General features: G+C 37.5%; 1 protein-coding gene across 1 annotated transcript; it reads right to left on the reverse strand.

Annotated features, from left to right (window-relative positions):
• Positions 1 to 11849: 11849 nt before the first annotated feature.
• Positions 11850 to 58601, reverse strand: PIK3CB (phosphatidylinositol-4,5-bisphosphate 3-kinase catalytic subunit beta). Its single transcript, XM_059822529.1, has 22 exons — positions 58449 to 58601; positions 55390 to 55615; positions 53522 to 53745; positions 50636 to 50818; positions 50208 to 50378; positions 49224 to 49301; positions 43819 to 44070; positions 43151 to 43247; positions 42111 to 42241; positions 38530 to 38583; positions 36328 to 36516; positions 31163 to 31284; positions 28920 to 29063; positions 27966 to 28065; positions 25352 to 25530; positions 24596 to 24705; positions 24200 to 24278; positions 16515 to 16682; positions 15909 to 16032; positions 14711 to 14856; positions 13036 to 13168; positions 11850 to 12539 (listed from the first exon to the last, which is right to left on the reverse strand). The coding sequence occupies exons 1-22, from the start codon at positions 58599 to 58601 to the stop codon at positions 12402 to 12404; spliced, it is 3201 nt and encodes a 1066-aa protein (XP_059678512.1). The 3' UTR covers positions 11850 to 12401.
• Positions 58602 to 72089: the final 13488 nt, after the last annotated feature.

A 72089-nucleotide genomic window follows, 5' to 3' on the forward strand; every position in this document is an offset into this window, starting at 1 on the left:
GAAAAGCTGCATCCCGGGGACACAGAGAAGTCTTTCCCAAGTTGCCAGTCATGTCATTTCCTCTCTCCAGATCTCCTTTCCTGTCTGGCATCTTTTGCCCTGTGTGTTGCATGACAGCCCCTGCCACAAAGATTTTGCTTCTTGTTCTGTTCGGTTCTTTTACCCCAGGGGATATCAGCTGGGTCAGGGCTGGCTGTGTGCTGCTGCAGTTGGGAGGATGGCTGTGGAAATGCTCCGTTTCTGGAAAATAGTTTCCTGCATCTTTAGCCTGACAGACCTGGGTAGGGAAAACTATCGGTCTCGTTTGTAAATTGTTGGGGTTTTGTTTTTCACCCCATCCATAATTCATATTTTGACCTGAAATCATATTTATAAATATGAAGGGTTACAGAGGCACCAGTACACTGCTCAGGTGGTCCAGGAATGAGAGCAGTCAATAGCAAGCATCAGTGCAAATCAGTTCTGACATCTGAAGTCTTCCAGGTACTAGACCTTGCTTATAATTAACTAGAGATAACCTACAGATACAACACTGAGGTCCCTGAAAATAACATCCACTGCTGTTACATGATCTTCATCTGAAGGAAATGCATTTTTGCCCAGATCTACAAGTAGGATTCCCATCTTAAAGAGTCATTATGTATTCTATAGGTTTACAGACTGACCACACAATAAAGTAAAGCTCAGGGCTAGCCACAGTAACACTATTACTGGTTACTTGGGCTCACCAAAAAAAACCCCCAAAAAACGCTATTGCTGTTGCTAGGTAAGAAAGGTGAGGACAATTAATCAGTATATTGAAAGCAATGGTAGTCAAGTTTCACAAGATTTAAGCAGAGAAGGAAAGCAAGGCAAAGAAATAAATTATTCAAATAGTGTGTATTCAAATCTTCTGATCTGGCAACATATTTAAACATATACTTAAAGTATAGGAAGAATTCCCCCTACATCATTAGAATTAATTACACTGGAAACTCAACATAGCCAGACAACTTCATCTTCAAACGAAGAGAAATTAAATACTATACATTATGTGTCCAAAGTACATTTTTTAAAAAATTACTGACTAAAAGGCTTTAGAAAAGAGCCCTTCTGTGTATCTTTATTTCTTTGTCACCAATTTCCACATACTTACATCTGTACTTTCAATGTTACCTTTTCCTCTCTTGATCTTTTAGACAAGTGGAATTAGTACTGAAGGATCCTGCAGTGAGAAGCCTTTGAAGCTCGCTTCTCAGAGGTAAGGTAGATTCCTGCCTCCCCAGTTGCTGATTTTTATTCGCCACAGATTGGTCTGTTCTGCAGAGCTTCACCTCAGCAGCACTGTGCGCCTATAATGGGTCTTGAACTTGCAGGTTATTTTGTCACAAATTAAAAACTGAAGGGAAGTCTCTAATTGTGAGGTGTGCAATTTTCTTTCATTCACAAATTTATTCATTCCTTAATAGCATAGTAATTCTCTAGTGACAGTTTCCTTTTACAGGTCAATGAACTGTTTGTAATTTCTTTCCTGAATAGTCTTTTCTGCCATTTCTGTGGGAGAAACAGGTCCATCTTACCTAGGTTCTGTTAAAAAGCTGTGTGTCTCATTACCAAGCATGAGTAGCAAGGTATGTCACTCTTTGTTCCTTCAAGGTATTTATAGTTTCCTGTTAATGTGTGTCAGCATATAATTTTGGTAAATAATTATAACACAATGAAAAACTGTTTCAGGGCATGATCCTGCAAAGCATTTGCACAGCGAGTGCCAACTGCCTGTGTATATCCTTCTGTAAGGAGAACCGTCCTTAAAAGGCGGGTTTGGGGGAGGGGGGTGCGCATACAGGGGGAAGAGATGAAGAGTAAGATCAGAAAAGTGCAGTTCAAAACGGTTGTCAATTTTATTTTTAAGCCTACAAACTTTGTGTGAATTGTTTTAGATCATTTGTGGAAAATATTTTGAACAGGTAGGAAAAAACAACCACTTCCAATCATTGGGGGGCGGTGTGGGTGTGTGAACGCGACTCTCCAAGTCAAGCAACCAAACGTTAATGCAATTACTAAGTATCAAATGTAGAGCAGAAAGACTAATTCAATCAGGGAGGCCAAAGGGATAATTCTTGGAGACAAAGCAACGCAACGCGGAAATGCAGACTAATCAACTGCTTTATCAAAAGAAAAAGGAAACAATTTCCAAGCCTTAACTAAAATCCCCAGTTGGTTCTTCATCTTTTCAGGGTTCTGGTTTTTGCTTTGCAGTGTTTGTTCCATCTCACATTTGTTTCACTGCTTCTGTTCTCTGCGCAAAACTGTTTCATTGGCTCCTGGTTCTCCGCTTTTATCAAACGAGCTGCCTCCTCTCTTGGTTTTCAGCAACTAGCCTAATCATGAAAGAGAGCACATAGCGGGAAATATTTATTATATTTAATGTCCAAGCCTACTTTCCATAATTACATGGAATAGTGGTTGAGTAAGAACATCCAGAGTTGCCTTGTGTCTGCAGGATTTTTCAAAGCAGGTATTTGTTCCGTCTGATGGAAAGCGGCTGCTCACTGATCTCGACTAAATCTTCTGCGTAACCAGGACACTTGCAGGTTTGTAGAGCAACAGATTCAGACCTCACCAGGTGCAACGCAGTAAGGGAGAGACTTTCAAAAGCTACTCGGACTTCTGCTTCTATCAAAGCAGGTGCTGTTGTTATGACAGATAAAATGAGCTGGCACAAAGGAAAGAAGGAACTCACAGAAGAAAGCATGGGAGATGGGAAGCACAGCCGAAAAAAGCGAGAGCGACTATTTAAGAAGAGATTTTCTGGATTAAGCTTCTTCTCTGGGTCTCCTAAGAATAAACTGTGAGTACACCCAAGATCATATTTTGTATACATTTTTAATCAAGAAATTTTAGAAGTATTTCCAGAGCACCTTTCAAAGAGCCACAAATACCTTTGTTACCACTGCTGTATTAAGTATTTCACAAACAAGGAAATAGTTACGGGCTAATTAAACAACTTGACCTAAAAACTAGCAAGTCATTGGCTGAAGAAGGTACGAAATTAAGGTCTCCAAACCTTGTGTGTCTGCATGTTTATCTTGAACCATTTCCCTATGCTTCCTCCCACCCAGCAAGAGAGATTTGGCGGGGCAGCATCTCTATTCCTCCACATGCACACAAGCAGGACACTGTTTCTAGGAATAACATTGCTGCCGTTTCTGTTGCGCCAATATCCCTAGCTCCAGGGTGTAACGGACAGTGGCGATGTATGGGCAGCACCCAAAATTACTGTTCAACAAAGTTAGTGCTACCAAGTTTCTTGAATCAGAACATAATTCTTGCTTATGTCCCTGTAATAGTGCCTTTATGCTTACTACTTTTCAGATAGAAGACAAAAAAAGAAAAAAAAGACAAGCAATGCAAAACTATTCCTTTTTTAACCAACATAAGAAAAGAAGCAAAAATGAGGTTAAGCTTACTGCTTTGTGCATGTATTAGCTTTGAGTTATTGTCATCATTCTTACGGGATTTGAAATTCTCTCCTTGGGTCTTTGTACTTGATATTATTCTTCCTTAACATGAGGTAAACTTAGTGTATGCGTCATGCTATCAGTAGTTTCCAAAAAGTGGCTTTTCTCATCCAAGAGCTGTTTTCCATACAGATCTCCTAAAAAGAGCCTGTCTTTGATAATTATCATGAAATTACCATCTTAGCAGGAAGTGGATGCAAGTCTCAGCAATTACTCAGCTAACTACATTAAGCTTGATAGCCACAGCAGCTGGTTACAAGCTCGACATAAGATTAAAATACGCTACCCAGAAATGATCCTGAGCACCAGTTTCTTCTCTCAGACTGATCCAATTGCAGAACAACTAATACCAAGGGCTTTGCTTTGGGATTTATCTTGCTGCACTGCTGAGGAACTGGACTGGAAACATAGTTGAACATCCAAGAAGTTAGTGAATTACAGCTGTGAATATTCTCTATTGTCCATAATTTCACTGAAGCATCCATTCAGGAGGCAGACAACTGCAATTGAAGCAGTAAAATCATGCTTTCCGGGCCTTGATCCTTATTTGTGCTGAATACAGATTTTCCTCAGTTTGATCTAAAAAAACCCAAAACAGCAATGTAGCACCCTCCTCCCATGGTACTCTCACATTAATAGAAAGAGAGCCAGCCTTCAGACTTTACTGGATATATTTCTACAGACACATTGCATGGCAGTAGTTTTTAAAAACCTTCAAGTCATCAGGGCCTACAGAACTTTCACAGTGGTGTAGCCAAATCAGATCTCTACAGTTCAGCACTGATTTGCGAGCTCTTCTAAGGGATTATGTAGGTTAGTGTCTCAATTTTTAAGTACTATTTTATATAAAATATAATGGTATATAATTCAAACAAGAGTACTTTTCTTTCAGCCCTTCCATCTCTATGCAAGGATAGTGCAATATAGGGCTTACCTACTAGCCAGCGTAATTATTAGTGCACGCAAGCGGAAAAAGAACCTTTATTGTAGTATAGGTGAGATCTACCAGGTCAGAAGCCTGTGATTTAGATACACAGAGCTCTATGACATTTGCCTTCAAGCAAATACCTGGGGCTCGTGCCACAATCACCCCCAGAAAAGCTGTGTATTAAAGAACTGCGTAAAAAGCTCCTATCTAGCTAGCTGACTTACGATTTCTTTTACTTTTTCATTTAAGTGGCGACAATCCTTTTAATAATTCTATGTTCTAAAACTAATGGCTTGTCACTGCCATCACAGCAACCAGAGCCAGCCCCTCTTTTTTCTGTCCATTCCTGTTTTCTGCAGGTGACCACGCACTGCACCTGCTCCTAGCGTGTCACAGGTAAAGCCTCAGGAAGGGTTCATAAATCACACACTGATTGCTTCTCCTGATCTCATTCATCTAGGAAGTGCATAGGTTAAAGTTGTCACCTTTCTTTCTGACTGTTCCAGCCCTCAGGGAAGAAGTCAGCTTCTTGAAGACAAGAGGAGATGTTTACACAGGAAAGGTTCCAAAAAGCTGAAGCCAGCGCAGGAGGAAATATGTTCTTTGAGGCAGCCACACTCTGGGAAAATGTGTCCGAAATGTGAAATCCTCGTCTGCCGAAAATGTGAGACACTGCATTCAGAAAGCAGCTTCATTGCCCACAGCCTGCTTGATCACTACGACAAAGGAGGAGACACCAGCTCTAGCACGTTGATTGCAGAAAGTCAAGTATGTAGAGGTGATTAAAGAGCTGGTGTGGGTGCCTTGTCGGTACCTGACTACATCCCGAATGGTAAAGCTTGGTTCCATTCAGCCTGACTGGATCTTCGGTCTGCACAATCTGTATGCAGCATCAGCAATTACAACCATACTGTAGTTCATGCTTACTATATGTAGCAGATGCACATTCACTAATTTAACTAGCATAACTCTGCGAACAAAGATTTAGAAGTAGGAGCTAAAAGTTTCTCAGCTATTAAGAACAGGGAATGGTTTCAGAAACAGAGAGTTTTCTTTTTCTCAAGGAAACAAGATTATCCCATTGAGCTGCAAAAGAGAAAGCGAGTATTAAATGCAGAACCACTGGGTGCATTACACTTATTTGTAACACATAAGTATGTTTCAGTGTTGTTTGTGGTTTGGAATATTAAAATTTTAATTTATTTTTAAATTAACTAGCATGGGTATGCAATTTGATGGAGGAAGGGGGCTTCTAAAGGCTATCCTGGCCACAAAAATTGCAGATCGCACTCAAATTCCCTTCTAGAATTTCTGAACTTTTACAGACTTCCAAGTCTCAACTTATCATCCAGCACCCCTCCTTAAAAGGAGCAACAATGATTGCAACTCACAAAGTATTTAAGCCTTCTTTGGGTTTAAGATCTGTGTAGTACAGTACCAAATAAAACAGTCTTCGAAGTTTAAGCATACCAGTGGAACCCACACCTTGAGATGTCCATCATCTCTGTTCCCTTCACAGTGCGTGGAAGGACTTGCCCAGTGATGACCAGGAGAGCAGCACGGTGACTAGCCAGTACACAATGGTAGGCGGTGGGTGGCATTAAGGTCCAGGCATCCACAAGACTATTTACCCTTATGGAATTCATAAATACACGTTAAGGGTGGAAGTAGCCTCTGGAGCAGATTACTCCAAGCCTAGCAGCGTGCATCTTCTCCTCCCGTGCCAGCTGGCACAACTCTGTATGCAGGATGAGCTCCTTGCTATTTGGTAGGGAACGAGCTAAACAGAGTTCATCTCACATAGCTATTGCTATTAAGGGTTCTTTTATTTAGCCAAGCAGACAGAACACAGGCTGGGAAGTCTGGACCTCTGTTTCATCGCTCCTCTTCCTAAGTTCCCAAGCCACTAGTCCATTGGGGAAGGGACTGACTCTCTCTGTCCTTCCCGCTCCCCTGTTGGAGCTGTTCCATTTCTGTTCTAATGAATGTTTGGTAAGGGGCCTGGAATCCAGATTTTTTTTTTTTTTTTTCCTATCCCTAGGGAGTACTTTAACAGAACTGTATCATCCGTTCTTGTGTTGGGTTTTTTTCTTTCCCCTATGGAAAACAGTTTCAACAGGAGGAATTCAGAGCCATGTATACAATATTCCCACGCTCTAGAGTATCCTGAGCAACACTGCTCAGCTCCCTCTGTGACATGTAAAACGAACACCCAATGCTCCTTATGCAAGGGAGGTAAAGAGACAATTTCAGAAACCAGAATGAGCTGCTTTGCCTGTGTTGTACAGGTGGTCAGATCACAAATGCGCATCCAGAGAACGCTCACAGGGCAAAGCCCATTAGGTAAGATACGTAAGAGAAAACCTTAGGCAGGATTCCCAAATAGGAATGAACCACTATCAGGTTCCTCACTTCTGCCCAGATTTCAGTGGTTCTGGGCGCTCCCAGCAAGTGCCCAGACTTCCTGCCCAAACGTAGACTTCCAAAGCCAAAAATCAGATCTTACAAACATCCTTGCACTGCAAGGGTTGTAATCCCTCAGAAACCATGTTTCCATGGTGCTTGATTGTCGTTTCCTCTCATTTGCTTCATAAAAGCCAAATGCTGCCTGGCAAATCAGAATTAACCTTTTATATTCCTCTATGACTGCTATTCTTAAACCTTCACAGGTTTCCAAAGAATAAGCCATGCCATTACTTAAGAAATATGTATTCATCCCCTTCCCTCTTCATCAGGCAATCCCAGGGGAAACTTCTCCAGATAATCACCTGAGGAAAAGCAAGGTGACAGACTGAAAGGATGAAGGACTAGCTCATCACAGCAGCATTATCTCAGATCTGACAGTCCAATACAGTAAAACCTGTTAAAATTGGTTACATAGTTGAGCTGGCTTTTAGCCAAGCGTTCTAGAGGTGATGTAACAAGCCAAGTTCTATCAGCATCTGACTGGTAGAGTTTTCCCTTGTGGTTTGCTAGAGGACAGACAGTTAAGTTCCTCAGGAGGGCTATTAGGTTGGAAAGGCATCCAGGTAATAGTAGTATGCAAACCCAGCTCATTAAAGGAAAAAGCTTTCTCTTCTCCTCACTTCACCAACAGTTAATGCTATTTTACTGCACTGTTGGAAGAACAGCTACTAATATGAGGAGGGTAAATAAATTCCCTGGTCAGCACTGGCGGAAGCACATACCCTCTTCTTGATCAGTCATGAAGTCATGCTTGGAAAGAGTGACTACAAGATTTTTATTATGCATTGAGTTAGCACGAGCAGCATGGTACGCAAGTTTTCTCAGTAGCATTAGCTGTTAAAATTACTGCACCTTTCCTGGACTGGCTACTGAAATTTTCTTCAAAGATCTGCTTGGTACTGCGTATTCCTGAGACCACATGTGTTCCTTCCGCGCGCTCAGGTTCGTATGAAAGAGTCCCCTATGTCCGCATGGAAACATTAGAAAATCCAGCTCTGCTGACTCCTCAGCCCCTGACTTAACTGGTATTTCGCTGCGCTCCCTAAGTTAGCGGCCCACATGGGCGTGCTGTTCCCACAGAAGGTATCAGTGGAAGCTTTCACATCCACGCAATCTAAATACATTTTCTAAGGAAAAGCAAAGACAGATTTCTGAGCTGAGATGCCAAAATATGAAAGATCAGCAGTTCCTATGGCCATTTAAATCACTTGCGATTTTATGATTATGATCTTACTGCGACCGATTTGCAAAGATACTCCAGTTACAGAAATAATTTCACTACTAACCTTATGCCCAAACTATATCCACCAACAGTCAGTGGCAGACTGATGTGCGTCAAACAAAATGGTTTCGCACTGGAAATAGCAGTCGGTGTGGTATTGTGGTCAGGCCATAAAACCACTACCTTGAGCTTAGACTGACTTTTATCTCGTGAGCCAAGCCAGAATGAGGCACATTTATCTAGTAAAAAAGCCACAGCCATATGTAAACTGTGAGGTCCAACAGCAATGCAGCAGTCCCATCTCGGATGGCAGCACCTACTAAAACTTGCTTTCCATCAAGACAGCTCTACTCCCTCATCTCTCGACAGTATTATGCCAGACAAGTTATTTTTAAAATTATTTTAAGGAAACTTGCCAACAACTGGAATGCATATGCATTATGTGAGTATAGGGTTTCAGTTTTAGATTTTAAAGCCAGCTCAGACACATAATTATAGTAATACAACATACTGTGAAATAATAATAATAGAAATACTGACTACATACTTAAAAGATTGAGGCCTGAAATAATTCCTAAAGAATAAAGCTATGATCACAGCCTGACATATTAATTATTAAGAGCCTGTATTATTTAATTATCAGATTTCAATAGCTCTAGGAAATCAAAGAGGAATATTGGACTCTATGATACTAAATATATGAACAGACTCTCTCAAAGGCATTCGCTAGAGCGTGAAGGACTTAACAATCAACACGCCACTGTCAATAAAACCGACACAAGCATAAAAGGGAAAGGAAGCAACTCCACTGGTGAGGGGCAAATCCATGGGAGCTCTTTCCTTGGAAATCAAATACAGGACACGCAGGAGTTAGCATTTGTCACCAATCAACTTATATTAGGTAAAGAAAGCAAACCCACCAAGTAATCATGCAATCAAAAGGAAAACGGAACAAATTTATACAATATACACACTACATATACCCAATTTCAGTTGGTTTTAAAGCAGTCTAGGTATCTGTTCCCCATCAGACACAATAAAGGCTTTGAGAAGCAGAGAATTGGTTTAAAAAAAAGTAATCTTTCTAGTGGAACGGTCCAGACCAGATTAGAAGTAGATTTGGAGAGAAGTAATTAACATGAGACCATCTGAACTGAAGGTGGTTTATTACACCGAAGTTGTAGCTTACATTTCTTTTCTACAGCTCCATAAAGCTACATCCTTTCCAAAGCTTCCACATTTAAAAAGGTTATGTTTCTACTCACTGTTATGAACAAAATATTTAAGCTCTCATATTATAATCTGACCGTTTCATGCCTTCTGAATTCTGCAAACAGTCTAAAACAATGGCTCAGAAGAAGAAAAAAAATACGATTCCGCTCAGCCCAAATTAACCTACCACTTGACACTATAGCTGGATATTGGGAGGCAAGTACAGAAATAATTAATGGACTATGTGACAAAACTCCAGTATTCTCTTCTTGGATGACAAATTTGAAGACAGACTGTCTCTCCTCCTACTTTTCACAAAGCAGTTTATTTACTTATTTATTTTCTGAATTAAAATCTGTATGCCACAACCTGTAGCGTGGATGATGGAAACCCAGGGAAAGTGATCTATTTACTAATACAATTCAGCAAACCAGTACTCCACTCAAAACTCAACATGAAGGTATCACAAAATTAACCTTGGTGGCCTTATAAACACTGCTTCATGTAAGGTTCATCCCTGCGAGGTAAACCTGGAAAAGCATTCCTGTGAGATGTGCTATCCTCTCAGCTACCTGAAGACCAAGTTCATTCCATTTACATGAGGAAAATGTATCATTTTCTGTTGCTGCCAAACATGAAAATACACCATTTAACAAGCCTCTAACTTTCTTTCCCCATTCTTGCTAATAAATTGCCAAGAGTAAATGTAGCAAAGTAAAGACAAGCAAATACAACGTATCCCATTCAAGGGTTATTAATTGATACAAATACTGAGCAGAAGTATTTTCTAATCATCTCTAAATACTAGCTATCTCAAAGCTGATGGTGAGGAAATCACATTGCTTATCTCAAGTACTTTTACAACCTTGCATTAAAGTCACGTCCAAAAAAATTCTCACAACACAAAACACCTTTGCTCTGGGCAATATCCCGGAGGTAACTGAGGGAAGGTGTTTCTGCATCTGGAGGTCAATGCTACTTCCTCCATTTTGCAGCTGGGAATCAAAGGCACAGACTTGAATGACTTGTTCGAAGTCTCACAAGAAGTCTGGGGTGCACCATGGAACTGACTTGCCCTTTTAGCTTCGGATATAAAGATGCCATCATGCTCCCTCCTGTTACACACCTTGCACACCAGCCCCCAGCAACCAAGGTGCACTTGACAACTTTGAGTTCTGGGAAAGGTTATGTCTCTCTCAACAAGATGAGATACCAGAGATCTTTGAGTACTCTGTCTCACAGGAAAATGTAACATGTCCAGGAAGGGTTACTTATGCAAATTTGTATGCTGTGAATGAGCTGAGGACGAAATTACTTTTTTCGGAGTTGTCACCTGCAAAGTAGTTTCTTTTTACCCTTCCTCCCATCTGCTTTAAAAATAATTAAAAAAATTAAGAAGGGGGACATGGCACACTTTACATGCTACTGTATTATTAAAAAACAAACAAACAAACAAACAAAACAAAGTGAAACCAAAAAAACCAAACCACAAACCACTTGTTACTTTTACAACATCCTAGAAGCAGAGGTCATTTCGGACAGATCGGCACGAAGGGTGAGGACAAGAGAATCAAACCACTACATAAAATGGTATCCTGGCTCTAGAGAGGTTCTTGACCTTTAAAAGAAACAACAAAACCCCAAAACAACAACAAAAAATAATAAATCACTCTCAACAAAGTAAAACCACCTTTAATTAAATTCCTACATAAAACAACATTTCTATGCAAAACAACTGTTTAGTCAAAAAGTAAATATATACGTTTAATTCTCTTTCAAATGTCAACAAGAATTGAGAGCTACCAGTGTTCCTTGGAGAACAAGCAGTAGTTAAAGTCTATCTCGCTGATGTTCAGAAACAGTATGTTACATCTTTTAACCAGCAGTTCCCTATTGCACGTAACAAATTTGCTCTCCATTTAAGCACCTAAAAGCCTGGTACCTCACTAAATAAATTAAAACAAATCCAGTTTCTTCAGCAACCATCTTCAACACACATATCTTGGTAAAGCAACATTACTGCAAGCTTTTAATAAATACAGAAAGAAAAGATTAATGACTTCTCATTGGTGTTTTATGGAATGATCTTTTCCCATAAACACTTGCTTTGCCAAACATTTGGGTTTTTTGGTATGTATGCTCTAAAAATCACTATGTGTAGTATATTTAATGAAAATTTTCCATACATGAGTCAGTACATTTGCATGGCACAACTAATCTGAGATACGAATTTCAATGTAAGGCTGTAAGCAGCTTCTTGCTGAACCTGAAATAAATGTGGCTCTAAAGGAGTTGAAAACAAAGCCCCAGAGGCCGAATGGGAGACCGTTACCAATGAGGGATTCTCAGGCGTGTTTGGAATTGGCCTAGCTTTCCTCGTACTTCTTGTGTGTGTGTCATGTCAGAGGAACACAGTTGTGCAACCCTGAACACCCGGACGCTGCATCATTTCCAAAGTCTCCCCTTCCCCCATCTCTCGCCCCCCTGCCCCCATATCTTACAAATACCTACTCTTCTTTCAGCAGCAGTGTAAGACATGAAGCAGCTCCCTGTAGTACAATGATACTGTGGTTGCTATTTACAGTAGAATTAATACATCTGTGCCAGCAGGGCAGAGTTCATATGAAAAATATACACAATACGGTCATTTTTAGCCAGATTAGGATATAAAAAAAAATTTACTTTTCAAGTCCCAACTTTAAACAAAGAACAGTTCTGTCAGAGGTCTTCAAACCTCCTGAGTATGTTAGAGTACATTACCCTAACGTAAAAAAACAAATATATACACCTCCATAAAGTACCAAAGAATTTTTAAAAATGCCTAGTAGCTCTCAGCGTGCAAAGTCAGCAGGAACTGATTATCCAGGATGTTCACTATTTCTAGAGACAGTCTTGGAATCAAGCATTCAGAAGCAGAGTGCAAAAGACTCAGGAATTATTTCAGCCCATTTCTTTTTGTTGTTGTTTTGTTTTCTTCCTTATTTGAAAGAAGTTTTGTTGGTCCATACTACAGGTCCCCTTTAAAAACACTTATCAAGGTAACATTCAGCTTAGTGCAAATGCAAAAAATTTTCTAGGATCTGTAATCTTTTCGAACAGTGTGAGCCATCCAGTTCACTTTAGTAGTCCAACTTTCCCGGAGTGCTTCATCAAACTTTTGCTTAAACTGTTTTAGTGCTTCTTCCTCACTCTTCCCTAAGGCGAGAGAGTCCTAAGACGAGAGGAAAACAAGTACTGTTAGGAATTTTAGAAACCACAGTTAGGGCCTCCTTCACCTTCCAACACAAACCACAGTCCGTTTTTTTTTCTGTTTTGACACTTTTTCACCTATTATTCATTGAGCAATACATCAGTGGCATTTTCTGGGTTTAAAGATGAAACTGAAGAAGAATTAAGCAAATAATTTTCACCTTTACAGGTCTATGCTTGTGCATGAGCCAAGGCATAAAACACCCCTGAAATGGCTACATTTAAGATGCAGGGATGCTGCACTCGTTATAGAATGGTTGAGAGGAATGTATGTTCATAGTTTCCTTTGACTGCTAGGACTGACTACAGACATCGTTCTGTAGAGCCGGAAAAGAAAGCTTTGGGAACTAACTTGAGAGAAATGGAAATGGAAAACAATTAAAATGTATTCATCTTAGAATCAAAATTCACATACTGGAAAAACGCTAAGTCCTGCTGAGCTGTAAATCTTACTTTACCTTGAGATACTGGATGTCCTTGACAGAGGTTAGCTCTGGAAGCCCTGCAGTTAACATCAGTGCAAAGAGTGTAATAAATAGGTTTCCATGTTTTCGCAGAATCAAGTATGCTTCTTCACAATACTGGCGGAACCTTCGTGTTCAACCACAAAGGACATGCAATGAAGACAACACATGAGAACTCACACAGTTGACAAATACGTGTAACGATTTCCAAAAATTGTTATCTGGTCTAACACAGGTATCATAGGAACACAGTAACAAGAAGGACAGAGATGTCTACAGAACCTCCAATGCATTCCCACAGAAATATCCCATGTGTCTCCAACAAGCCCTAAAAACATTGGTACAAATGACCAAAAGCTTTAAAAAACCCCACCGTTCTTCAGAAGGAGCAAAAAATGCCAAAGGTAATGCCAGTGTCCCATTTCCCCAAGAATTTATTAGGTGAAATGCCCTGATGATCCTGTATAGCGGACCTACATTGGGAAAACAAAAGCTCTATAGCAGCCCCTACCAATCCAGCCTGTCTCTGTTCCTTCCTGCGAACATGGTCAAAATTGAACCGACTGCCAGATCTGGCATAAAGACCTATCATGCAGACACTTGAGAACTTGCTAGAGCAAGTCCCCAAACGTGCCACTGTCCAGTGTTTAATCTGTAGATTTCCAGAGGAAATGGGAAGAACCCTTCAGACTAAAATGACAAGCTATACTTCAAAGAATAAATTCTCTTCCGAGGCATTTTTCAAGTGGAAGTGGAATCCTACTGCCATTTAAAGTACTCCATATTGCACAGCTCTTGCAAGAGCACAATCACCTAATAGCCTTTACTTCATGGTTTTAAAAATGGAGCTACAGGTTGACTTCCTCACTCTCCAGGAGAGACATGGGTCACTCGCAGTTATTTTCCATTCTTCCTAGACATACCATTACAAATATATGTATGGCTTCCTCTACCAGAAGTAGCCATAAGATTTATCAAGCCATACTTAAGTACTTAATTTCATATCTCTCTCAATAAATCTTCCTGTGAAAACCGACAGCAAATTGACAGCAAAACATTCAGAATGCCCCTCCTGTCAATTGGTGAGAATGATACAGAAGGGAAAAAGAAAAATCTGCCTCAACAGGTAGGATCACAGAGGGTGGTTTTCCCTTGTCATGTGCTTTCATGTTCCATTGTAGCTCCCTAATCCAAGATGGGAAGGGGCATGCAAAAGTGTTGGATTATGAGCACATGGCTCTCTATGCCTAAGCATGTAAGGCCAGGATTGATTAGCACACTGAATGTGCACTGATGGACAGAAAGGGCAGAAGGAAGCCTGTTTCTAAGTCCAGTGCTTCATCTCGCTTGAACAATAGTCTGCAGAATCCCTCCCTAGTGCCCAGTGCTGCTGAAGGCAAAAAGAGATGAGCACAGAAGAATCTGCCATCTCCTGCTGGAGGAGATAGAAAGGAACTGTATCTTTCCACTGCAGTTTTCGCATGTATGAAGTAATTTGTGTATATATTCTAGCTCCGGTAGAGAAGTAGATAGTACTGTAAATGCCTGTTAGCACACTTCCACAGAAGTACAAATGAGCAAACCAAACCCGGACAGGTTCCTGGTGTGCTGGAAATTATCACCAGACATCATCTCGGTTACAAAAGGAACAGATCAAAGTAATACTCACCGACCAAATTTTTCAGTGTTCCCTGTTTTTCCTTGTTGAATAACATGAATGAAATCATAGGTGAGTATGAAAGGTACCCGTTCCCTTTTAATTCCAAACTTGGACTTGAAGTTTCCAAGAATATGCCCAAAATCTATATGAAAGAGCTAAAAAAATCGGAAGTGAAAATTAATTTCTCCAGTGAAATATTTCACTTTTCTAGTATCTCTACAGGATGCTGGTATCAAGAACAGTTCACTCATAATGCTACTCTCCACAGCCCATGGTTTCAATCCTTTGCAAGTATTTAGTTTTAAAACATTTCAAGATTTATTTACAGTTAGTGATAACATCCACGCTCTTACGAGTGACCACTGCTACAAATCAGCATGCAAAAGATTATCTCAGGTTTAAGCTTCTGATGTCTGCCAATAGACATATTGTTGGTAATATCAGATAGAAAAATGAGCCCAATGATGAGCCTATGAGGCTCAACATCATTGTATCCAAGGGCTCCCTACATAAAGTCAGGAGCAAAAGCTAGTAGAACTTAAGTTAATCTCAACGAACCTGTGGAAGTTTTCCCATTTTAGAATTTTCAGCTTTCTTCTAGTAGGTAAAAACTTAAAAGAATACTGCAAATGTCTAGGAAACTCACTTTTATAACTTTTGCTAGTTTCATAGGCAGAATAATTTAAATAAAATCAGACAAGTTACAGTAGAAAGTAACAATGAAACAGGAAAATAAATTTCTAAGAGTTTATCTAGGTTCCAGGTTTTGAAACTTACAGTCACAGCATTATGCTGGTACAGAGTTCCATACTGAAAATTTCTGCAGAGGAAGGCTGTAGAGACTAACTTCGGGAAAACTACACTGCTCAAAACTGCAGTTCATGTATTTTTAAGGATGGTCTTTTGCAAGATACTCTAAGACTACTTTTATTCAATGAATCTGAAGCATTAACAGGCCTTTTGGATGTTCTGAAAAAGTTCTATAGAACAGCCTCACTTGATATAGAATTGCTTACTCCACAGGCATTGGTCGGTCCTTCCGCTAGTCTTACATTTCCTTTCTTTGAAGCTCTCTCCAATTCTCAGTAAACAAAGTCATCAGTTCTAACAATGTGTGGATTTAATTTTACCAAGACACTGAAGAAATTAAAAGTTCAAGATAATTCTTGCACAACAGACTTATTGTGCCTACAGGAGAGATTTTTACCTGACCATTTTTTCTGACCATGATATTGTCACTGTGTCTGTCACCGATCCCCAATACGTATGTAGCTACACAGTAGCCAGCACAAGACAGAGTAAATTCTTCAATGGCTCGATCCAAGTCATCTCTATAACCACAAAGAGAAACAATATTAGCACATTCGACTGGTAATTCACGTCATGCTTTGACCTTAAAAAGGATTTTTGCTTGTTTAAATCAGAAGCCCATTAGGATGCTATAAAACTAGACTTGAGAGAATATACTATAAAAAGTAGCGATGGAGATTAGGAGAAATGCAAACACTATGAAAGGCAACAACATCAAGACTTGAGACCCATGTAGTTTTCCTGGGTTGGTTGGTTTGTTTTGCCGAATTTAGTATAACTTACTCAACAACATGCAGTCAAAATGCTGCAAATGCCAGAATTTCAGCTGGATCATTGTTCGAATTCCAAGGGCACCATGAATCAGAGTCAGAATTTGACATACTAGAAAAATAAGTAGTAACAAACCTGCCAGAAGAGCCACACATTCCCTCAATACTGCAATAGAAACTTACAAGAATTTTGTGGCTTATATTATAGATGAGAAAATAACTGTAGAAATTACCCTGAATTGTATTCCTTCAGCCAGTTTAAGAGCGCGTCTTTGTTGAAGGCAGCAGCAGCAGCAACATTGCTACTATTTAACTGAATGTCAGCAATGGTTTCTGAACTGGAAACAGCCTCAATAAGGCCAGAGTGATCTCCAGTTGCTAAACAGCCATATGGCAATATCCTGAAACAAAACACAGATTCATATTAAAAACAAAAATAGTAAGAATGTTTCTTCAGTGTACCAATATTTTGAGCGGGCTGAATACTCATGCTAACTTGAACATTAAACTCTCGAAGGTTAACATATAGATACTGCTTGCAAAGTTAAAATACCAGCAATACATTTAAAACAATTTTTCCTATTACATACATATACATAAAAAAAGAAATTATAAGCAACCCCAATTTTTCCCTTTTACTAGGGAACACAGTTACTTGTAATTTTATAGGAGAAACCATAGAGGGAGCCCTTTATTTGCATTTGTTAATTTACTGGCTAAACAGACATAAGTTACACTCATGTTCATTCTAGACTAAATTATTTGTGCAAATGGAAAAGAGGATCTTATCCTTTTCCCCCATTCTTCCCATTTCAACTTAAAATGCTAGAAATCCTTTTAAATATAATCATAAAATAATGTTTTCCAACTCTGACTAATTTTAAGCACAGAAATCTAATGAAAAACAGGAATAGCCCTTTTAAGCCACCTGATATATAAGAATATTCCTTGTGCATTCTATACTATGCCTAGTAAAAATATCTACAACATCATTGCATTAAAATAAGACACAGTTAAAGATATGAATCAAGGAGACATGTGTCTAAATAGGTAAGCTTCCTCACACCAGATGTTTAAAATACTGCACAGAATGGCAATTTAGATGGGAGCTCAACGTATGCTATGGAAACTTAAAGCAAAGTCTTCAAAGGCATTGCATCACAAATTGAGGTGTCTATTCTCGCACTAGGCATCTCAGGTCAAGAATATTATCTTAATTCTGGTTGTGGATCCATGTATAAAAGAATGGATGCCCGGGCAAATCTAACTGCAGTACACAAGCTATAGACTAGCACTCACTAACTTACAAAGCTGTATAAAAAAATTGCAGGACATATTAAAATTTGTGTGTTTGTGTGTATATATATATATACACACAAAAAAAAAAGCACTGCTGGTGGAGTTGTCATCAGTATTTATATATAAAACAGATACTAAGTTCGACTGCTACAAAACAGAACCACGTATCTTAACTGACACAGCCTATTATCCCAATCCACAGAAGAAAAATAAATAAAATTCCAGATGAAATGAATCGGAACTTTTTGGAATAATAGCTATTAGATAACTGAACAGTTTCTCTACCTCAGTGATAACACACAGCTGAAGCAGTGCAAGCAGTAGTAACTACATCATTGGGGATTCTTCTCTACTGGCAACAAAGTGAACTGAAAACCAGATTCAAGAGGGTATTTAGAGAACACTTAACTTCAAAACAAAAAAAGAAGTAGTGCAGATTTGGAACCTGCTTCCCATTTCTATTCTATTTCCCAATTAAAAACCCCAACTTTCTAGACCAGAGGGTTCTCACAATGAACAGAAGGGTATCTGTAATTACCGAACACCAGCGTTCATGATACAAGGAAGCACTGCCCATCCTTATCACGACACGACAAATGTAAGCCAAATATTGCCAGGTTAAAGTGCACGCTGGCCTTCTTCCATGGCATTTCAACCCACCCTACTTGCAGCTTAACTGGGCACAAGTCCAACAACTTCCCCTTCAAAAGCAAGCAATGATGAAAGCCTTCAGCCCCTTGAGGACTGTGTGCTTACAACTGGAGGAAAAAACATCCTTGTCAGAGAGACAGTTTGACAGGAGTCAAGTTAGGGACGAATCCTCTGGGCCCTTTCAATCTCATCCTGGTCTTTCCGACTTCAACATCTGTCAGCAGGATATACTCCCTGCATTTTAATGCCAGTAAAGACCACGGACAGATCAATACAGCAATCCTGGCCAGGACAGAACATTTTCTTCTTCACTCCATGCAATACTGTTCCTTACTTCAAGAGTTTAATTCTCCAAAGCAGTATCTTTCCAAATACAACACAAGTTCTGGTAATTTATCAACACATTCTCTCTAACTTCAGGCCCAAGGGTTTAAAAATAATGACACTCTTTAGACTTGTAACAAATATATTTTTCAATACGTTTGTGAACTCTGATTTCATTCATACACAGCCGCTTAACATCAGACTTCACACACGTTAAGGGAGGTGGAAATGAAAACTCACTATAAATAGGCAGTGAAATGAAAAAAGTAGTTTGGAGAACTCCCTCCATCTGTCCAAAAAGTAACCAAGTGCTAAATACTTTTATGACAATTTACCACAGCAAAGGTCACAACATAGATCAAACTCCTCAAACTTCGGATTTTCTGTTGTTCTGTTACTTTACTAACTTCTCCCTTTACACAATTTCAATACTGTAATATAGGTAAAGCAGCAGAAACACTTTTTGATGCAAGGATTACTCTCCTAAGAGGTGCAACACTGCAGACCCCACAGCATGCTTCGGAAGACAGATGTTAAGCTCCTCTGCTGTGACATGTATTTGTAATATTTCAACATTCCTCATAGAAATAGCATAAAGTTATGTAACCTACTATGAGTATGCCTACACACATGACTTCAGACATAGAATTTTTTAAAGCAAAATAACTTGAAGAGTTGTAACTTTTCAGGAGGTTTGAACCTCTGAAAGTCCCATTTTGTCACTCTGCAGATGCAACCTCAATATAAATACTGTTTAACTTAGTATTCCATAATTGCCCGTATTTAAAGTACGAGAAACAACTAGAGATAAACTACAGAAAGAATGGAGGAAGTCTGGCTGCACATACTTACTAATGTCTTAGGCCAGCTATTTCCTGCTCAATTTTCAGTTAATAGTTTGTCTTAGAAATTAATAGATCTGAGGATTAATTAAAGAACAGGCTTTTTTTGTTTTCTTATTTCTCTCTGGTACCTGACTGACTGACGTCTAAGGTAAACTGACTCTGAGCCACACTTCTCTAAATGACAGAGCAGCGTTCGTCTGGGGCGATGGTCTTTGCTGTCTAATGGTTGGGTCTGTACTGAGAAGCAGATGCAATTTACATCTGCGGTTTTATTCAGCTGTGCACTCCACAGCCCACCCAGTGACAGCCCAGGATGAAGGACCTACTGGAGCACACTGTTGCATCCTCCCGCATACACAACTTCCTTTTCTGACACAAACCCTGGTCATGTTCTGCTATTCAGTCAGAATGCACACACAGGAACCCAGACAACAGAACACACCATGTATGAAAGAGGCCAGTTTACCCATGAGACAAATTATTTGACAGTTGAACAAACCAACCAACCAACCTTTCTCCCTTCTTCAGCTTTGGAGATCTCAAGACCAATATATATTGGGTGTTCCTCTCCAGAGCTGAGAAATCCCACTGGGAATATCATGCTTGCTTTAGACACAGACTGGGCTAAGATTTCATTTTAAATTACTACTAAATAACTGACTGCGAATTGCAGTGCAATTATAAGGAAACTGATCCTATCCCAAACTCCTCAATGGCAGCATATTGGTTGCCATTTGATCCATGCTTCATAGAAGCTGTACAATTTGCTTGTGCAAGATATTGTTGATTGGAAGAGAAAGGCCAACAGCACGTGCTTCTGCTCTTATGCTGGTGAAACAAGTGAGAAGCCCTGCTTTTACTTGAATGGTGTTATCAGACTTTCTATAGTGGAAAGAAGTTGAAAAGCACAAAATCTATTATGCATTCACAAAAGGAAAAAGGGAAGCAACAGCTTCAGGGAAACTAAAGCCTCAAAGAATGATACAGGGCAAGAAGAAAAGACTCCACTCATTGCTATGGACATGTGAAGCTGTATTTTTCAGGAAAGCAGATCTATTTGACACTACTTTTTCACCTGACACTATGCCTCTTACCCAAGCAAAAAGAAGCAAGCCAGCAAGTCCCAATTCATTAACAAGGCAACGGGACTCATTACCACTACTGTTAATTCATAAAGTTTGGAGTTGCCTCTTCTTGAGAGTCATGTAGACTGTAAACATGGAGATCCACAAAGTCTTACCCTCTTAGCTGTATCCTCGTGCTCCAAGTGTTGCGAGTGCTGTTTTGTCCAATTCTGTTTTCAGTTAAGACCATTTCAGAGCCTTCCCTTGACAACTGCCTGGTTAATCTCTCTTTGAGTGACATAGAGTTGTAACCCTGCCTCAGTCCCAGAATTTTATTTTATAATCATAACTATGAGAGGATGAATGGAAGGAAGATGCTCCCAGTTAAGTAAATAAATGGAAGAGGCCAATTATAGAACTTCAATTCTTACTAGGAACTTCCCCTTTCTACTTTTTTTTCTTCTGAGAGTTTTAAGAAAAATCTTGGACATCAGAGCCACTTCTTTGGCTTTCCTTTGTTGAGTTTAAAAAAATGCCTTAGTCAGGAAAAGCATATTTGATGACTCCTAATCACTATTCCTGTTTGCCAGGCACAGTGTGTGGCCCAGGCTGGAACCACAAACTAAGCTTCTGGGAAGGCAGCAACCAAAGAATGCCTCATCTGGGATTCCACAGCTGCCAGAGGTTGTCCTTGCCCCTAAATGCTGGATCAGTCTCCTCACAGTCTATTTATAATGACATAAATTATCTAAAGTTTCCTCAAATCAGTGTTCAACTTAACACACACTCAGCCACCTCATCACAAACACACACTTCCAGAAACAATTTATTATTCACATTCCTACCTTATGCCATACTTCACTCAAAGGAGTCTTACTGTAAGCAGCATGACAAGTTTATAATTTTACTTATCTGTGTGGCTTATATGCCTTATGAAGCTCCCACTATTATGCTTGAACCACAAAAAATTTGAAATGAACTCAAAGAATCTAAATTAAGTATTTCAAGTAATTTTTAAAAAAGTACTTCTAGCCTTATAAACAACACTTAAAAACTAAATACAAATGATTACAGCTCTTTCACAGGCATACAAAATTGAATTTATGGCCTCCAAATGGTTTATTATAATGTGATACCCAGTATCTTCTTTAGAACTATTTTTTAAAAGAAATTAGAATTTGAGAATTATATTATCTAAAACTGGTGCATAGATTTGGCTGGAAAAGTTCCCCATGTACTAAAGGGTTGTATGACAACATTGAACAATGCCTGATACTGTTTCTCTTTGGAATACTCAAGCATGACTTGTAGGAATACTAATCTTACCAAGCATATGAAGGTGAGAAAGCTGCTTTGCAAGAGACTTTGGAAGATACAAAGACACTTCTTATCTGAAAAATGTTTTCTGACATCCAAGTAGGGTTTTATCAAGAAAATAATGCAAAGTGGGACTTCAGAATGTACGCTGAAGATGTTCACAATGACTGTAAGGCTTGGTGTAAACAGCGATAAGAGGACTGCTCACAGCGGGAAGAAAAAAATCGCTACTACAAAAATAGTTGAGTTCATTGCTACTTACACAACTGATTAAAAAGTGACTAGCTTACATGGGAGGAGATACCGCCCTAGGCACTTGACTAATGAACTAATAAATAAATGAAAATCCCACAACCCTCCTCATCATTCTGAAACAAGTTTTCCAAATGCTGTAAACTCCTGTACTCATGGTATCTTGGAAAGGTTTATTAGTTCATTTTGAGAGAAGTGGCTTTGCAGGAGCAGCAGAGCAAATGAGAAGATTCTTCTCAAACAGAGTATTTCTGCCCTAACAGAATACTTAAATTATGAGTTTTCACTTCTACAGTAAGTTTGCAACCTCACAAAACCTGCCCAAAGGAGGCAGAAATCGAAGCTTTAGCATGAAACAAGAGTGAGTTCAATACCATAAAAACCTCTTTAGTACTTTAGTACAAATGCACTAGGACATTATGCTTTTTCTCCACTGACTTTATAATCGCAGGGTTAGAACTACTTCATTGAAATGGCATTGAAAAGTGAAATTTTAAAGAAGCTGCAACATGGTTTTTTTGCAATATAGCAGTGGTTCTAAATATATCACCTTTCCTGTCAACCTCATCTTACTATTGAATCTTGTCTTACTCTTGTATTACTATCCACTATTTATCATGATTCAAAAATACAACTGAAAACATGCAGTAACTGAGATTAGCAGGTGGTAAGCATAAAACAGATGGAACTACTTTTTCTTACATGCATACTTAAATCATAAAAGTCTTTCACTGCAGGATACAGACAAGGCTAAGAATATAAAAATTCCCATATAGACTCCAGTGATAATCCACTTGTCATCAACCTCCAGGCAGAGTATGTAGTTGTCCACTCATCCAGACTGTAACATCCTAACTCAAGAGGCAAGAATATTATGGGAGTCAGACTCAAAAGCCTTGCTGAAGTCAAGGTAAGGACATCCACTAGTCTTTCCCTCCCTCAAAGGCGGCAATCGGATTAGTCAGGCATGGTTTACCCTTGGTAAATCCATAGTGACTGTTCCCAATTCATCATCATCATTTTCTTTGTGCAGCAGCACTCTTAGAAGAGAGACACAAGCAACAAACTTCTCCTCGCCCAAGACCCTCATCTTCATGAAGCCTGTTATGTAGTTAATACAAGACGGACATTCCTCTGTTAAATTTTGTAGGAAAGAGCTTGCAAGTATGAAATTTATTTGGACAGCAATACATTCATTGGTGGCCATGGCAGCACAAACCATACATGTCCTTAAGAAATAAGACCAAGAGAAGTAGGAAAATGTTAGGAAGAAGAACTGTATTTTTGCATTCCACAATTCTGGTCATTCTCAAGCAGATAGTGAAATTCTATTACAAAGAATCTCAAACCTCCTACTCCCCCGCCCCCAAATTACCAGTACTTTAAAGCTGACTGATTTCTAGAGAGGGTTTTGCTTATTAGTTCTACCTATTAGAGAATCTTGGTGGTGTATTCCAGATGCAATCTTCAGCAGCTAACTTTTGGCCAGCAGATATGTGTTCTATTTTGTACCTCACTTGCACATGCGTATTAGAACTTAAGAGTTGCAATTCCCATAATCACTAAGTCCCCATTTTTGCATATGCCTGGAAAATCAGGCAATTAATAGGTAAGTTTGTTATATGAGGAGTTTATGAAACACCTCCGTTTGGAAAGGTCACAGATACAAACAAAAAAAAGGCACAAAATCTGCTTGCTGGACCCTTAACTCAGGAACTCTTTCCTGACCTCATACAATGCTTTTTAACTAAATCATTTTCAAAGGATGAAACCAGTAAACTGTGCAAGAGAACACTGGAATTTATAATCAGTGTGGCAACTTAGATAAACGACAAGAGATATATGGTGCACCAGGAAAAGTATTCTGCTTGATAATAAACAAAAATCCCAAAGTTTCACTTCACTTCTTCCATTATTTCTTTTCATGGCTAAATTCTTTTGTAATGTGGGCCATCTAGGGAATGAAATGCAAAGAGAAGCCATCTAATTAGTTAAGGTAACTGCCTTCTATAGCCTGTTCACGTTGGCTATCACAACTGAAACCACTGGGCATCGAAACAGGTGTTTAGAAAGGGGACAGTAGGGAAGGTATTTAAAAATCAGGAAAGCTTTACTGCTAGAAGTGGACTCTCCATCCAAATAAACTAGCCCTCAAGAGATCCTTACCGGAGATCCAGACCAGCTTCTTTCCAAAGTATGTCCATCAAACGCAAAATCTGGAGCGTCAACATGTCCTGTCGGAGATCTGTAACAAAAGGTTGAAACTGCTACCTCAATTTCTCAGTGTGTTGTAGACAAACTTTCTAATGTTTATAAGGCCTTCAGAATAAGGTATCTAAAAATACTCAGCAAGCCTAAAGGTTAAAGTGGGATTAGCCATCATTCTGTCATCATGACTGATAATGTCTATACTTTGAAACCCAGTCAGAAGATGCTTAATTTGTTTACCAATGTTAGAGTAAACCATGTTTATATTATGGCAATACAGAGCAACACAGCTTAAATGCAAGTGGGGGAATGAAGAAGGAAAAGGAAAAATTTATAATTTTTAGCATTGCTTACCGTCACCATTTTTAAAGATGATCCCCACAAGATCTCCTCCGAACATTTTATTGTTGTATACTATCCACAGAGGCTTCATTTTAGAATCCATGTATCTACACTTGTCAACACTAGAAGAAAATACAACAAAAGTTTTAGTCAAATAATAATTCAGCTGAAAAGGTCTAAACATTGTTCAAAATACAACAGAAAACATGGACTTCCAGTTTGGAACTGCTTAAATGTTATCTCTGCTTTCATTCTGCTACTATGCTATGAGTGCTTACCACATTATGAACATATCTGTTATAGATGGAATGTACTGGATACCGTGACTGGCATACACATATCTAATGCTTAAGTTAAGCACCCGCATTTTCAGGGAAAATAGTTTTCTTTATATCCTTTCCCATCAATTTTTAGACTTCAAATGCTGTTAAAAGTTTTTATAGCTTTTGTGCTTATTGTTATAAACAGAAGCCAGGAATGCAGTCTAATTAACTTTTAGGCTTATATTTAAATATATTTAACTGTGGTAATGCATTGGCTAAGAGAGTACTAAGTTTCATGGTGGATCACAAAAATCTTCTAACTTAACTGATGCCTTAACCCTAGGAAGATTCCCAACAAACCTTCTCTCACTATAGAAAAAGTTCCCTATGACAGCCTTTCTGCTGAACAATACAGCCAAAGGAAGTTAAAGCACAAATGTGTTTCTGCTTTACTGCTTCCGTGCAAAAGCTACAGTGATATTTTATTCACTCATTCTTAACTTACTGTAGTTCTGAAAGTATAACAGAAGGATTCAGAGGAGACTGGAGGTCAGAAAGTGCTTCTCTGTAAGCATTTTGTTTCAAGCACGTATGCATCGCATCTTTTCCTTTTGCTTTGCTTTGCTTCATGGCATTCAGCTTAATTAGACTATTTAAAGTCTTCATTTTATTAAGGGCTTCCACCTGGAAGAGATATTTTATCTTTAAAAGTTATTGCTCTGATTTTACACATAATACAGTGCAAAATCCTATTTCAAAACAAAACAAAGTTTTAAATAATTCTACAACTTTTTAAAAATTGAAATAATAGATAGCAATTATGGTGGCATTGCCAAAAAAATATGAGAACAACCTCTTTTAAGTCACTGATGTCCCAGAAATCCCATTTTCATAAGGAACAAAGACATTGATGGGATGAAAACTCCTAAGCTTTGAATCACTTTTTACAGCATGAATTAACATTTCCAAAAAAATGAATAAGGTATTTTCACGTATGATACATTTACACAAATTCCTTCTTTCAAAGTACAATTTTCATCCACGAATTCAACAAAGCACGTAAGATAGGTGCCTCTATCCATACTGAAGTCAAGAGAAATATTGAGTGCTTCATACCTCTGACAAAAATCAAACATTACTTGAGATGAGCTATGGATGCAGATACTTCATTGTACACATTCGGTTAGATGCACACAATACGATATGGCCATATGACTACTTGCAGACAATTTTTACATACGTAACTACACGTACTTCACTTTCACAGAGCATAGTTTTTAATGTTTGTTCATTAAAATACTGCTGCAGTTAGGCATAAGGTAAATGTTCTAATCAATTAAGGTGTTCCAAATCGTAGTATCTCATATAAGCAATATTGTTACCTTAAAAATGTGTGAAAAGGCAAGGCAATTATTTGCAATCAATACAGGTGGGTTTAACCTTTTTTCCCCCCGCCTTCTTCTGTTTTGGGAAATTTTCTACTGGTACATAATTTCTAAGAAAACATGTGAACTAGTGATGTAAATGTACATAACACTAACTGAGAAAAGCCCTTTGGTAACAAACCTAGACAGCACATACAAGAAATACAATTTCTACATTGCATCTACATCCAAGCAACTTGTTAGCTGAATATAAAATAGTTATTATAACAATCAGCTGTATTTGCACTAGCCACAGTTAACATGCTCAGTAATACACATACTCGCTAGCAAACAGCATCAATTTAATAATTACAAAAAGTTGATTTCTATACAAGGAAGCTTCAGTCTAACTTATAAGGTGCTGAGTCAAAACTTACCATTTCTACAGACAGACTGAACCCTGTCAGGCAGGATGCTGTGGAAATTGTATGCAGTTTGATTATAAAGCTGAGGCAATGGAGACCTGCCAGGTCAGCCATCTGTCAAAACCAAAAGTGCTCTGCTTTTCCACTATTCTAGGAGCTGTACAAACATCAGTGACAAGGGAACAAAATGGAACCTGTGCTGTACAAACAGGAACTTTTTGAAGTATTTCTACTTTGAATTTCTTCCGTGTTTGCACAGTTGGGAATTTTTTTGCCCCTTCTTTGATTGTACTGACATTTATTTCCTGTGAACTGCACAAAAACTTTACTGACCTCAGGTCTATTGCTTAAAGCATTTCATCACCTAATCTTTTATGATTTTGACAATACTAACAAGCACACATGTGTAAGAGATGGTCTTTTCAATGTCCTGTGAACCGCAGTAATAAAGAGCACAACAGTACATTCCTGTTCCATATGCCTCTCAAAGCATAGTTTCAGTGTAGACAGTATCAAAACTGTTAGAAGTAACACTCATCAGACAAGTATCTACCGAGTTAGTCTCTGTGGCCTGATACAACAAATACATTAATTCCAGAGAGAGATCATTTTTCAAAGATTTTTACAGTCGTAATCTAAATTAGCTTGCTAAAACTGCATTAGAGCCTTCAAACATGATTTGTGAGTGTTTCTATTAATGATCTGCTGATATATGTATTAGGGTATTTAAAAGCAAACATAGCTCTTCTTTTTTCTTTTTTTTTCCCCCCCCTGTAAACAGCACATCTATATTAACACTAAAAGGAGTATTTGGTTTACTTCAGCGTCTTTATTTCCAGGGAATACTACATTATACTGCAACTTCAGAGTGTTCTGCACCACCTTCTAAAAAAAGCCAAATCTGCAGGAAGTAGTCCTGGAGTCATCTAGATAAAATTTAGATAGAAAGGTAATAGTTTCTATTGAACAAGCTACCCTTACTGGGGAAAAAAAGGTCACAAGTTTCAAGTGCTCAGAAACCCTTCTTCAGTTAATAATCCAGACAGTCTACTGTTCTATCCAGAATATATGCATACTGCTGAAAGTATCTCGCACATCTCAGAACACTACAGAAAGAGCTCCCGACCTCTGAGGCCCCACAGCGCTAGCTGCCTTCTGTGCCAGGGAAGACTGCTCCATCATCCATCTATTTAGCCCTTTTATTTCTCTGTCCATCCCCAACAGATGGACTTTGCCAAGGTAACCAATATGCCCCACAGGACCAATGGAATAAGTATGAGAGTTACAAGCTGGGATAAGTCAAGATTTAAAGGAAAAGGGAAGTCTATACCTGTTTAGCAAGCACTTTCATATGAGCAACACTTCCTCGGCAGTAAGCTTCAAGTATCAAACCAAACTGCACTGAAACGGCAGGTATGTGAACCTCTGACCTGTAAGAACAGCTTCTCATCAGACCACAGTATTTACAGATTGGCATTCATCAAGCCACCAAAATGAAAAAAAAAACAAAAACAAACAAACAAACACCAAAAAAACCCCAAAACCCACCACAAAAAACCCACCAAACACTCCCCCCCCCGCCCCCAAACTCATGTTTTATGTAGATAAAACAAAAAGGCAGGGTTCTTCAAAAATTACAAAACACTTATGTGCTGAACACTATGAGAACTGGCTGGTTTCAATGCATGCCACTTGTTTCAAGGTCTAGGACTGTTCTGGAGGCAGTAATGTTAAAGAGGTACTGAACCTCATACCAGAGCCAATTATCGTCCAAAACATTTTCATGAAGTACTTGCTCTTTTTGTTTAGAAACATTAAAATAAATTGTACGTTGAAGACAGAATCAACCTATAGTCCATTCTGCAAGGTATCTGCCATTCATGGAACTGGTCATCAAAAGTGCAACAACACATAAAAATGCTTTTATTTGCTGTTAGACTCTCAAAAATAATGCAATTTTTTCCAAACTGTGAAGTATAAATATTGTACTTTTACTGCAGGCACAGCCAAAACAAATACTAAAGTTATATACAAACCTAACTTATCAGGTAGTTAGAGCTGAATGCAGTTTGAAAACTTCCATGAAACAGTACATTACAAACCACTGTATTATATTTTTAACTATAGGCTTGCTCTGATCTATAAATGCCAAAGGTAAAGAAACATAAAGAGGACTTGTAGGGGACTACAATTATGGCTCATTTACAGAAATCCTCAAGAAATCATATTTTAAAGTCCAATCAGGCTCAATAGTTTCAGAAAGACATAAGGGAAAAACTCCTACCTTAGATGCCAGAACAACATCTGTCCTATTCTCCTATTAGCGAGTGCTCTCTCTAATAGAAATCTGGAGAGAGCACAATCAAGAAAAGGTTCATACTTCAGGACTTGCACAAGTTGAAGAAGATACTGAGAGAGCTCTTCATCGCTAGAATGAAGTACATAAAAGCAGTTAGTAACAGAGTAACTAGATCAATGATATTCCAGAAATTCAGATGCACATGACAAATCCAGCAATGACAGGTTTGTTCCAAGAGCAAGAGAGTCCCCAAATTTTTCAGCCACATGGAGAAGGACAATAATACACAACTTAGTACAATTGCCAGATTGATCAATTCATCAGTAAATTATGCCTCTAACAGAATCTTAAGGCCCTCAAACCTGTAAGTAAAAATGTGATATTCTGTCATGGGCTTTTACAAGATCTCAGCCCGAGTGTTAGGTTAAGTATCTGGGAGATTAATTATTTCAAATTATTTCAGACTGGACATTGGCTGCCTTTGATCACTCAACCTCTGACTGAGGAGCTGGACCTTCACAACCACATAAAGAACCACTGTAACCCAGCAGTTAGCTGCAATGGGCATGAACAAGAACTGAGAATACTTGCATATACCTATCAAAGTCACTCAGCTTACAAAGAGGGGGGAGAAAAGTATTCATTCCACTGAAAGCAACTCACTTAACGCATCTTTAAAAGTTACTACCTGTCAGTTAATAGGTGTTAATTTATTAAGATACACCTACAAAGTGATCCATTTAGCCAAAACATTTTGTTTGGGGTTTTTGTTTGTTGTTTTTGGTTTTTTAAATCACGCCAACAGCATGAAGGTTTTTAGAGGATAAGGAAAAGTACATCATCTTTGAGAAACCAAACAGTGTCTAAATTACTCCTACTTCAGAACTGCAAATTTAAGTATTTAGCCACAGTTCATAAACATACTTCTGAAGAGCCTCTATGCTAATTAACTACTTCAAGTAATAGTCTTACATAATAAAAATAATTCCAATAGTTTTCTATAAAATCCTGTATTCCCCTCCCCCCCAAAAGAACCTCTCACACTTGATAATTATGTTACTCTAGAACAAACATGAACTTTCCTTGACTTTCTACATTTGAGTATCTTTTTTCTTATAAAAGGCCTGCAGAATTCAAATTCTCTGCCTAAATAGAAAGGGAAAGAGTAGAAAATCTTCTGTCCATCACTTGAAGACTTCAGAGATGCAAATACTGAATTCTTTCATTCTCTCCATCTTACTCTGAAAAACTTCAGTAACTTGGTAAAAACTTTCAATTATGCTGTGTTGTATTTTTTTCACCTGTTTTTTTAATTTCAGCTAATAGGATCACCTTTAGTTTACAGTTTTTACCAGCTGCCTTCATCAGACTTTCTGAAGAAGTTGAAAACGGATTTCTGACACCCAAATGAACACAATTTTGCTTCTGAGCCAGAGCTAAGAATTCCGGAAATAATTCCAAATGTAACAATTCAGTATTATTAGGATAGCCCAGCAGCTAAATTGCTTGTTTGCATTTGAAAGAAGTCAAAATATTCTTTTTTTTTTTTTTTTTACCCCAAAAGTCTAGCCTTGACCATTAAAAAAATTAATCCTTAAACTATTCACCACAGATAATTTCGAATTCAAGGACAGGAAATATGCAGTCATGCTGCAAATGATAACGTTATACAAATCTTGCTCTAGGTTACAGTGAAGAGCAAAATTATATGTGATAAAGGAAGAACTGCAGATAGCGACGGCTACTGTGAAGAACAAACAAATCAGCAATTCTCTGGGTTTTTATTATATGCTACAGCTGACATTTCTATTAAATGATCCAGCCAATACCTGAACACAGATTGTGAGGTGGCTAGATGGCAGTTTTAATAGTATTCGACTATTGTCATATTTTGTCCTTTTGTTACTAAGAAATTCTCACACTCTCATGCTCTCCCCATTTGTCCAAAAAAGGGGTGAACACACAGCCCTCTCTGGGACAAAGGTACACCGGTGTTCTCCTAGCAGCGTGGAGAATAATAATCACTGAATACAAGATGTCAGAATAAGGTGGGTTTATTTGGCTGCCAATGTGCTTATCTAGAAGTGCTTTATTTGGTCATCTATTCATGGCAGGCAGTGTGTTTAAATCCCTCCTCTTTGGGTTCTTTTTTTTTTCCTATAGACTAAACAGAATGCAGTTTTTCACCCCAGAAATCCTTGCATGCTGAAGTAATACAATATACTCACCTCATTTGCTTTAAACAACCCACTGCATATTCTCGGACATACTGGTCTGGATAATTGAAATCCAACAATTCTAATGCTTCTCTAGGCAGCAGCTTGGGCCATATCTGAAGAAGAGCCTGAAGCTGTTTTAAAAAGATGACTATTAGGTTACAAGTAAAGTAACTACTAAAGAAAAGAGATGGCTAGAGCTGCCCATAAAAGATCCAGATTTTTTTTTTTTTTTGCACCAAGTCTCATTTACACAGTCTGACTGAAAAGTCTCTTTCTTCACACATAGACATGACACACAGTAAACAAAAATTAGGTAATCCCAGATGTGTATGTCTTACAAACAAAACGTCAATAAAATTTAGATAATGTTTTGTAAATGCTCTCTTAAGTATATAAATATTTTTATAACAGTAAAAGTTTGCCATTAAAAAGAAGTTTAAAGAAGGTTTTTGTTGAGAGACATCTTTACCAAAAATATTTATCCACCTCAACTGATGGAGCCTTTTCCCACATGCGCTGTCAATAGTAATGAGCTTAAATTGCAGAAAGGATAATTCAGGTTAGATATGAAAAAAAATTCCCAATATTGAAGACAATGATGTGCTGGAAAATAGTACAGAAAACACTAGTATTATTTTGGAATAATAAGAAGAAAAGCTTCTAGAGCTCTCATAAAATGAGCTGGGTTTATTGCATTTTAATGAAGCTACCTGCTGAGGGTATATTTTTATTAATATGTATATAGTTGTATGACTGAAACAGTACACTATTACTCGACATAAGCAAGCTTGAATGTGTGCAGTGTATCAACAGCACAAGATTTTTCCTCTCTGTAGGAACAAGTCATAACTCACGATAAAAATACCCTTTCCTACAAATCCGGTAATACAGATATTTCATATTTAAATAGGAACTTACAAAATCTGAATGATAAGGAAGATCTTATTTTTCTCCTGATTTAGTAATCCTTTCACACCAACAGTGAAAATCTCTATTTTCTACTCTATGTCATCGTTCAATTAATGCTTCCAGTTCAAGTATGACAAACACGTATGAGTTCATAGTCTCAGCGTGCATTTAACCGGCATGTTCATAAGACCACTGAAACACCCAGGGGGCCAGGTTCTGAACTGGTTCCTCTGTGCAGTTTCATGAAATTCAGAAGGCAAGGAATGGGCACAGATCAATCACCAAGCAAAGTCAGTGGCCATGCTACAATTCCAGAAGTGGAGGAAAGAATCAATTAAACTGTTTTCATGGGCAAATACTGATATGAACACATGCAAGATTCATAATAATATAAAAAAGAAATTAAAGATGTTTTAAAATACAGATGTCGTATTCCCACAGAAACATACACACAAAATTTATTCAATCCATAGTCGAGTAAGGGTGAATGACACCATCAACACTTACATATCATGAATACTTGTTCTGAAATTCTGAAAGAAATACTAACACTGAGCAGACACTTAATACCATAAAACAGATGTTGAAAATGCAAGCAGCAGCTATGCTTGTCAGACACGCAATAAGAAACTTCAAAACAAATGTATCAGAACTTCTAGACAACCTACTTTAAATCAGGTGCAGAACCAACAAAAATACAGAAACATTTTGTTGATAATGAATGATCAAAATGACTGGAGAACCTGAAATACAGTCTGAAAAGATGAGTCAAAGCAGCATTACATGCCTCGTATATCAGGCAAGGAATTTTGCAAGTCATGGTCTACAGCATGTACACATTAACTGTGAAGTTTATTTGAAGACACAGACCCCCTCACTTTGACTACTGAAATTATTTCAGAGGTTATTACAATGAGAAAATGTGAAGTGATATGAGCTTTGAGGAAGCAAGATCTAAATGACCTACAAAACAGCCAAGAAAATTCCCCAAATACCTACTGCTCTGTTTGCATTCTGCCTTGGAACTTTTATTAAGAGAGAAGTGCAGTCCAACTAGCTCCACATCACAGGTGCGTTGCACGCTTCTCAAAAGTGCAGGTGAAAGAATATCAGAAATTGCATTACTAATATTGCATTTGGACAAAAGAAACTTGCACCATGATATGCCTTCATCTGCTTTGGCAACAGAGGGGTAACCGAAGAACTTCCAAATACATCTCATTTGTAATGAAATTTTACATTTCAAAATACGCGTTTCAAATTGTTAAAATTTCTCTGCAATATCAAACATGTTAAAACGCTACACACAAGAAATACTGCATACTTCTCCTCTCACGTAGTTTGCAACTCCTGACAAGCTGTGAGAAAATGAGGAACTTCAGTTCTAAGCAACAACCTAATGGTTTAGAGAAAGCTCAAGTCTGACCGGCCTTGGAATATCCTTTTTTTTTCCCTATAAAGAAGTAACTATGATTTCTTCCCTAACAAGACAAGTTTACTCTAAGAGATGATAGAATTAAGCACAGGTCAGTATTTTTATTCCAGTTATTTCAAATATCTCAAAAATTAACTGTCTGATCACCTGTCCTTTCTCTAGTTCTCATTAATGATGGTGTCACTTCACTGAAAGTGGGCAGATTTCTTTTTTTTTTTTTTTTTTAAGTAATGACTAAGTTCTGTTTTGAGAATAAATACTGCCTGTGAACTCTGCTAACAAGTTCTGCCACCCTACTACTCTGCTGAGCAAGGAGGTTATGGCAACAGTAAGGGCAAACACCTTTGGAATTCCTTCAGTGCAACTATTCTACTAAAATATTGCAATACAATGAAAGCTGGGATGAAATCTATATGGTAAATAATACAAGAAAGCTGCTTTAATCCATTGTATGTAACTTTATGGACCACTGAACTAATAGATTAAAGATGGTCTACAGTCAAATACAGTACTCCATTTCTAAAAAAAACCTTACTACTTTTGAGCTGCATTAATAGAAACTTCTAGTACCACGGCATGCCTGTTGTAGCAGCACAAATATTGCAACATACAGCTAGTACTATATATATTTAATTTTAATGAGTGCTAAATTATTAGTCCTGCTAATTTTGGAATTCATAAAATTCAGGAGGCTGTCTTGCCTTACCTGAAAAGGGAAGTCATTTGGAATACTTACATGTCCATGTATTACAGAAATATTTGGCATGTTTAAGGATAAGATCTCATTTTTCAGATCGACTGTTCTTGCTGCCAAAACCAATATTAAAATATAGACCACACTATTGTCTATACATAAGCAAACATAAATACTACATTCCTTCCAGAGAGTACATAGTAACAAGTAAGATGACTATATTTTCAGCTATCTGTTTAAACAAAATGCTTTATACGTATTTTTTAATATTCCCAAATTTAAAGGACTTTGAGCTCTCAGCTAATATACATACTCCAAACACCTTTTCAAAACTCTGCTACCAAAGGCCGTATTTCAAAGCCCCTAGCAAGCAATCAGAATGCCTTCTCCTTCACATATTTTAATGAGTAAACAAATACCTGCTTATATTTCTACAGTTTGTATTTCCAGGTAACTTTTAATAACAACCAATAAATGCAGAAGCACATAATGGAATTACTAAGCAACAAAGGATTCTTGCATGTGGAAGAACACAAGTGAGCAAGGAATGTGTGGGTGCCCCATTTTGTTAGTGTAGTGTTCATGGAACGGACAATGAGCTAGGATGAAATGCCAAACTAGGCAAACTAGGATGAAATGCCAAACTAGGCAAACTAGGATAAAATGCCAAACTAGGCAAACTAAGATTCTGACTGACTGGATAATCACAAAAATCACATGATGAATAGATGGAAGTTGAGTTTTCATGGAGTGGTTTCCTTTTCTTCTAAGAACACCTAGCTTGTAACAGGCGGTCAGAATACTAAGCTAGAATAGAAATTTATACTATCTATCATAATCCTTCACAGAAAATGCTTTTTGGCTCAAAGTTTTTTAAAAATAATTTTAAAAAAATTTATTTTAAAATTTGAAAAATGAGACTCATGGAAAGACATAAATATTACCTCAGTGTAACACCCTGCAAGAAGTTGAGCATCATTTAAATGCGCAATTCCATCAGGATAAGCAGATGAACAAAACAACGTCTGTGTCCACCCCTCAGAGTGAGTACTGTGCTTGTTAACACTGGCCAGACTTTTATAGTTTTGCCCAACCTGATCTGTACACAGTCAGACTAAAAAGTTTCAATACAAATCCAGGGATCTGTATTTTATTACTTTTAAGTCAGTCTGTCAAGCAGGAATGATCTCACTATAAACTCATATAATTTTTCCTCTATCAAGGTTCCACCTATTCCAAAAAAGCATCACAAGAGTTAGATTCTATTTGGGTAAATAGAGCAAAAGGCAGCTACACCAACTTCTTTACAGTACAGTAAAATAACCTTGCACATCTATACAGCAAACAAATGATACAATTTTACTGAACATGTAATCTTGTATCACAGCACCAATCCTCAAGTCCTTAATTACTTACAGATACTTTAAAGAGACCCTATTTGGTCAAACAGTCCACATGATGAGAATGAAGTATTTTGTACCACTAGTGGGTATCATATCTCTTTGAAAAATCATCTGTCTGCCTCAGTGAGCTTTAACTACCCAGTCTGAGATCTGGATTTTTATAGTCTTGGAGCAGTTTACAATTGTTATAAGCAGCTTTATTTCAGATCTTGATTTACAAACTTCAACTTTTTTTTTTTAAATAACCTTATAAAATAAGTTCTTACTGTGAGGGTGGTCAAACCCTGGAACATGTTGTTCAGAGAGATTGTGGAGTCTCCATCGGTGGAGATACTCAAAGCTCAGCTGGACACAGTCCTGCTCTAGCTGACCGTGCTTGAGCACAGGGGTTGGACTAGATGATCTCAAGATGTCCATTCCAACCTAAACGATTCCGTGAAATTCGTTGTATTTAAGATCAAAGTTGAGCACAAGATTTTAAAATTAGCCTGTATAAATAGTTGCTGTGCTTTTCTCATCATTCAGAGGACCTCTGAAAGGCATTTTGGGTTTTGTTTTTGTTTTTTTAAGATACTAAGTTCTTGCTTATGTGTCCAGGCCACAGAAGGTATACAGTGAACTTTGGTTTATACAGTAGTATCATTTCAAAATGTCTATACCTGGGGAAAGAAATCCTATTTACTCATTATTTGACTCCAGCATTTTTCCCCACCATCACTGTCTTTTGCCTTACCTGAGCAACATCTTCAAGTTTGTTCCATTTTAAAGAGAGCAGCAGTTTTGGCAATGATTGTGGAAAATTTTCACGACAGTCATATCGCAAAGTCCAAATAAGATCCATTTCATTTTCACAGAGTTGAGATAAAGGATCTCTTTCCATTATTTCTTTTAGCACAACATAAAACTTCTTACCACCTCGACCCTAGAAAATCAGAAAAGTGTAATGTTTTGATATATTCAGTAAGATTCTTGTATTTTAGCTCAAATACGAGAAATCCTACACCAGGAAGAACATAGATAAAACTCATGAAACACAGGGCAATGACTACTATGCCTTTCTTTCAGATGTCTTAAGCTATAAGAACTGTAACTAATAGATTCAAAATTCAGTGTACAGAAGTTTCTGAAAAAAGTAACTAAACTTTAGAGTTAATGACACTAGATGGCAATATTTCTATTTTCCAAGTCTAACATGGAGAACTTTCATTTAGGATGCATATACTTTCTCCTTTTGTTTAAGTGAGCAAATTTAATAGATATATGATTTTTTTTTTAAATTAAAAGCCAAAAAATACTTTTCCAACAATAACCAAAGGGAAGTACATTTGCTAAGTACACAAACACATATTTTTTTGTCTTCTAATCCAGACTTGTCTTCTCCAGACATTTTGCTCCATTTTATATCTCTGAAACATTAACATTAGTACTGATTCTGTAAATCAGTTTGTATGAATGAGTCTTCACACTGGCTCAGTTAATACCTTCTGTCCCCAGCCATGCCCTTATGCAAACTGCAAGGGCAGAAATTAAAGCAATGATATCAACAACAATAGCATTTCATAAGTTAATGGGAGACAAAAGAAACTGCTGCTTCTGGGTAAGGAGGTACTAGTTGAAGGGAATAAATTAGTTCCAGTTGAAAAACAATATGGCAAGCTTTAAATACCGAAGCCAACTTTATCTTCAAAAAGCTGAAGAAGTTTCTACATAATTTTAAGAGGCAGGCCAAAGGTCTTTACAATAATGGAGGGAAAAAAAAAAAACCCCACAAAGGAAAGTTCAGAAGAAATGGTAGTCAAAATCAATTAGGATTCATAGCAGAAACAAACAGCTCTCATCATATAACATTCTGCACAGGTTTTCCACCTGACAAAAAAAATACATCTGCTGCACACAGAACTTAAGTTTAGCTCCTTCTAGTAAGTTATAAGTGCACGAGCCTTGTATTGTGCTGCAGTGTTTTAAGTAAGTATTTTCATATAAAAATACCACCTAAGTATAAATTCTTTAGGATTGAATAGACTTTAAAAAGCTAGTTGAATTGCAATGCTTATTTAGTAAAACTAAATACATACTCTGTTTCCGTATCAAAATAAGTGAACGGTCTTGACAATAAGGTGATTCTTGTACCTGAAAATATTAACCTTTCAAATTAAAAGTCACAATACTGTCAAGCTGACATGCTGCTATTTAAGATTTCCAATTATTTGTACACTAAGTTGTTTGCACCCAAAGTAGCTGTGTTTTCACTTTTCCTGAGCACTTTAGGCACTTGGTATTGTAACTGACACATTTTTCAATTAACTGCTTTATTCTTCTATAAAATGCAGTTGTTATTATTACTGATAATCCAACTGTGCTTTCACCATCTTAAATTGCAGTCTTCTGTATTTTTGTATATAATACAAAGAAAATGCCTTCAGATTTTGGTGATCTTTTCAAAATTTGTCTTCAAGTTAGAACTATCCAATTCCTCAAGAAGAACATATAATCATCATATTTAAGAAACATCTTCTTATAGATCAACGACCATTTTTGAGAAAGCTTATTTGGAAACATCAATCAAGTAAACAATCAACAACAATCAAGTAAATCATCATACTTGATAAAACTGAGCAATATTCCAGCAATATTTTATGCAGCCCAGGAATGTTTTCCAGATCCAGATCTAATGTAAATCTTAGCTGTGTTCCAAATCCATAAAGTATGTAAAGCAATTGTGCTTTCTGACAAAAAACAGCCAAGAAGTCCAAAATATATTAGAAAAAGCGTACATATACCTGAATTTTAAGGCAGTTCAAAGTGAATTACATAAGAAAGCAGAGCCAGTAGAACTGTTGTTATTTGAGTAGGTGACTTATTTCTAGATTGATGTAAAGATTAAAACCAAAAAACCCCAGAAAATTAATTTTAAAAGTCTTTAGCAGATGCTTACCGCCATTGCAGCATTGTCACTGCTTCTTGCAATCTCAGCTGCCTTTTCAAGTATCTGCAAAAAGATGTTTTTAAATACATTAGATTTAAAACCAAATCTGACTGCATTGAAAGAATAAATATTGTAGAAATGAAGCAGATGAGGAAATTTTGCTATCTTTTAGATAATTACAACACTATTATTTCGTATATACAGTGGTATAACATGGACTTCTATGCTGTGTCCCTTTTCTAATCTGCAGGACTATGGAGATCAGGAATAGCAGTGGTCATGATTACCTCCATTTTCTTCTTCTTCACCAGTCCTGGGCTCGTCTTCCCGACAGCATCTTGCTTTCTGTTTGCATTTCCTCATTTTTCATTACAGCAAACCAGTTTCTCAACTCTAAATTATCCTTTGCTTTCTCATCTCTACTTCTGCTGTTTTCGAGGTCACTGCTTCCATAAGACATACCTGTTACCCACAGATCCACACTTCTAGCCCTCTATTTCAGTAAGAATCCACAAACTTATTCCTTTCACCATCCTCTCCAATCACCCATGTGATCTCAACTACCATTTCCAGTTGCTTCTCTAAATCTAGGATCTTCCCTCATGGAATGTCACGAACAACCACTTTCCAACAAGAACTCATTTAATGATAAAGTGAATATTCCACCAACAAGCTCTCAGCACCAGTTAATACACAGCAACCCTCAGGAACAAGGACTGCTACTCTTGTTAACAGCAAAGCAACATTTCCCCAGAAGCTCAGCTCCAAGTTACTCTTGCCCCTTTTTATTTTTTGGCCCTTTGAACATTCTACTTAGTTTCTGAAGTTGAGGTAATAAATCATGATAGGTAGTTAAGTATAGATGTAAATACAGTTCTTCAAACTATATTCTGCACACTACCGCAACCAACAGAGATGCATTAGAATGGTGACTGCCTAAGCTAATTAGACGAGCTGAAGAAGTCAGGTAGGTATATCTACAGTTGTCAGATGCTGCTGCTTTGAGGAACAATTCATAAAATGAAGTATCATTTAAGAATGAACTCTAAGGAACTACACCATCTCCTTTCCCTCAGAGGTCTGCCTCTCCCATCACCCAGGAATATAACACCACCCCCAGACACAGATTCAGCAAGGCTTGTATTGTCTTTACTCAGGCAATACAAGAAACAACAAAAGACTACAATAATCAGAGCATAAATACCCAGCAGCTAAAATCCTTAAAAATATATACTAAAACTTGTTTTATGTCTTTCTCTGTACAAAATGCTTATTAATACGATGTATTACATCTGCTACTTGGCTACAAAGCTTGTTTACATACTGTGCGTGAAAACATGCATAAACAAAACCACAATGTCCTAATTCTATGTTTGATGCTTGTCTCCTTATATTTTAGAGTTACTCTGTTTGCAAATAAGCTTTGAAAGTTTCTGCAAGTCCAGCTTTGTTCAACTGAGCTCAGTGTGTCAGCAGCGCTGACCATTAACCAGCCCAGTATATGGCTCCTGCATTAGACAACAGTTTTCTTATCAATTTTCAAGGCACTTTTGCTCACTCAGCCACAAACAGCTGTTCACTGCAAGTGGACTGATGATGGATCAAAAAGATTAATCTATTTTTGCACATCAGGTTTCTTAAAATAAAGATTTGGCATCTGATTCTCTGTTTGCTTGGCAGAAACAAGCAACAACACTGGGAAAATTAGAAACAGCCATACACCAAGCAAGTCTCATCTAGACAATTTTGAAAAAGATTCTCAGCTGATACAATTCAAACAGCTACAATGTTACTCCTGAGTCAACAGGACCTCCACCAAGAGACTCTTTCAGAAGTTGGGTATCTTACGCAATTTTCCATGGAAGATATTTCAGTATACCCACAGAAATGGAATGAATTATCAAAGAGTTTAGAGCTCCAATTTTCCCAGTGATACTGTAAAACGGTTTCTAAACTGTAGGGAATTACAAGTAGCAAAAGTTACCAGAAAAAAATAAGAACTGCTAAAAAAAACCCAAAAAGCATAGTTTGTAGCATTTCCTCAAAGTTGAATGCTTTCAATGAATGTTCCATTACCAGCTCTGCAATCGCTTTATAAAGATGCTCTGGGATTTTCCTCTGTCTGACATGCAGTATTTCACAGGTACGGTTCAAGAAGGGGGCAAAGCGACAAAAAAAGCCATCAGCCAAATGAAAAAGTTACAAGGGACGGTGAAGACCATCAGACACTACCTTAATGTCTGTATAACAGGTAACTTAGTAAAATCTTTTGTCTGTTTTCACCCCAGCATTTCAACATACTGAAAACTTGGTATCACAGGTATAAATAAAAGGAAAAACAGAGCTAGAACAAATATGCACTTTCTTTTATATACATACTTTTATAAACATACTTTTATATAACATGTCTGTAATATGCACATAAAAGCAGCTTTTTTTTCTTTAGAAATTAAATACATATAGTGCAATGAGCAAAAAACTTAAAGCATTACAAATATACCAATAACCAAACTGACTAAAATATGTCCAGTATGAAGAGTAAACTGGTCAACCAAAATTAAGGAGGCAATTAGTCAGTACTGTTTCAGCTCTTCCAATAGTGTTTTAACTCAAGAATGAATACTGCGCTGAAACAGGGAGGGAACCCAAAAAACAACACCAACACCAACACCACCTCCCCCCCCAAAAAAAAAAAAAGAAAAAATCAGTCTTGTTATTTGATTTCACTTTCATCAACCTTAAACCCAAAATCCCTCTTTGATCAAGCCAATAAAGCTTAGTGGTTTCTGTCTTTTGTTCATGCCCCTCAAAGGTGCAAAACCCTCAAAAAAAAAAAGACAATTTTCTCTAACTAGTTATTAACTTTCCCCAAAACATAATTCAGACTAATGTATGTATGAGTTAAAGCTTTTTTTTTTTTAATGCATCATTAGCTGTCTGTTGTAACATTTATTTTATTACTTGTCCCCTGGTCTTCATTTGCTGGTTTGTAAACAACTTGCTATCTAGCATTTACACTACTGACATTACCATGTGTATTCCAAATATACATTTCCTTTCTAGACAGACATTCTTATCCATATCTGTGGAAAACTGCAGGGCAACTTAAGTGGATTTAGTTCAAGAGCAGACCTTGAGAAATCCCTTTTCATACAGTATTAAGAGTCTATTTATCCTTGAAAGGATTTTAGCTCATAGAGGAATAAGTGTCGCAAAGAGTGGGTAACGCACATTTGTACAAGAAATCACAGATCTTTATAGATCACAGGCAGGCACAGTTTGAAGGTTTCCAGAACGGCAGATAAGTTTAACTTTTTGTAAGATCATTGATACTGGAAACTGATTATGCTGCTGACCGTCAAGAGACTATGTACAGATTATTTTTAAAAGTATACATCTTCAAAACACTATCTGAAGACCCTGAAGTCAGAGCACTGGCACTCTCACGCAGTGAAAGTTTAAAAAAAATGCAGTAGGTTAACTAAAAGGTGGGAAGTGGGGAATTCAGTGGAAAAGGCAGTGTTGAAAGGAAAGAAGAAATAGCTATTTACACATAAGCATTCATAACTGCTCTTTATGTCATACCCTACCTTATCAAAGGGAGGGTAATTAATAGGCTGTTTTGAATATTCTTGAAATCTAATGTGCAAAGCTGTTGCATTTTCAGTGTAAGGGTTAGTCTGGACAGTTCCCATTGGATTCAACATTTCTTCAAGTTCATCTGAAACATTAGACAGAACAATTAATATTACAGGCCAGGCATGCATTAAAATTAAAAAATCTGAAAGGCAAAGATGCAGTAAAAAATTGCTTACTGTATACAATGGACAGAAGCAGGTTTTGCTACACAGCACTTTTATTACAATGCACTGCATTTCCAGCATAAACTACCCATACCTCCTACATTCACAAATGTTAGATTATCACCCAATGAGAAACTGATTTTCTCTTTCCAAAATAAATGTAACAGTCAAGGGAAGCTGAGATATCCCTATACTGAACCAAATCCCAGTAAGATCTGCAGCTTCTGTAAACCAGTATACACACTGCCTCTGTATCAAATAGTATGAAAAAACAGAAGAGAGTTTTAAGCCAGATTTGTTTCAGCACTACAGCCAAGTTGATACATGGTTTCTCAAGATGGAATGAAGAGTGACATGGAGGTTTCAGGCACTCTTACTAATTAATCTGCATGTCAGGGAAGGAAGACTTTAAAAAAATTCCAGTTCACATTTTTTGCTGATGCAAATATTGTCACATACAATATAGCTTATCTATTTAGTTTAGGATGCATAGCATAGGGAAACAAATGAAACCTGAACTGCGTCTTAAAAAAAGGTAACACTAGATATAAACATGCATCTATTTTTTTGTGATTTTCCTTCCATAACAGATAAAACTTTTAGAATACTAATTCCAAGCAGACTCTTCCCCTTCCTCCTTCCTGATACACAATACTTTCAGGAAAGAGATTAAGACATTATATATTTATCCACATAAAAAATACAAGGAGTAAAGAGATTACGACAGGGGAATTGGACATGCATACAGTAAATATTCTACTAGTTGATACTACTCTTCTTTAGTCTTAGAAGTTTTTAAAGTCCAAATCTTAAAAGTTAAACTTTACCAGGAAATGATGACCAGCTGTGCAGTACCAGTTCTCCATTCTTCAACTGTCCTTTATAATCAAATACCATGGTATTTATCCAGGCTACAGGATAATGCTGATAAATGAAAGAATTTTTACATGGAAACTAAGATGCCAGTGAACATTACTATACAGCAAGCACGACAAGATAAGTAAAATTAAGAGAGGGTTTGGTCTGGTTTTTTTAAATGGTGCTGTCTTTCAGAAAAGCAGTTAAATACATGCATAGTTTTCAGTATGTACTCCAGTACCACTGAGGACAACAAGACTTAATTTTAAGGGTGTCACTCTGCCAGTGTAAAAATACACATTTCCCTGAATGTGAGCCTAGATGCTAATTTTTTCATCTTTTCCCAGTCACAACTCATCTAGAGTTCAGAACAAAACTAACCTTTTAAAATACAATTCTTTAAACAGCCATTTGCCAACTGGCTTACAACCAAAATTTTCATGCCTTTTTCACTGTCTGAGAAGTACAAAAAGTTTTTTTTGTATCAAGATGTGCAATTCTTAATACATATGCTCTTTTTAATTTTTTTTCCCATTTTGCATTCTTGAACACTAAAGTGAGGACAACGAAAGCTTTCTTAACACTCATTTCAATATAATTCAGAGGTACACTCAAAAAACCCAAATGAAATAATTACCACTTTTCCTGCTTTCCTAATGGTTTGGTATTTGGAAGGATTCATTGCTTTGGTTGACTTTTTAGTTTTCATCTTATCCATCACAGCATAAACTGCAAAGCAGAGCCTTGCCATTCTTGGTAGATCACAGACGTTTATTTCAAACTCTAGTACTTCATTCCAAATGTGGTCACTTCTCCCAGATATTTCTGTGCTTACAATAGTTTTACAAAGGAGCTCTGTACCATGGAAAAGACCAGCCCTAACATGAACCTGCAAAAAGGAATGAGAAATTTTAAGCTTGCCACGGAACCTACAGAATTCTGCATAGAATATTATACAGAACATACACATATGCATTTCATCAATATTTCTATCTTAAAATAAATGCTAATTCTGAGGCTTTAAAATAAACCAAACAATTCTTGAGAACAAATTCTTTTTACTTTGCTATTCATGTTCCTGGCCACATCAAAAAATACTTGTTTAAAATACTGTTGGCTACCAATTTTTTCAGTACTGAATTACTTATATTACCACATATGACTAACAACTCATTTGTAGTAACAAATACAATATATGGATATACAAATACTTCTAACTTAACATAGCTAACACTGAAGGAAATCATAGGAAACAAACAACTACACAGAATGAAAAAGATAAGACTATTTTTCTGAATACAAAGTCTTATCTCCAGGTAGAACCAATTTGTGCTTCTAATGGAGAAAAGCTGGGGGTTTTTTCAGCTTAAGAAAAAATTCATTTTTTATTTAAACTGTTTATAAAAATGTACAGAGGGAACACTGCTGACCCTGACATCAGAAATCACCTGTAATAATAAAAAATAATGTACATAATTCCAGGAATTCTATGTTGTCTTTAGCACCCAGAAACCAACAAAACCAGCTAGCTTGAACTATAAAAACAAGGAACAAGAAAGGAGAAGGGCACAAAGAGAAAGAAGCTGGAGTTACTGGCACTGAAATTAAACCCATTACAGGTCAATGCTAAGATGCAGCTCATTTCTGCATGACAAGGAGGTCTTTATTTTTGTTGCCTGAGCAAACAGCAAAGTGACAAATATGTCAACTTCTTTCAGGTGACCTTCCAAAATATCAGTGTTAAAAAAAAAAAAAAAAAAGAGAGAAAAAACCCCACAAATGTAATCCTTCGGTCAACTCCAAAAAGAAGTTCTCAATGTTACGATTAAATGAGTAAAAAGTGAACTGATGTTTCAGGTTCCCTACACTCCTCAAACAACCTCCCTAACATTCCCTTCAAGCTATCATATTATTTTTGAGCACTGTAAGGGAAAGGTGGAGATGTTTAAAATCTGGTACAGGTTTTGGATAAAAATAATTCACCTTTGAATTCCCAACTGACATAGACAATATCTGTTCTGGGAGAGAGCCTATCTTTCCCTCCTTCAAAGAAACAACAGTGTGATCAACATCGAAGCAGTCCCAATCTCAAGATATCTTTTTTGGCTACACCAACTACTGCTCAGTACTAAGTTCTGCATTCGTAAACTAGCTCTGATAAACTAGCCATTGGCAAAATGTAATACAGTTTAAATGAAGTCACCCTAGAGAGCAAGTCTGCCTTCAGCCCAGAGTAATCCCTGAAGAAGGCATTAGTAGCACCGACAGATGGTCAAATAACAAGTAACACGGGTCAAATAACACCCATTCTAACCATTCTGGACTTCTCTGAAACAATTGCTACCGCTGATCAAAAGACTGCTGTCATATCATAGGCATTGGCAGATGTACTACATCTTCGAGAACACAGTTAGGGGTTACACTCCTTATTGATACAGGTGCCATAGGAACATCCATTATTAAGCTGACTCGTTGACTTACATCTATAAAATCCCAATTTCATTTCCAAGTTTACAATCAATCACTGAAAGAAAAAGTTCAGTTTAGAAAACTGCATTCACTTGAGTCCCAGCAATCCTCATAAAAATCACTATTACCTGTTTTTGTCAGGCACAGCTTCACCACTATGAACCACTGTGAGTTAAGAACAGCAAAATGAACATCCATGAAACGTATCATAAAGTAATCTTACTTCAGGAAACGTAAATGTATACAGACCACACCTGTGTGTACATACCTATATGCAGCAATATACGTACATCCACAGATATACAATCAAAATTCTTGTTGATTACATTTACAGGATTTTTTTATTTCTCTGTAATTAAAGACCGCAGCCTTGTATTCTTCAAAAAGGAAATACTGTTGCTGATGTCAGAGAACTGATTAAAATCAGTTGGTTCATAACCTTCTTGAAAGAATTCACCAAATGGTCCTTTATTAATTCATTTGGAGATTCACTGCATGTTCAACTGAATTTATAATCAAGTTCCTTTGCTGATTTAAAGATATCTTATGGAAATATGATTACGTATAGTGTATTATCTGCTTGTGCTTTAACACCAGCAACAGTAAATATTCTAAAATCTGCCTGTGTTTTTTCTAAACCAGGGGTTTAAATTCACATTTGCAGAAGTTTGAATATTGTTCTTTGACTTGCTATAATCTGATATTGTAACTTTATATGCCACCACACTTCCCTGACTCTTCTTTTACTTTATTAATATAAAAAGCACGAGTGATCAAGTAAAATTTGATAGTAACAAGGCATTGTATTGTTAGAACATACTGCTGGTTTTCTTGCCTTTTGGCTAGTTCTAATTCTATGATTTCCAATCCTGTTAATGTAAGGGATTGGTTCCTAATTTTACTCTTTTCGTTCTGACACTCCCCTTTTACTAATGAAATGGTATATACTGATGGTGCAGCCAAAGAGCAAGACAAAAAGAAAAGCAATTTCAAGTGTCATGTATTTGGAAAATTGGGTGTTAGACAGCTGAATGAAGTCACTTGTGGTCTAGGTGAAAATAGTCCACCCAGCTCACATTAGTAGAGTGCTATCCATCTGACAAATGTTTTGTTTCCCACTACAAACACTGCATTTATGAACCCTGTTGGTGGTTTCAGCATGGATGAACATTGGCTTGATCCAAAGTACAATGAAACTAAAAGAACAATGGCAGTGAATCGAACAGCCTTAGAATCAGGACTAGGAAACAAATACTTTCTCAATATAGTGACAATTCCGTAATAGTGTAGACAGACAATGCAGGGAAACTTGAACAAGCTTGCAAGTTTACTACATGCATTCTTGTTCTTGGGTAACTACAGACTAAAAAGCATTCAAAATACTAAATAATATTTAGACAGTATCCACAGGCACCAATACCAAAGAATCCTCTGTTTTTCCCGTTTCTCCTCAAGCTTACAATCAATGTAGAAGTATGCTCTAAAAGCAAACTGAAATTAACCAAAACTCACTTCTTCTAAGTATGGAAAAAAAAAAACCACCCCACACCAACTTGATAGCTATGTTGCTTCTGGAATCCACCTCCTCTTTTCCCTTCCCTTCCACAAGTCACAAGTGGTATTCCCCAGGGCTCAGTAGTGGGGCCAGTTCTGTTTAATATCTTTATCGATGATCTGGACCAGGGGATCGAGTGCACCCTCAGCAAGTTTGCAGACAACACCAAGTTGGGTGGAAGCGTTGATCTGCTGGAGGGTTGGAAGGCTCTGCAGAGGGATCTGGACAGGCTGGATGGATGGGCCCAGGCCAATTGGATGAGGTTGAACAAGGCCAAGTGACGAGTCCTACCCTTGGGTCACAACAACCCCATGCAATGCTACAGGCTTGGGGACAACTGGCTGGAAAGCTGCTCAGAGGAAAAGGACCTGGGGGGTGTTGACTGACAGCCGGCTGAATATGAGCCAGCAGTGTGCCCAGGTGGCCAAGAAGGCCAACGGCATCCTGCCCTGTATCAGAAATAGTGTGGCCAGCAGGAGTAGGGAAGTGATCGTGCCCCTGTACTCGGTCCTGGTGAGGCCGCACCTCGAATGCTGTGTTCAGTTTTGGGCCCCTCACTATAAGAAGGACACTGAGGTGCTGGAGCGTGTCCAGAGAAGGGCAACGAAGCTGGTGAGGGGTCTGGAGCACAAGTCTGATGAGGAGCAGCTGAGGGAGCTGGGGTTGTTCAGTCTGGAGAAGAGGAGACTGAGGGGAGACCTCATCGCTCTCTACAACTACCTGAAAAGGGGTTGCAGAGAGGTGGGTGTTGGTCTCTTCTCCCAAGTGACTAGTGACAGGACAAGAGGAAATGGCCTCAAGTTGCGCCAGGGGAGGTTTAGATTGGATATTAGGAAAAATTTCTTCACTGAAAGGGTTGTCAGACATTGGAACAGGCTGCCCAGGGAGGTGGTTGAGTCACCTACCATCCCTGGAGGTATTTAAAAGATGTATAGGTGTGGTGCTCAGGGACATGGTTTAGTGGTGGACTGGGCAGGGTTAGGTTAACAGTTGGACTTAATGATCTTAAAGGTCTTTTCCAACCTAAACAATTCTATGATTCTTTTAAAAACTTTAAGAGTCTACAGAATGTAGAGTTAAGAAGATATTACAACTAGCTAAATAATGGTTTAGACAAACAAAAGGGAAACATCTGGTTTTGCAGACATCCATTTCCACAGTCACAGTGTCTCAGGTAGTAAAATTGTAACTATGGCTCATTTAGCTATGTAGTATTGCTAATATACACAGAGGTTGTAACAACAGTTTTGAAAGAAAAAAAAAAATGCACTGAGTATCCTGAATAAAGAATCAGAACAGCAAACTTCAATGGTTAATTGAGTTTCTTCCTAATCTACATGACTGGCTATATCATTTATTGATTGCCAAACAAAACAAATGAAATTAATGTTGTTCTACCTCACAGGCAAGTGTCTTGCAAAGTCTTAAAGTAGTTGTGCAATAAATTCCCACGTGTTAACAACTTGTGGTCTGTAAAACAGTCAGTAGCCCAGTCATGTACATTTTCACAGGAAGTGATACTACAGCTTTTTTTTGTGTTAAGCATGTTTAGAAAATAAAAGACAGATTGTACAGAAGCATGCAGTCCACGCTTAGACACACATAGAATATATTCTGGACTACAAAAATATCTTATGTTCCACTGAAAAATGTTTAATATTTAATCTACTTCTCTTTGTCAGATGTTTATGACAGTTCAGTTTGAATAAGCCTATTTCACACCAATACCAGTACTTTACAGATACCATCTTAAAAAAATCAAGCACCATATGAACATTCATATCATAGTGTCTATGATTATTGATAATGTTCTTATGCACATATCCAACTTCGGACAATAAAGTAATACTTCAGCAATAAAGCCAGTATTTAACCAGTACTACCAATATAACTGGGAATAACTAAAAATGCTTACACTTTTGCTGAATTGAAATCTGTATGATATTGAGTTCACTAAACACTGAAAATCATTAAAATGATGAACAGAACGTCTTCTCGTACTAGGCATAGTTACTTACTTTGGCATTTTCTTCTGTATTTAGTTTATTACCCTTCAACAGAATAATCTTGAAAGGGTTGGCAATATCCCATACACTCTGAGAAGGGAAACAAAGACAGAAGTTCATTCTTAATCAATGTAACATATTGAGACCTATTTTATAAAGGTAAGCATTTTAAGCAAAAGTCATAAATACAAACTAAAAAAGATGCATTTTAAAAATATAAATTTGGAATCTTAAAAAATAAACTGGTTATCATAACTCCAAGAGCATACAAGATGCCCTAAAGGGGAAAAAAGTTAGAAAAAACACTCAGCTGAAAGGGGGGTGGGGTGGGGGTGAGAAAATACATTGAGTAGTACTTGCTGACAATTCAGAATAACCCTTCAAATTTATTGTTCACTCTGAATATACACAGAATGCGTAAATGCGCAAAGTCTGTCCTCATTTCTTAGAATGACAGTACGTAAATTACAACTGTTCTGTAAGGCCATAAGTTTAGCAATAAAGGAAGCACCATATTAAAAAAAAAGTTAGATATACATTATGGCAAAAGTTGCCATCATTTAAGTGGCAACACCGTGCAAGATATCTGGGCTAATACAAGAGATCACAGACCACTACTGCCCAAGCCAGTGGACCCTACACATTGTGTTGAAGCTGGAGAACCCAGGTTCTCTGCAATAACTTCTCCAGTTGCTGGTAACAGATTACTACCCACTCTTCCAGGCTGCAATTAAAAGTAGAATCAATAGCAATGGAAAGGAGATGGTGGGGGGAGAAGGAGGATGGATGAGGCGAGGGAAGGTAAGAAGTTTCCAAAAAGCCTCAAGGTCTGCTATTTCTGATGTAAACCTTCTCGCAAGCAAGTGGAGGCTCTGAGTAGACCCAGGTGACCTGCACTGGAAAACAGTAGTAGCGGCACATATGCCAGGCATTGTGATTTATATTCCACAAGCCACTGTTCCTTTTGGGTATTATATATTCTCCATATCAACTTACAGTTGTTGTTCTTGTCTTTTTTGGTGGCAGAGGAAGAGGAAGGTTGGATGATTTTCGGTTTATGGCAGCTTCTATGGCAATCATCTCCTGCTCGCACATTTTCTTTATGGTGCAACACTCAACTAGGGTCAGCTGAGGAAGAGTCCTGTTCATCACACAGTTGCGTATATACTAAAAGCCCATGGAAAACAGTTGTTATCAGCTAACAGACTATTTCTACAGCAACTTTCAAATTAAAGAAACTAGTAATATATTACTAAGATACAAAGGAAATGGTGCATGCGTATTTTACAATTGGAGAGGGCTGCAGACCTGAGGAGGAATTGTACTCCTATTCAGCATAGCTGACCATCCAATGGCATAGGAAGGAAGGTCAAGGCCAAGGCACCAGAGAACTGTTACAGTAAGTTCCAAAGAGCTTTACACACCTGAAACTGAATTAACGGGTGATCACCAAAAACATATTCTAGCCTTCCGCTAACTTGCAGCACATAGTCAGCAGGATCAACTTCCTCATCTTCTTTTCCATGGATAGTCAAACGTTTTCGGATTGCCAGCTCATTCAGCTTGATGGGATTCATGTTAGGAGACACCTGAAAACTAAATACATCCTAACAAAACACAAACAGGAATACTGAATGTCAAACTTGCCATAGTCAGACGTACAAGGCTTAAATTATAGAATACACAATAAAATAGGTAGAAATACTTAACTGTTAAAACCAGTCTATTTTAACACTTACAGTTAATGTCTACATCTTCAGTGCAATCAGAGCAATAGTCACCCTAAAAGCTGCAAAATGGTCAATTCCCAAACTTTTATAGTATCAGAAGTACTTTTAAGAACACAGAACTTGATCTAATTGATTCAGCAGTGATTTAAAGACTTCTAGATCAGGATATCTATCTAGAAGCTTGTATTTTATAATGTGAACGAGGGAGACAATAAACCATGCATACGTTTCAAGGTATTCAGCCATGCTAGATGTGTCAATTTTTCTTCTTTCTGGCCACTAGCAAGTTATCCTCTTTCTAGGTACCACTGTACACAGAAGAAAAAGAAATCTTCCAGTAATGAAGCAGAAGAAACTGTTAATGTGATTTATGTACAAAACCACCATCATATTTGGAGGAGTGCAGAAAAGAGGGGCAGCAGCCAATACCTGTAGCATTCTGAATACAACATGGAAAGACTGCATTTTCAAAGCAAATTTTTAATCAAACCTTTAGAGGCTACCTATGTATTTCCAAAGAATCTCTCATTTTGATGCGTTCTAAAAAGGTAAAGGTAAGAAGTTACTTTCTTTTTTAAATTCTAAATATAAGGTTTAAATTCATTTAAAGTTCCTAATGTAAAAGGTCTTGTGTGAAATCTCTCATCTCCCTTAATCTACCACTTTATGCTCTGCACACAGTTATTTGCAAAGGTTCATACAGTGAGTTCTGGGGTTTTGGTTTTTTTATTATTTACACACACACACACTCCTGAATATGGAAGCATACTAAAAGCAGTTATTGACAAATGTGAAGTGTTGTCTGGCTCACATTCTTTTGACATGTGCTTTATTTATATAGAAGTTTACTGGTAAGAAGCCAAGCTGCCCTAATAGAAAAATTTAACTCTATAAAGTCAGGCAAATTTAATTCTGTATTTTCCCAGTTTCTGCACGGTTCACAACAGCTTCCCCCTTTCAGAAAGCTGCCAAACTGCAAAGGCTTTCTTCTCCTATCATAACTGGTAGTGGGTAGACAGGGAATGACACTTTTTCTTCCCAGGAAGCTGCTGCTCTATGACGGCTGCCTTGCTTCCAAATTGTAGGTCTTTACACATATGTAACAGAAATGGGGATCAGTCTCTTTCTCTTCCTCCAAAGACAATTAGGTAGCTTTTACAGCTCACCCACACAGTCTAGACAAAAGGTATGTTAATATTCCTTTCTCTCAATCTTGCAGCATTCCTACTGAAAGGACGCAACAGTCCCCATACCTTCCTATTTAATTCTCCTGAGATGATTCTAAGTACTCAGTGCAAGTGGTAAAGTCTGGAACAGAGTTTACTGCTCTAAAAAGCAGCTCAGATTTGAACTGTTAATAGCTTGGAAGGTCAGAACTGGCAGCAGAAGCATTTGAAACATTTGAAATGTCAGCAGCCTAAGCTATTATAGTGGCAGGCAAATACATTCTGCACCAGCAGGAACTTGTGCACTGCTTTTGTACTGTTATCCTATGCATATATATACAATATTTCAATCAAAAGCTAACAAACACAGATATTCTTGCTCCCGGACAACTACAAGTCCTCTACTAAGCCAAAGAGGACTGGAAAAAGGTTTTGTCATAAAAACACCTTAGTGTTACTGGTGACCAAATTTAGTATTCACCTCTGCATTTAGTGTTTCCAGAGTCAGATATAATTTTACCATTTGGGATTTTTTAAATTTAAAAAAGATAGTATCAGAGATAATATAGTTTTTTAAATAAAAATCAGCTGAATCATTAGAAAATCAGTATCAAGCACCTGGGTCAAAATGGACACCAAATAATAGCCTGATATATTTATGCACTTGTGAGATATTAAGGTATCCAATGCTCATCCCTCACTGTTATCCAAAATAACACAGTGCAAAAATGAATAATGGGAATGGTGGACTCAAGTAGAAGCATAGCAACTTCAACATCAACAAACTGACACTAAATCACTTTAGGTGGAAACTAAAGGGGTTTTTATTTTAAAAATAAGCTATGGATTTGTTAGCTGAAACAAAAAGGTAACTCTAAGTCTCAGCTAGTGTTTTATTTGTCTATATGCATGTCTAGCATAGGGAATACTAATTCCTCTTTTTTTAAAATGTATTGCTCAACCTAATTAGCAGAGACAACCCCAAAGATGTTCAACAATGAATCACACTCAAAGAGAAGTGTGTTGAATATGGTGCCTTCCAATTCACCAGCATCCCTGAGCCTAAAATTGAATGCTAGTGAAGCAACACAGTAACAGTTGGCAAAAAAAAGTCCTGGCAACTTTGAATTATGTTTTACATTTAAACGAATGTGAAATAATATAGAATACACAAGTTGTACATTTTGACTTTAGAAGTAGAACTGTTAATTTTACTTTAGAAGTTAAGTTCACAACTGCAGGATCGCATCCTCACTTTCTTTCAAGAGTCAAGGATCCTGCTGCAAGAATTTGCATTTTAAAGCAAACACCATAATGTTAGTATTCTATTTCATTTACATCCTTGATCAATCACGTGCTAATTCAAATCAGGATCAAGAACAGTACATGAGATGTGATGAACAACCGTTCCTACCTGGCAGTTATCAAAATGAACAGCCACTACAAGATTTCCACTATAGAGCTTATCTTGGAAGCTCTCTGGGATAACAGGTTCCTGTTCTGGTGGGTAAGTGTGCTTTAACCAGTCCATCCAGGAGAGACCCACAAGCGACTGAATCTTTTCCTCACTGATTCTCCGCATTTTAGATCGGAAGTCATTCACTTCAGGATCTTGTAAGGCATCGAACTCATGGAGACCTGAAAGAATTCAAGCAAGCGAAAGGATACATACCTGTACAAATACTGCCCGTCTATTTACCATCCCATTCAAACCTTTATTATATTTAAGTTAAGATTACATAAGTGGTTTTCTTCAGACATCCCATCCAAAATGGGTGCTCAAAAGTGAGTTGGGTTCTACATTGTCCTGTACATCAGTAGACTTCCAAAGTTACTTGCACAATTCCCATGCAACCTGGCACGAGAGTTTAGCTTAAACAGCAAGAACCAATGCCTCTCTTAGGTACTATTAAATGGAAAAAACAACCTCACCCTGAGTTCGAGATAGTTTGGGAAGCTTTAAGTCTCTCCTCACAAGAGCAAATACAAAGAAAGCACAGCAAATGCATCATAAAGACCATAGAGGGGAAGAATTGTTAGCAACTTTTTTTTTTTTAATCCCACAGAAAGATGACATAATTTTTTTTATTTTGTTTAAAAGTCAAAAAAGAAGGATAGTGGGACCATAAATAGATAAATTTATTCTTCAGTTTTCCATGGGATTAAAATCTTCTACTCAAGTCAAAATGACAGCACTGAAACTTCAACCAATCCAAGACCAGTAAAGTTCCTTTTCCAAAATATGTAAAGAGAGAATACACAGTGGAGAGCCCACACAGCTGTAACTCTCCAGTACTTAGGAAGTATAGGGCCTGCAAGTGCTTCTTTCTTTCTTTTCTCCTGAACTTTGAAGAACATTGTCCAAATTACACAACACTGAACACCTTTTGAGAACAAAACACTAAGTTTAGAAGCTTAGACAGGAACACATTTTTTCCCACTGCTAAGGTACAGAATAAGGGCTGCATAAGGAAGGATCTCGCACAGCTATAATAAGCAAAATATGCAATCAAAGAATGTGAATCTCTCGGAATCTGTCAGAATATGTCTGAATGGTTAAACTGGCTAACTGCTTCCATTGTCAGTTTTAACAAATAGGCAGACAGTGTACTGCTGAAATCTAAACAAAACCTGCAGTCTTTATAAAAGAGCTAACAATGGTTCATTGTTTTAAAACAAGAGGTATGACCTCACACAACCCTGTCAATCTTGATTGTATAACCAAGCAGAGTAGATTTAAAAGCTGAAAATTCTGAAATAACATCAAGTTACTGTGAAACCTTTAAAAATAGCTTTTCATTGTTTGCTGAAAATCAGTGCCACAATTGAGAGCAAAAACAAGAATCATATTGTTAACCAACTCAGAAACCATGTATAACAAAACCATAATAATTTCTAGTTCCTTCTGTGTATCCAGTTTGCTGTTAGGCTATTTATGATAACACTTTTCAGTGATTATGCTTTCCTTCCCTTACTAATAATATTATAGATTTTTCCCTCATCTAGTAAGATAAAATTTGCTCTTGATTCCTGTAATACAAGACAGTGCCAAAATACAATACAGAAAGTAGCTTTCAACAACTTTCAAATGTTTCATCTTGAGTATTTAAATTCTTTTAAACTACATCAGTATTAGTTTGAGAAAAGGAAATTCTGTCAGGGAAATACTTAATTTTTAGGGTTTTTTTAATTATTATTTTTTCCACTGTTACCTGCCCAGTTAAGACTCTCATACAAAACAAAGTTTACCCTCATTTTTCAAAAAAAATTACATGTAATTACCTTTGCCTATAAGGACACCTATTTTGGAATCCAACTTTTCTCCTGGATCACAATTCCTTGTCACTAGTTTAAGGACAGGAAGAAAGGGTCTAACATCACAAAGTCTCCGTGTTTCATCCTCTAATTCTTCATGTACAGCAGTCTGATTCACGCATGAGAACATGTAAGAGTCAATCTCCATGAGGAGATGAAAGAGTGGATAGGCATGTGCCTGCTTCCATAACAGCTGCAAAGACAATAAAGAAAGAAAACAAAACAAGAAAGCATGGACATATCTTCTGACACTGAAGGTAACACTGATTTCCATTTATGTTCCCAAAAGAACGTAAGAGTTACATGTTTGCTAACTTGGTTCTTTTTTATCCCTATATATCATAATGTATTTATTTTGTCTTGTTTGTAATCTCTATCTTGAGGTTATTTTTAAGCAGCAACTTGCATGCGTAAATATCCCAGGGATAAAAAACACACAGCGACAAGTACTATGAGGTGATGAGAAAAGGGCAGCACTAACCCTTATCCTGGGATTGACCCAATATAGTCCTATTTGCAGTAAAGTTGCAGGACCACGGCTGTCACTACAGGAACAAAGCACTTACTGATTTTGGAGGCAGATGTTCTTGACACTGACGCGCAAACTGTCACTCTCCTCCATCCATTCCTATAGCTTCCTATCAAAATCCTTCTCCCTCAAGACATATCTATACTTTCTTTTTCCAGTAATTATTGTCATATATAAACAAGTTCCCACTATGGAACTAATTCCTGAATAAACAATTACCTGTTGTCTGAAGAAGCTTGAAGTAAACTTATTTGTAAATTACCGGCAGGCCACTAAGACATGCAAGTCGCCCACAGAACACTAAATAATGCTTTACTGAACTAAATACTTAAGTAGCAGATTACACTTTAACTAACATCAATGTATCAAATACATAAAATACACCAAATGTTTAGCAGAAATCAAAATTGGAAGTAAAAAGAGCTCTCCTAACCTAAATGCTATTTAAATCTTTATCTGTGAGAATATTTTTGTCCTAATTTTAAAAGTTTACATTATATGGATCTGTTTCTGAAGCTTATTTTGAAACAGGAACTGCGGGATCAACAGTGCAATGGCAAAATCCTCTTCTCAAACAACTGAAGCTGAACTGAAATCCTTTTGCCGAACTGAACATACCTGCATGTATTTCATAGATTTGTACAATGAATTCTGCCTTGCAGAAATGTATTCCAGTATATTTTGCCTAGCTGAGCAAGAGCTGAATCCAGCAACTACCTTTGGTGTACAGCAAAAATTCCAACTTCAAAGGTATCAAAAGACTATATCTATTATTGCCTCTGTGTTCTTCTCCAATAGTCAATTATATGGATTAAAAATACGTACACTTTTTTTTTCCCCTCCTCAGTTGTCTAACTTCAATTCCCAGCTACTGGTACTTACTACATCCCTTAATGACTGTAAAATTCAAAAAGCCATGAGGTCCCTGAAACTGACTTTCACTGAAGCAGCCATTTGCCGTCACCCAAAGTACTGGCCTGGTAGAATTATGAAGTCTACAGAAATGAGAAATTCTTCATCTCTCAAATAATTGGTTATTTTTCCTCTGTTCTCTTATTTTAATCTCAACAGTTTCACAGGATAAACTCCTTATATATGCTTTCAAGTCCTTTATTTATACACTCAAGGGTCCACAAATTAGGGCTTGTCACAGCAACATGGTGGAAGCAAAGCTACTAATCCAGTATGCCAAAGTCTTTATTATTGTTTTGCTTTCAAATACAGTGATTTCCATGAAAGACCTCCGTAATGTAGGTATGATCAACATTCCTTTTCTCTGAAAAACAGCTAAGTATCAACAGAACCTGTTTATAGCATGTTAAGTTTCTATGTGTCACAACCATAAAGAAAACCAGACAGCTTAGTTCAAGTCCCCTACTGTTGTCACTTACACACTTGTTTTTTTAAATTCTTTATCAGTTGAAATCACTATCAGCTTACCCACCAACTAACCTGTAGTTGCCCCGGTTCCCCTTTTACTATAACAAAGACATTTTTCCAGTCTGAATTATTTCAAGTATTTGAGTATAGCTCAAAACTTGTTTCTTGGATCACTTCAGTTTCTAGTGGCACTCTCATTTCTTCTAAATACTAAGTGGTCCACTGCATAAAAAAAAAATACTTCAGTGTCTAGAAAGTTTCAAATTAGGAGTACAATAAATTACATTAAGCTACTACTGATACAAAGAAAATAATTTCTATAAACAAGTGAATACTGTCAGACTGAATAGGAATGAAAAATGTACTTAATTTACCAGGCAATGCAATGGAATGTGAAATCACACTTTATTTTCTTCTAGAAGTTTATTATGCTTAAAGAGCAGATTTCTTGGTGTTGTAATTCACCCACTACCTAATTCCAAAGTAATTTGTCTAAATGCCTTCAACATGGCCATTATCTGATGAAAGGTCAGTAGATTATTATTTAATATCTGTGGTTATTTCCTTAAATGCTCCCCTTCCTTCGATTTGAGTACTCCCTCACGTTTTAAGTGAGTCCCTAACAAGGCACTTGTACATAACCTTTAAGAGTGGCACACATAATTTTTAAAGCATCCATCTTTGGTGTCAATGAAAAGAAGCAGGAGCACAATCTGTGACTTCTATATTAAATATCAAATTAGACACAGCATCTCCTTTTTTCCACACTAATCAGAGAAATGTTAAATAAACGTACAATGTATTACAAATGTGTTAAAAAAAGGCTTAGATGTAGCAATACAGATTATTCTAATAGCTCTGTATTAATACTCTGCTGAAGTGTAACCATCAGCAAGAAGTAATTTCTCCAAACCTTGCTATCTGCCCAAAAACATTCCAAACTCCCAGACACATATACATCTTTATTAATCAATCTGCTATGCACGCGCCTTCAATACATTATTTTTTATGCCTACTCAAATTCATTACTTGATTTGCCAAAGGAACATAAAAATCAGAAACAGCACTCATTTCAAATATAAGATAACTTTTCAGTTAATTGACCATTTGGTATTACCTGTTTAATATGAGATATGGTGGCATCTCGAGGGACATCCAGGTTGATGTAGATTCCAGTAGGCAACAGGAAGTCCACAGATATTGAGCCATCAGCACCAATCTGTGAATCCACTGCCCAGATGTCAAGGCTGTCTGTCACGGCAGGAGGCATTATGGAATCTCAATAATATCATAACCACATGGCCTTAGGGGGGAAAAAAAAAAGAAAAAAGATAAAAAAGCAGTATACTTAACCTTCTATAATTAGACACACATTTTAAAGCTTTGGAAAGTTTACATAAGCCTGCTTGTACAGCTCAGCTTGCAAGTCTGGGGTCTCAAATGCCAGTATTGCAAACACATAAGCATAGTTTTAGACATTAATTCCATTTAGTATAATAAAAGCACTTGTCTGGTAAAGTACTATTGTTGAGATGTTTATATCACTAAGAGAAAGTAATAAGAGAAAAAACTAACTAATTAGAGGTTAGCAAAAACAAAGTTAGAAATTCACTTTAGATTTTCTCTAAAACTATTTACCTGCATAAAATACAATCAAAGCAAACTTCTTGGACAAAGCATGGCAACATTTAATATGAAAACACATGATCAATTTCCTAATTTCGTTTTTGCAAATTTCCTGTTAGTTGTCCACAAATGTGGCCAGAGTGACATATTCAACTTGAAAGTCTGTATTAATAGCAGGAAAATCATCTTCAACACTATTAGAAAGTGACATTTTCCTCTAAAGACATTTATCTCAATGTACTCTCACCCTTAAAGAAAGATCGTCTCTTATGAATTCAACCCACTGTGTAAACTACATCCACTGCAGGGTAGAGGGAAACCCTTTGTGGGATCTACAACTCACTACACTGGCTGCCCGATTACTTGTCCTTCATATTTCAAGACATTTTTATTTACTCTTAATGCTACCACTAGTTTTTCTGACCTTCCAAGTCTTATCTTTTGATTACCACTCTCTAAAGATGCATTTTCCCTTCAATCACTATTCACTGAAGTATTTACCTCCTTCTTCATCCAGACAATGCTCTTCAGTTGACAAAGGGATGGGAAGTGGTGTAAAAGACTATTGAAAAGCACTTCTCCAATAAAGACAAGTTACCCCTACAACCTCTCTAATTCTTGTTGGACATCACGAGATGTGGGAAATCACCATTTGTAAAAGATAAGTCAGAATGTGCAACTCCACTACTATTACAGCTTTCCACTACTTTTATCACTCCTTGCCTTCTCTTCTAGATCCCTTCCCTGCTCTGAAATCAGGCCTGTTCCGCTTAACTGAAGGTATTTCCCCTACTACAGCACCAGCAGAAAAAATCAGGATGTAACCAATACACTGAGCTGATGTTCTTTACACATCACAGAGCAGGTTCAAACAAGCTCATCAACCAATGAACAAAAAAAATTAGCACAACAGCCTTCTGAAATCCAGTCACCACTGCTCACTACATTGCCAAAAAGTCTTTTTGACACACAATATCTCCCCCTTTGATAAGACACGAGGCAAAATCCATTATCAAAAGGTAATCCTTTCTACAGGTGCTAAACCTACAAAGGTATACCTAGATACAGTACAAGACTGCTTAAATTGGTCATGCCACAGAATTACAGATAATTATCACGCTATGCAAACCTTCCAAATATATATGCCTTTATGAATACAGCTTTTCCATCCCAAAGCACTTTATTACTATTTTTCCCCCAAAACAAGCAACCAGGAAATCTTTTTGTAACACACTATAGTTGAATGCGCCACGAAACTCCAGGAGACCAACTACATCATAACACAGGTGTTTAGTTCCCCTACCTCTCCAGCTTATCTGTTTTTCTTTATAAAACAGCTTAGTTTGGGAAAAGTCACACCACCAGCTACTAAATCCAAACTTTATGATATGCAGGAGTTAACGCTTCATTTATAGGGAGTTAAAGTTTTTTGATATTCCTATTACAGAAATTCAACTCTTTAAAACTGGTAGGCTTTTAAACCAAACAATTCATTGTCATATGCATCCTCATCCTTAACTGACAACAGAAACGCAAAAGTGGTACTTCAGAAAGTCTCTTCGTAATCCCTTGCTTTATACAGACAGCTTGCAATGAAATAAATAAGCAAGCAAGCATAGGGGTAAGCTGAATGTGCCTACAATGGATAACAGAATAAGTCAGCAGCACCAAAAAACTCAAACTACTACAGAAGCTTAACTTTTTATAGACAAACAAGGTATTAGTATTTTGTACATGTACAAGGGTTGTTCAGAGCTAACTTTTAGTGATCATCACTGTTAAACAAATAGTACCATTTAAATCATCTTGAAAATATTCACAGTCCATATCTCTGCCTCATTCCTTAGTATTGGTTTCTATCCCTCCAGCTACGGTAAATATATGTCTCATCTAACATTTGGAAAAAAATCAGGAGATTAAAATCTCCAGCAAGAAAGGGGGTTGGCTAGAAAGAACTGAAATCCCCTAAAGCTTACCAGTCACCAGTGGAATGGCAAGTCCAAAACCCGCATGGAGCCCAGCTAAATACTCAAAGCAGCTATTCGGTACTGCAGCTGTGCTACTACCAGCTTGCCAGGTCAAAGCTGCCTTAGATACGGGACAACACACTTAGGTCTCACCTCTAACTGCCATGTAAATACACTGAGTAATGAGACCCGAGTAATTTCAAAACCTTTCCATTCAGCCTTAGCAAAGTTGTGAGGACCCACGCAAGCATGGCTGCTGCCACCACATCTTGTTACCACACTAAGTATGTGGATCACTCAATATTTTGCTTGCACTAGATAAAAATATAGTAAACTTTCATTAACAGCAAACAAACCCCCTCTAACTTTCAGAAAGCATAAATATGTAAGGAAAAATATTTTTCCTCATTAGAAGAAACAATTAGGGAGCTCCTATCATCACCATTATCGAATGATAGTTTATCATCATCAGGTCTTCATTCCCCAAATAAATCCACTACACTGCATCAGACTGAATCAAAACAAGAACAACTGGGGGGCGAGGGTGTAGACCTGGTGACAATAAACAAATCAGGTACAGAAGTATTTTATCTTGATTACCAGATCTTTACAAATCCATCCCTTCACTCATAAATGGGTGTGGAAAGTTTAGCATGGTGGGTGATCTCTTAAATTGTCTAAAGAAAAGAAATACAATTTAACCCCACCGATGCAACACAAACGACACTATTAGAATACAGCATCTACCCAAAAAAATCTTGAGAAAATGCGTAGTTCCTCATTACCAATCACTATATCTTTAACAAGATGCTATTTAAATGGGATATTATTTCTTTTCTCCCATCCAGCTACTTCTACCCATAAAATCTGGGCTGCAATTTTGTTGTAACTGAAATAGCAGACACAGAAAAATCATATGAATTATGTAAAACTAAAGATTTTTCATACTTGGATGCACACACAGTCTATTTTCAGTTATCTTCTGTGGCCATCATGGTAAAATAAAGTGGTATCACCATTATAAAGCATTACTTTAACAGGTACAGCAGCAAGGAAAACATTAATCTGTTCTATGTAGTTAGTTTATTCATAATTTCTGTTGTAGTTATGTTATTCATAATTCAGCATAAGATCTTTTCTATTTTCAGTCTCTGTCAGATGTTTTTCCACAACATTTGCAATTGTTGAAACCACTTTAGTGCATCAACAAGAGTTTGAAACGTTCAAAGAAGCAAGACTTAAAAATGCTGCTTCATACCCTAATAACCTAGACACCACAAAGCATAAAATTCTAAAGTTCTTGTAAGATACTTGTTTATAATTACTGACTTCCAACACAGACATCAGAATCTTTTAAAATTCCATTTACATTTTCAATTAAAAAGAGAAGAGCAATCATCACACCAATCTGAGCAAGCTAGGAAGCTATTCTTGCTTTCAGGCACTTACTTAATATTCCCTTCCTCATGGAAGCAGGTTAGCGTCTCTTACAGTCAGCACCCACTTTCCACCAGTAGCTGACATCAGAGGGGTCAAGAGAGAACAAGTATTTATACTGAGAATAACACTGATCGCCAACATAAGACGGCTGTGAGAATGAGTCATGGGCCAAACTGTAAAATGTGTGGTGGCACTAGTGACTAACTAATGATATCACATCTAGTAACTGAAACAAAGGCAGAAAGCCATCTGGATTGGGAGCAATAACACAAGACATTTTAAAACAACTTCCAGCTAAAGCAGAAAAACAATAATCAAAATAATAATAAAAAGCTATTTTAGGCTGTTAACCTCATAGCTATGCTTACCTACTGTCACAGTAAAATCAATTGCTCATACAAAAGAAGGAAGTAATTAAAACAGTACTTAATCTTGGCTACTCAAGTATCTAATCAATGATTATTTGAATTTAATAGCAGCAAAGCCCAATCCCAAATGCCTTTTTAAGTTGTAGGCACGTAGTATTGACAGACAGCATACAAATCTTCCTATGTAAAGTATAAATTTGCTCTAAACTTCGACTCACACATTTCAGATTCGTACTCACTTAATTTGTATTTTAATGGACCAGCAGTTCCTAAAGAGCTGCTAAGACTAATGGAAAGAAATGGAACACAGATTAGTAGAACATCCGCAAAACAAGAGAAAAAATATTTAACACTCATCTTTGTATTTACTTATTTAATGTACGCAAACAAGAAGCCCTACAACAAGGTTTCTCAAACCAAGACAAACTGCCTGCAATTTTTCTATCTATAAATCTGTACACCTGGTATGGGCACCAAGCACTAAGACTGAAATAGAACGACTATCACTACAAACTGTCAACATCGAGATTGTAAGGCTCCACACTGTGCCATAATATGGTTTCCACAGGACACTCCAAGTGAAGCTGTGCAATACAATGCCATGCTCACTGATCGCTAGAGGGGAATACCTGCATCCTCCTTCTGCTCCCCCTACTCCAGGCTGCCCAGTTCTGTTCCCCTGCCTTGCACCCACTTCAGCACACGTCAAGTCTCCTCATGAACCATTTCATCAGCTTATCATCAAGGTGGAATCAATGAGTAATTTTCTTTCACGTTATCTAGTTGAATCAAGTCACAGATAGATCTCTAAAGCGTGCCAGAGCCTCTGAAAGGAGAAGAATGGAAGCAGGATCTTCTCTTTTCATCAGCAGCAAGCCTCCAGATTGTGTCATACCACTCCAGGTAACTACAGCCTCAAGATGCAGTTCCACAACTGGCTAAATCTGACAGAAGATCATACTGCTCTTCCTGTCAGCAAGATCAGAGCACTGATCCAACTCAGATTTCAGGTATTTCTCTTCTTTGAAGTCAGTTTTCACTCAAAACAGCTTTCTAAGCAGGTACACTGCATGAACACAGAAAGAAGGTGGTGGTAGCGCTTAGCTGGGAACAGGGCAGGACCATCCCTTCTGACAGCAGCCCAGATTTTGAGCAACTTAAGCCATACATGAAATAACATTTTCATTTGCTTTCAACAGGGAGAAATATCTCCCAAGTAAAAGACAATTAAAATTCTAAATGCCTAAAGCAAAATGAATACTTCACACTAACAGTTCCAGCTACGTAAAAGGAGAGGAAGGAATCTAGTGAACCATATAGTAAGTTACACAGATTTTCATCACTGATGTCTTCCATAAATATCCACTTGTCTTGACACTGCTTCACCAACAGACCAGACTGTGTTGGTGACTGCCTGTTTCATCACAGAAGCAATGTAAGCTATTTTTTTCTTCATTATGGATTCCTGCAGAGGGTGAGAATTTCCTCTGTGAAATCAGTGTGAAAGCTATAGAACTTAATTTTCTGTCTTTCCTCTGTATTGTGACCTTGATCACAAGATAACCAGACATTTTAAGCAGAAGAGACCAGCCAACAGACCACAGTCCCTGAACAGCTACTGAGAACAGCGATGTGTTCCCAGGTGCAGGGTTCTTTGTTCTCATTTTGTTGTGGGGTTTGGGGAGGTCGGGGGTGTTTTGTTTTTTAAAGGACTTACCATCTCCAAGCAGACAGAAGAATTTGCTCTAGTGCTAACAGCCTTATTATTCTACAAGCCAAAGAAGAGACCTTGTAGCTTCTCCCCCACCACCCAATGAAAGTGTATCTCATCATCTAACCAAAGAGACCACTAGGAAAGGAAAAAAAGGAAAAAACAAACAAACAAAAAAAGGGCCGTCAGAAGCAGGCTGCTTCTTCACTGATTCCTAAAAGGGTTTCAGGAAAGATGACAGTCAAAAGCAAGCTACATATACTTTTCTGCGAATTGCAGCCCCCTCATTTTTTTTCCCTAACCAAAACATGGAACTAGAACCTTGCGTGCCTGGGCTATACAGTGCAGGTACAAAAGCAGTCTGTAAAAATGATGAAAGCAACACTTCCAGCAAGTGTCAGTCACCAGCAGAACCACTGGAACACTGCATGGTAACAATTAACAAAATCCAGGCATTCAGAACATCCAAGAGTCACAAGACTTATCTTTTAGACTAAAGGATCAGTAGGATTGCAGAAGCTGTGGTTACAAGTTGGGGTTGTGTTCCCTTACTGAGCCATCCACTCAGAAGCTAATCCCATTTTGATGAGAAGGCAGGCAAGACCAGTTTGTGGCAAACTCAATTCCATCGTGACTACTTCAGGACAAGACAACAGTGACAGCCCAGATGCAAAGGCTTCATACCACTGCTGTTAAGAGTTGGTGAACTCAATTTTATCTGCGTTGAGTAGTTAACTTGCTCACAAAAAGGAACTAAATCCAGGAGGTGCAAATATCTGACATAAAACAGTGCTGACGAAGAAGATATTAAGGGCAAAGCAAAGCGCAGCAGAGATTTCATAAGGTTATCCTGAAATTAAGAGCTGAACAAGAGCATGCTCAGAGAGAGAGCGCCTGTCTGGAGGCGCTGCAAAAAATTAGACATGGAGTAACAATGCAATGAACTTTCCTTCGAAAATAATTTATCCTATCAGCAAAAGACCTAGACATTAAAAAGTACTCACAAATCCACATGGATTATTATCAACACCCAGCATTAATCTGTGTCAGGTAAGTTATTCTAAAACCAATACTTTGAAAAATGCACCAATTATGAAATTTTACACGATGTCATTAAGTTAGAAATTCTTCTTTACTTGTGAACTCAGCACAAATCCCCTAACGCTCATCCTTTGTGGTGTATTTTTCTGTTATTAAAAGGACACCAATGTAAAAACCAATGCAACATTCAATCTATTATCCTGAAGCATAATCAAAAAGAAGGCTAATAAAAGACAAGTAAAAGAAGCTGCAAGGAAGCTGGTAAATATAAACACCCACATAACACAGCGTTAGAGGAAAATTCTGACGCCCTGTTATCTCTCACAGCATTTATTCTCCTGGGCTGCCTCATGGCACCAAGAAAATCTAGTCTTCAGACAGTTCTTTAGAAGAGAGATTGTACATCTGAAATGATGTCACCTATCCCTGAAATGTGGTCACAGTTCTCTCAGGATGAAATAAGTATGCTATCCAAAATAGATGGCAAAAAGTTGGGGGGGGCAGGGGGCGGGAGAGGGGAGGAGAGCGAAGAAATCACTTGTGTATGAAAAAGTTGGTTTCCTTAAGAAATAAGTTCCTTTTACATCTCTTTCAAACAAGGGTGCATTTTAAGGGTGTGTAAGTATCTACTGCTCTTCAGGTTAATTACAAACCTGGATTTATTTTTCTTTTCACTAAACCCATGAATGTTTACATAAAGGACAAATACCAGAAACTAGCTTGTTTTGATTACGCAAAAAACTAAGAGTACTCTGCTTATTCAGATTTTTGCTTTATTAAATAAGTTATTACAACTGTTAAGCACCACATTCAAGACGATCGTTGCTGTGATCAATACAGCTTTTTATCTACTGCTTGCTCTGTCATGTGGCAGTCAAGGGGCTAAAAAAAAAAAAAAAAGTCTTGCAGCAGTGAAAGCAGTTGAAAAGGGCCACCCTATCCAGACACACAAGAACAGTGTTTAAACAATATCTTACTGTCCAGAACAGACTAGATGACAATCTGACCACAGTAATTTTCAAGGAAACAGCAGCAGCATATCATAAGTAGGAGAAACACTAACCACTTACACAATATAATCATTGTAATCATTTTTCTAACTACGTAAACATCTAGTACTATAAAAAGATGAGCAAGCTGTAAAGGAAATATTTGAGAACAAATAAGGGAAAATAATCTAGCAGCAAAGATGGAAAAGGAGTCAGAATATGCAGGAAGGTTTACATCCTATGAAACTTAGGAGGCATTTAAAAAAATCAAAGGAAAAATTCCTCCTTTTTTATATTTGAAAGAATTCTGATTTCTTCTGAAGACTCTGAAGTCAAATACATACATTAGATCAGCATGTCAGTTCATGGCTTTGTAGAACTACATCCTCTTCTATTCCTAAAATTGTAACAAATTCACAGCTGCTGCCACAGCCTACGAGATTACAGGTCCAAGACGACTGTTCTGCAGTCAATACACTGGCGGCAGTTTCAAATAGTTGCATGGGACTCCCATTTTGCTGACTTCCACTGTATTTGTATTGACTGCAACAGATCACTTCAGACACTAGCTTGACTCTCTTAAGTCACTTTGTTTCCTGCATGCGGTTTCACCTTATCCGTAGCTCACTTTGAGGGCAGTCTACAGTCAGGAGCAGCACTGTTAGCTTTTCCCCCTTCTTGGCTGTCCCCCACCTCCCTAACCACACAATGGAAAAACAATACGAACAAACATTAACAGTTTTTCATCAGCTCAGGGAACAACCTGCCTCACCCTGTGACAAGCAGGCACCGTATCTGAAGCAAGGGTGGGGCGAGAACCCGGCCGTTACCCTCCAGGAGTAGTCACAGGGATGAAATTAGGTGTAACGTGGAATCGCAACCTAGGTTTTGTTTAAATGTTTAATGTGAAAGGAGAAAGCACCTATGCTGAGCAACGCAAGTACTACTAAGAACTGTATTTTCTGCTCACTAGACCTCACGGTTCACACAGGATCGATAGTGACCCTCTTAAAGATGGGATCTAATGCACTGACAATTAAAGTTTATTCTGTATGCTATGTCATACCATGCCACTGAAATTCCTATTTTGCCCTAAACAGTGAACCCACTCAAGGTTTTGGCCTTCTACAGCTGCATAGGTGAATTCCAGTCTAAACCACTTACTAATTTAAAAAGTAAATACAAACAACTTGATTGTATATACAAATGCCTAAATCAGAAAAGCTAAGATTTTTCCACTCCAGGAATGTCATGGTTATCTATCTACAATAGCAAAGATTTTAAGAATTCAAGACATCTACAGTGTAGCCTGGGAAGTTATTTTTAAAGATCATGTGGTACTATAAATATTTCCCAGCAGTTTAGTTCAACTGCCACAGGACCTGGCCCTATGGAATGGAAAATTAAGCGTCCATTTAGTCAGGATTCCTCCAGAAATCAGAATAAAAATACCACCATTTAGTTTTCTAAAAATATTATGTATAGAAAACATGAAGGGCCTTATTCAAATGTCATTTCCTCACAGTGCTCAGACTGGTACCAAGAGTGGTCTCTCAGCTATTCAAGTCTAGATTCTCTCATTCTCCTCATGAAATATAGCTAATTTTCCACAAACAGAGAATGGAATTAGTTTTTTTTCCATGATCCTTGATTATTTTGCCTGTTCATCTTCTGTAGCTGTATTCCTCTGCTGTACCCATAGCATTACGCACTAAGTTTTAAAAACTGAACCCAGGATTTTAAAACCACAATGAATGGAGTTTCTACTTCGATATTAATGCCTCTAAATAAAAGTGGCCCAGTTTTCAAGAAATGCTGAGCATCTGAATTTGCAATTGACTTCAACAGGACTTAGAGATATGAAAAAAATGCAAACATGTTAACTGGTTTCAAATTAAAATCTGATTTAATTTTAAGCAACTTGATTTGAACAGATGGTTAGATTAGATTACCTCTGGTCATCCCTTCTTATGGAAATTATTCTATGATTCAATGAAAGTGTATTTTTAAAACTAGCTGTAAATTAGTTTGCCTTCAGAAAATTTTTCATGCAAAACAAGTCTACAGGTAGAGAACAACACTATTAAAATGGTATTCCAGACACGGAAAGAAAAAAAAAAAGAATTTAAGTTTACATGCTTCATCAGACTAGTCATTCTTCCTGATTGGGTCAGTTTCTTACATAGAGCAATCTGGTCTGGGTTTCTGCAGCTAGTTTTCTTCCACCACCAGCTTCAATGTCACCCACCACACCGATTCAGAGGTGGCTGTTCACAGCCGTTTCTTACATGAACAGGACTGTTCAATGCTGAACACGCATGGAAAGAAATCCAACAATTCAAGTCTAATGCAAATATTTAGCTGTATTCTATGCATCTTTTTCATGACACTTACTTATAAAGACAACTTAAAATATAATGCCATTTGGTAGAAAAGAATAATTCTAAAAATTGCACACAATCAATACTTTGGTCATGAAGTTAATGGTAATAAAGCCAAAAGTAGGCCTGGCCATTCATCACATGGACCAAAAATAATTAAGATTATCTAAGAATCACACGCTAATTTAGGTAGGAAGGGACCTCTGGGAGTCATGCCGTTCCAAGATTAGTTTCAGCACTGAAGTTAAAGCATGTTGCTTAGAAGTTTGCACAGTTAGTTTTCAAAGTCTTCGTGGCTGGAGGCTCCACAGCCTCCATGAGCAACCCGCTCCAGTGCTTAACCACCCTCACAGTGACATTTTTTCCTTATGTTCAATTGGAATTTCTTCTGTTGCAACTTGTGCATTCTGCCACTTGCATTCCATCTTCCCCTCCACCTCTCAGACATCTGGCCACATCTTTTCTATAATCCTCCTTCAGGCAGCGGAAAACTCTGGAAAAGATCCTTCTTTCCCTGCCTTCTCCAAACAAAGGACACACACGCCCCCCACCTCAAATGTCAGATGCTGCAGCCCCACTAATCACCTCAGCAGCGTCCCTCCGCTGGACCCTCTCCAGTTTGCGAGCACCTCTCGTGTTCTGGAGGGCCCAGAACCGCAGACGGTGTTCCGGATGCCCCGTCAGAGGTGCTCGGCGGAGGGGAATAATCCTCTCCCTTGACCGGCTGGCTGCACGGCTGCAGAGGCAGCGGTGTGTGGTTAGTCTGCACTGCCGCAAGAGCGCACCGCTGCCTCGCACTCTACCTACTGACTGCCGGGAGAGCCGCTGCCTTCAGAGCCTTCAGCGGCTGCCTGGCCGGCGCGTAGGGTTACCCTTCCCCAGCTGCCAGCTTCGGCATCCGTTTCTGAGACTTCAGGAGAACTTCAAGTGGCTTTTTATCTGTGAATACAGACACTACTCAGACTTTAATGTTTTTAGTACTTTAACGAAGGATTCCAATTGCAAAATAGTTTGTGATGATTGAAATCTGTACAAGCATACACAAATGTCCAAATCAAAACAAAAAACCAGAAAGTGTTCAAAAATATTTTCTCCAAAAGGACAAATTAGAATCAATTTTAGGTTACAAAGTCTCTTAAAAAAAAGAGGGGGGGGACACAAGTTTACTGGCTACTAAGCGCATGGGCGCATTTTGTGCCTGCCATAAGCCTGTATACAATGATTTAAAAATGACTAAAGCTGTCTCCAGTGGACATTTTTCATTCCATTTGTTTGGAAAGCTCAGTTTCAACTTTATTGCCAATCTGTTTCGGTAACTTGATTACCAGAGTCAAGAATTAACTTGTCAAAATAAGCGTGTAAGCAGCAAATAGGTATTATTTTATTTGGACATTGTGACAGGCGCCTGTATTTCTACTGTGTTGTCTAGTAAGTGAGTAAAAAACAAATAACTTCATACAACACAGTTTCTGAAAACTTCAGAAGTCATAATTCAAGTTCCAGGTGCTACAAGAACCTTTTGTGAGTATTTTTACAGGCCACTGACATATGGCCTAGATCAGGAAGTGATACAAATTTACATGCGCTGACTTAAAATTGTAGCATTTTCTTCAAGTACTTACAGAAAGGGAACTAACATGCACATCAACCTCTTTCAATCCATGTTTAATTGAAATTTTATAATAATTTATTTCCTGCCTTTAAAAACAAAGTTATCAATCCAAATGTGTTATTCTGCCAGTTAAAAACACTTTGGAAAAAATACCAAGTAGGAAAAGTTTAGCTTGTCTGACTAGGTTTCACAGACATTTTTCTACCCAAATTATGGCATCATGTAAACATCCCTTTTTAAAGAAGAAGCTAAGAAGAGTCATTTCCTCTTGGCAATAAAGCAATATGCCAAAATACACTTGTTGTAAAGTAAAACCATTTTCCAACCCCTTTCAGTTCTAACAGCCAGATTTTTTTCATTCCTAACTATGCATTCAAGTGTATTTCCAATGACTCCTGCAGAGTTACATTCATGTATCACATAGCATGAGTAAAATCTGCAGACAGAAAATTATGCAGATTTTTCCCAGTTTCTAACCTCTACAAGATATGTTTAAACATCTTACAATCTGATGCAAATAAGGTTACAGAAAAATGATTACATTTCCCATCTCAAGCAGTGAAGCACACAGAAATTAAGAATTATACTGTATCAGTATATAAATGTTTAGGTATCTCATACCAAAAGGTGCAATCCACAGTCCCTGAGTTAGGTAGCTAAGCTTCTTATATCATAAATGAGACACACATTTCTCAGCCTAGAATTCACAAAAGCTAGAAGTTAACTAGAAACAGTGAAGAGAAGACATATCTGAGATCCATAAATTGAAGACTTAAAGACTTATGCTAGTTTGATGTATGATGGAACTGCAATACAAGACAAATATTAAAATACTGACAACAAAAATGTCAAAGTCACACAGAAAGTGCCAGGAGTGGAAAGTTACAGCCAAAAACCCAATTACATTTTCAAATTCCCTGGAAGATACAGGCAGGGCTTTAACTTTTGCCGGCAAATCAGGGGTTATATGTAATTACATCTATAATAGGCCACTTCCTGCTCAAAACCATACCCAGAATACACAGGAGCCAAAAGAAAAATCTGAAGCCCATTTAAATTTCCTAAGATACAATTGCTTCCAAGATAGGAGATGCTTCAATAAGAGTCCAAAAGAGTGTCCATTACCAGCTGATCAACTGAAATGAGTATGGAGTCCCTGATACACATTTTTTTAAGTGCAATTATAACAAAGTTAAATACATTAATAGCCTAATAACCATGCTACTGACTTCACAAGAAAAAAATAAAAAAAAGAACAAAAAAAAAAAAACCCCACAACTGTAATACTTACTCCAGAGAATCTATTCCTGTTTCAGTCTGACTATGTAGTGAAGACCCTTTTATTAAACATCATTTTCTTACTATTACCCTTGTTTCCTCGGAAGGTTCCACAAGATGACCTAAATGTGACCTAAAAAAGCAAAACACAACATAACATAATTAACCAAATGATAAAATCAGCAATTTGTAGTTGTTTTAATAGCTCCGTAAACTTTTTGTTCAGAAATATCTAATTAACCGCACATTTTCATTCTCTTTGAATACTACAGTACCATATTCACATTACACAGCCTAACAATTAAATGAATGTCAAAACCTCAAACGTTAGGTTACCAGAAAGAA

This window comes from Gavia stellata, chromosome 11 (assembly GCF_030936135.1).
Source record: "Gavia stellata isolate bGavSte3 chromosome 11, bGavSte3.hap2, whole genome shotgun sequence".
NCBI classification, from domain to species: domain Eukaryota; kingdom Metazoa; phylum Chordata; class Aves; order Gaviiformes; family Gaviidae; genus Gavia; species Gavia stellata.

Bases quoted from the DNA above. Each gene is read 5' to 3' on its own strand.
- PIK3CB (XM_059822529.1), bottom strand. From the start codon at position 58,601: ATGCCTCCTGCCGTGACAGACAGCCTTGACATCTGGGCAGTGGATTCA. The intron at 42,242-43,150 runs GTAAAGTTTAAC...CTAATGTTTCAG, and splicing joins CAGCTGGTCATCATTTCCTG to ATGAACTTGAAGAAATGTTG. The intron at 12,540-13,035 runs GTAAAGTAAGAT...CTCTCGTCTTAG, and splicing joins AGGACATCCAGTATCTCAAG to GACTCTCTCGCCTTAGGGAA.